The sequence below is a fragment of the Bactrocera neohumeralis genome, chromosome 6, assembly GCF_024586455.1.
Source record: "Bactrocera neohumeralis isolate Rockhampton chromosome 6, APGP_CSIRO_Bneo_wtdbg2-racon-allhic-juicebox.fasta_v2, whole genome shotgun sequence".
Taxonomy (NCBI): Eukaryota; Metazoa; Arthropoda; class Insecta; order Diptera; family Tephritidae; genus Bactrocera; species Bactrocera neohumeralis.
This window is the reverse complement of record NC_065923.1, coordinates 1-53,182: the sequence shown is the minus strand read 5'-3', so window position 1 is coordinate 53,182 and position 53,182 is coordinate 1. Positions and strand designations below refer to the sequence as shown.

The 53,182-nt window shown below is 34.6% G+C and overlaps 6 protein-coding genes across 8 annotated transcripts; 2 read left to right on the top strand and 4 right to left on the bottom strand.

Annotated features, from left to right (window-relative positions):
- Positions 1–18,747: 18,747 nt before the first annotated feature.
- On the bottom strand, positions 18,748–19,326 carry LOC126762732 (DNA translocase FtsK-like; the record flags this gene model as incomplete). Its single annotated transcript, XM_050479699.1, has 1 exon — positions 18,748–19,326. A coding segment is annotated over one exon (567 nt), but the record flags the coding sequence as incomplete, so codon positions are not given.
- A 4,022-nt stretch (positions 19,327–23,348) lies between these two features.
- LOC126761562 (DNA-directed RNA polymerase II subunit RPB1-like) lies at positions 23,349–24,482 on the bottom strand. The gene is made up of 2 exons (XM_050477862.1): positions 24,477–24,482; positions 23,349–23,921 (listed from the first exon to the last, which is right to left on the bottom strand). Exons 1-2 carry the CDS (start codon positions 24,480–24,482, stop codon positions 23,349–23,351), a joined length of 579 nt encoding a protein of 192 aa, XP_050333819.1.
- A 1,497-nt stretch (positions 24,483–25,979) lies between these two features.
- LOC126761561 (uncharacterized) lies at positions 25,980–27,520 on the bottom strand. The gene is made up of 2 exons (XM_050477861.1): positions 27,482–27,520; positions 25,980–27,290 (listed from the first exon to the last, which is right to left on the bottom strand). Exons 1-2 carry the CDS (start codon positions 27,518–27,520, stop codon positions 25,980–25,982), a joined length of 1,350 nt encoding a protein of 449 aa, XP_050333818.1.
- A 5,680-nt stretch (positions 27,521–33,200) lies between these two features.
- On the bottom strand, positions 33,201–35,550 carry LOC126761559 (uncharacterized). Its single transcript, XM_050477860.1, has 3 exons — positions 35,545–35,550; positions 34,109–34,162; positions 33,201–34,043 (listed from the first exon to the last, which is right to left on the bottom strand). Exons 1-3 carry the CDS (start codon positions 35,548–35,550, stop codon positions 33,201–33,203), a joined length of 903 nt encoding a protein of 300 aa, XP_050333817.1.
- Positions 35,551–37,129: 1,579 nt separating this feature from the next.
- On the top strand, positions 37,130–38,801 carry LOC126761558 (uncharacterized). The gene is made up of 3 exons (XM_050477859.1): positions 37,130–37,236; positions 37,287–37,335; positions 37,433–38,801. The coding sequence occupies exons 1-3, from the start codon at positions 37,130–37,132 to the stop codon at positions 38,783–38,785; spliced, it is 1,509 nt and encodes a 502-aa protein (XP_050333816.1). The 3' UTR covers positions 38,786–38,801.
- Positions 38,802–40,178: 1,377 nt separating this feature from the next.
- LOC126762263 (uncharacterized) lies at positions 40,179–47,677 on the top strand. Of its 3 annotated transcripts, none has more exons than XM_050478878.1 (10): positions 40,179–40,270; positions 43,089–43,195; positions 45,283–45,582; positions 45,647–45,715; positions 45,780–45,993; positions 46,057–46,274; positions 46,340–46,473; positions 46,543–46,697; positions 46,782–47,023; positions 47,106–47,677. In XM_050478878.1, the coding sequence occupies exons 2-10, from the start codon at positions 43,124–43,126 to the stop codon at positions 47,574–47,576; spliced, it is 1,875 nt and encodes a 624-aa protein (XP_050334835.1). In that variant the 5' UTR covers positions 40,179–40,270; positions 43,089–43,123; the 3' UTR covers positions 47,577–47,677. The 3 variants fall into 3 exon arrangements, with proteins under 3 accessions (XP_050334835.1, XP_050334836.1, XP_050334837.1); XM_050478879.1 differs by having other exon boundaries at positions 40,196–40,284; XM_050478880.1 differs by lacking the exon at positions 40,179–40,270 and adding an exon at positions 40,492–40,675.
- Positions 47,678–53,182: the final 5,505 nt, after the last annotated feature.

Here is a 53,182-nt window from a genome sequence, read left to right as displayed (position 1 = left end):
TGTTATTATCATAGTTGCATACATTTAGGCATTTCTTTATGCATACTTGCTGTACATGCATACATACAAATTTAAATAATAATTAAAAGAAGTAAACATACATACATACATGATGCTGGCATACATTTAGGCTGTTAATATACTTTCGCACGTTTCGTGTATACGTTTGAGTTCATTTACTATATATTTTTTAAATATATTTTATACTTTAATAACGAAACTCTAAGCATTTAACGAAAAACTCGAATTTAGTAGAAACTATTATTGTCTGTTTGGTTAACAATAAACGTGTTTTATTTGACCAAGAGGTTAATCTATGAGCTTACGTTGTACGGAAGACTTATCCAACGTATTTACAATCGTACGCAATTGTTAAATTTTTGCAGAAAAAAGTAGTTGGCAATAGGAAATTAGGAAGTTTCCCATGCAAGCATTTGATTCCGATCGTTCAGTTTGTATGGCAGCTATATACTATAGTAAGTCGATCTGAACAGTTTCTTCGTATATTACATTATTATCTTCTAAAATAACCTGTGCCAACTTATGTGAAGATACATTGTCAAATGTGAAAGTTTTCCATACAAGAACTTGATTCCGATCGTTCAATTTATATGGGACTAGTTCGTATATATACAGACAGACGGACATAGCTAAATCGACTCAGCTCAATATACTGATCATTTATATATGTATATACTTTATAGGTTATCCGACGCTTTCTTCTGGGTGTTACAAACTTCGTGGCACACTTATATACCCTGTTCAGGGTATAAAAATTACAGATCTGTGTGCATGGGTATTGAGTTAAAATTAAGACATATGTAAACATAACATACATATATACCATAATGCTCCCTTTAGAAATTTAAGAATTCAATCCAATGTTTCCTCCAAGTCAGATATCAATACACAGTATAAAACAAAGTCGCCTTTTCTATACCTATGTCCCTTTGTATGCTTAAATCTTTAAAACTACTCAGCGGTTTTTTATAATAAACTAGTTGACCCCGCAGCCGTTGTCCTGCGTGAAATTATGTGTTTTGAAATGAAATAAAGTTGAAATTATATTCTGTCGAAAATGATCTATTTTCGATTTTTCCACATTTTTTTTAATGTAGCGCAGCTTAATAAACAATTTTTTGATTTCTGTTCTGGCGCTTAAATATACAGAGAAGATGGGTTTCCAACTCGTCAACACGCCACATATATCTGGCCGTGTGAAAAACATAGCATTTCCCGATTTCCTTGTGTCCTGTTGATTGTCAACGCAAAGGCAATTTTCCCTGGAAGTTGAATACGTATGAACTGAAATGGCAGTCCCTTGTATTCGATAACTGCGTCATAATCAGTCGGGTTCCATTACACAGTTTCGGCGCATGAAGATTGTGAAACATAATAATGACAGATCCAACTTTGAGACGCAAATGATGCTGGGGCATACCAAGCCTCTCCAAAGAATTTGGAAATTCCACTGGATAATTTACGGTTTCGTCTTCCTTGTCAAGACGATCCATCGATTTATATGAGCGCAAACCTCTCGGAATTTGACTTTGAGTCTTCCAGTTTAAGTCACTAACATCGGTATTTTTGGCAGCTAAAATTGCGCGTACACTCAAGCAATTGCAGTTACGATACTTTGACCAATGCTCGGATAAACATTCGTGATGAATTCATCTTCCGTTGAAGTGAATTGACAAAAGGGAGGTGAAATTGATATCAAACCACTGGAAGTATCAACCGAAATTTTCCCATTTCCAATTCTAAGCGAATATCCGTACAATATAAAATGTCGTCGGCAATGTCATCTTTTCGTATCCCATAATTAACGCGAATTTGAAGGCTGATATCTCGAAATGATCTGCGCGAAAAGTATGCGAACTTCAGTGGCATGCGAAGTAACTATCGCGTTGTCCTTCGTCTGTTTCCAGTGATTATCATATTCCAGCAAATGCAACTGCTGGCATGCTTCTAAAAAGTTGCACACACTGTACCATTCACAATACGAAATGACTTAAATGAAGTTGAACCGCGAGACGCACAGCAGTCGGAAAACTTTCATGAATTGCAAAAGTAAATATCCTACAAAGCGCTTTATTGCAGTTCACATATCGACCCATTTGATACTGCTGATCTCATATCGTTCAAGGCCAATAACCGCTATGTTGCTTTCTTTGGTGACGTACTTGCAAACGTATTTGATCGATTTCACCAATCTGCAATATTCAACATTGACATGAGTTTTGAATGTGAATTAAACAAAAGGGGCGAATATGGTACGACCCATGTGTTGTCAACTTCGATGTGTTGTTAAAGTCGATATTCACGCCTCTAAATGTTAGATGTTCTGCCATTGCCGTCTGGTGAGCGACACCGATACAGTGAATATCCATCATTTCCCATTTCCGTTTCCGAAAGAAAAGCACATGAGTAGTGTTTCGTGCATTTATTGTCAGACATACAAACCAAAGTGGGATTGTAAGGTTCGCAAGGTCTATGAACCATATTGGTTTCCACCACTTGGTATAATTCTGGATCTATCTCTGAATCAGGAAATTCCGCTGAAATGATTTCATCAATTTGATCTGGTGTAATCACCATCCGCATCCAAAGAAGAATGTGTGTGTGTGGTAAATATCTTTTTTGCTACTCAACAGAATACATTCAGCATCTAACAGCACCATATATACCATAGGTTGCTTCAAGATAAAGACCGTCAAACATCGCAGCTATTGTTTAAAAGTCATGCTGTGATGTCGTTACGATCGCTAGCTGATTGACCGCGATCCATAATTCCGCAAGTATGTCATCGCATTTTGGGAGTACTTCTTGCCTTTCCTTGGGCTGCCATACTTTGATGGCAAAAAGAACGCCGACCAATATTAGCGCGACCTCTTCGTGGCCTCGTAACAAATTTCAATCTGTAATTGATCACATCGTCTCAAACATACATAAAGTTTTCACTGAATAATTTTTTAAAATAATTTTTCCTTTGGATAGCCGGAATAAAAAGCAAGCGATCAAAATTGAACAATTCAAATAATTTACAAATCAAAATATTGAAAAACAAAACAAACAAAAATTGAACAAAATGTGTATGGAAAATGTTACTTTTTGGAATGTTCCAATTATCCGACTTCTCCTCATTAAAAGTATAAGGTATTTTGTTTCTAAACCTTTCCCGATCCAAACAAACAACCTCGCCGTAAAAACCATCTTTGAACTTCAACGAACATTTAAGAAAAAGAATTGGCCAAATTGGTCCAGGCGTTATTGAGTTATGCGCGTACATACGTTTTGACGATTCATTTTTATTTATATAGATAGAGTGATTAAACAGGAAGGTTTATATGTATAATTACATCCAGTAAATAGTGGAGAAGTACTTCTATTTTGAGGTTTCTAATTTGATGTCGTAACAAATTACATTTTTTCTACTTACATTGAAACCGTAGGCTGAACCCTACGAGATTTATAAAATTAATGTACTAAGAAATGGTATACAAATATGTCTATTCCTTATGGATATCCCACAATAACATTTTTAATTATTAATATTAAATAATGGATATTTTTCGAAGCAATACAGCAATAATACTTATTCAATTAAATACCTTAAATACATTGTTGATTTAATATACATAGATGGCCCTTTACTGCATATGATTTAAGTGAATTTTTTCGAAGATATTATAGATTTAAAAATTGCAAGACGTAGCGTTTGCAACGGTACAGTGCGGCCGGGGCGGCGGGAGCGTGCCTATAAATAACGCGATATGAACTTGCGAGGCACCTACTTTACACATAGCTTTCGCGTCTTTAGGCGTCATTGTCCTTGGTGCTCATTTCAGTTCTTTCCAATTTAGTAAACCTCTTTTCAACGGTTGATTTCCCTGGTGCAGAGCCTAAATTCAACGGTATTTTCTACCGAAAAGCAATTCTTTATTAACACACAAAATTCTTTATGATCAATTTTTTTGTAAACTAAAATCAATTGCTTCACAAAAATTCTATATCTCATAAACCAATATTTATAATCTAACTAATAGAAATCAAAAAGATGGTAGTAGTAGTATTACCTATGTGTGTTCCACAGTAAAGCGTAGACGGGTCTTCTAGTTTTGAAATAAATTGAATATCAACTTGCCCGCTTGTCAACACAATTCATTTTTAAGAGAAAATATGAAATAAACTATGTGCGTTTTATTTCCCAACAATTCAACTATTAGCTTAGGACGGTCGAATAAAAAACTCTTTCTAACGAAATAATCAATTTTTCTTTTTAATATGTAAAAGAAAGTTGTTGTAGTTACACCATTTATAACTCAAGAACGGCAGAAACGATTTGGCTGAAAATTGGTGGGGAAGTAGCTTAGAACCAGGGTAAGGACATGGCATACCTTTTATCTCTTTATGTCAAAATTTAATACAACTCATAAATACAAAAATTATATTTCAAATAATAAGCATTTTTTCAAAATTTGAATATTTCATTTCTTCAAAATAAAAAAAAAAAATAAAAAAACCTCACATCTACATATATAAAATAAAGACGGGTTTGCTCGAACACTTATAACTCGAGATCTGCTGAACTAATTTTCATGGTTATTGAATCGTTGGATTTGTCTCCGCCCCGAATAGCAGAATACATATTAAAAACAATGAAAACTCGATATGTGTAATGTATACTTAATCTTCTTATATATACTTTTTTCATACAAATTTTTTTTCAATTTTTGTTTTTGACACAAATAAACATAGCAGCTTTGAATTAAGTGTAGATATTTCAATGCGGAAAAACTAATTGATATCTTCAAAAAAAAAATAAATAAAATAAAATATATTTTGAGTCATATTCAGAGTCTCTTTCTGAATGTGCTAGTGAACAGACGTGTCACGTGTTTAGTGGAGATCTAAATATCAAAGTGTAGCAAAATCGATTTGTCAATAAACATCCAACAATTGTAAAGTCGCGAAATGAATGCAGAAGGTGAGAGTATGTACTCTCTTCAAATGGCAAAAAGTCCCCTAGCTTGTATGTCCACAGAAAACAAGTAATTATACACCCAAACCGATACGATGTTTTGAGTGACGACGACAATGATGAACGAGAGGCTGGCGAGAACAATAATATAGAAGCGAGTGAAGCAACAATGCCGAATATTCCAAAGCCACCACCGTTGATTATGCCTGGAGTAGTTAACATAAGTGAAATGATAACCTCTATTTCAACTTTGATTTCTAAAAAAGATTTTAGTTATAAATCGTCAAAAGATGGACAAGTTAGACTATTTATAAATAACATAGATTCATATAGAAAAATTGTACAACAACTAGAAGCAGTGAAGATAAGTTATCATACATATCAGCCCAAACAGAAACGGTCATATAGAATAGTACTAAAGGGATTACACTGGTCAACTCCTACTGAAGATATAAAAAATAAAATTACTCTATTAGGACATAAAGTCAGAAATGTATTTAATGTTAAGAGTAGAGTAACAAAACAACCTTTGTCAATGTTTTTTGTTGACTTGGAGCCAAGTACCAACAACAAAGAAATCTATGAGTTAAAACATTTGAATAATGCAAATATTAAAGAAGAGCCCCCTAGGCAAACAAGTGACATGGTTCAATGCCATCGATACCAAGAATTTGAACATACCAAAACGTATTGTAGAAAACCCTATAAATGCGTAAAATGTGGACTAATGCATCCAACCTCAGAATGCACAAAACCAAAAGACACTTTACCAACGTGTGCTCATTGCCAACAACACCACACCGCGAATTACAAAGGTTGCATAATTTATCAGCAACTCACTGGAAAGAAGTCTATATTTTCCAACCGTACGAAAGGGAGTGTAAACATGAGTTCGCAAAACACTAATAATAACACAAATACTGCAATCAACAACAAGCAGTCATACGCTAGCATTTTAACAGGTAAAGACAATAACAATGAGGTAAATGAACAAAAATCAATAGAAAATATTGAGCGTTTACTCTCTAAACAAATTGAATTAACAAACACACTTCTTAATATGATGTCACTACTTATCGATAAACTATGCAAGCAGACTTAAGAATAGCAATATGGAATGCCAATGGTTTATCCCGTCATACACAGGAAACTGAAATATTTTTAAAAGACAACTTCATTGATATAATGTTGATTTCAGAAAACCCATTTCACAGACAAACCTTTTTAATATAAAAAACTATCACCTAATCGCCACTAATCACCCGCCGGCTGTGCTGTTTTGGTAAAATCAAATATCAAATATGATATACTTGAACCAACACAAACATTGTCAATACAAGCTGCAGGGATCAAACTAAATTGCAATAATATTTATGCTTTGTATTTACCGCCAAGACATAGCATCACAACTCCGGAATACGAAAATTTTTTTAGTTCCCTGGGCAATAGATTCCTTGTGGGAGGTGATTATAACGCTAAACATCCCTGGTGGGGCTCACGTATCCCTAACCCAAAAGGTAGAGAATTTTATAAGTGCATTACAAAGGATAATTTTAAAACTTTATCTACTGATGAGCCTACTTACTGGCCAAGTGATCCACGTAAAATCCCTGATCTGCTAGATTTTGCTGTATATAAAGGCATTCAAACTCCACTGCTTGACATTGTCAGTTCTGAAGAACTAAGCTCAGACCACTCGCCAGTTATTATCAGTTATAGCACTCTTATTAATACAAAGCAACGGAAGTATATTGGATTAAATAATAAAAACCAAATCAATATTTTTCAAGACCAGATAACAGACAATGTGGAACTTAAAACTTCAATCAAAAGCTCGATACAACTGGACAATGCAGTTGAAACATTTACGTCGTTAATTCATCAAGCAGTTGCTGCATCTATAATCGAAAATATCGCAAACTTTACTCCTAGACGTCGCGCCTGTGTGCATGTGTCTGCTGATATCAGAGCATTAATTCAAGAGAAAATTACGAAAAAAATGGCAAAATACTAGAAGCCCAGCAGACAAAACTATACTAAATAAGGCTACAGGTGAACTTAAAGATAAACTTAAAGAATTTAGAAATAAATCAATCTCAGAATATATTGAAAATCTAAATGACAATAGTAACGATGACTACAAAATATGGAAAGCTACGAAGTACCTGAAACGCCCAAAAAAGAGAAATGTGCCAATAAAGGACTGCAATGATGCATGGTGTAGGTTTGATAAGAGCAAGGCAGATGCGTATGCGAAACATTTAGAAACAACGTTTACACCTATTACAATTAATAATGGTAACGATTCCGATGTTTTTCAATTTCTTGATGCCCCATGTCAATTGTCAATGCCAATCAAACATATAACACCTGCAGAAATTTGTAGTGAAATCGAAAAGCTTGACAAAAATAAATCTCCAGGATATGACAAAATCGATGCTAAAATAGCTAAGTGCTTACCAAAAACAAGGTATTATGTTTTTGACACTAATATATAATTCAATTCTAAGGTTAAGCCATTTCCCTACGCAGTGGAAATGTGCAGAAATCGTAATGGTTCCCAAGCCCAACAAACCAGAAAACGAGATAACCTCGTATAGACCTATCAGTCTACTGGCGCTGTTCTCAAAAATATTTGAGAGAATATTTTTACGTAGAATTTCGCCAATACTCAAAGAAAATAACATAATACCTGAACACCAATTTGGTTTTCGCCGACATCATGGCACACCTGAACAATGCCATCGAGTTATAAATTTCGTTGTTGAAAGAAAAGAACATTGTTCTGCTTTGTTTTTGGATATACAACAAGCATTTGATAAAGTTTGGCACCATGGTCTGTTATATAAAATGAAAAAAATCTTCCCATCACCAATTTATTTAATTCTTAAGCCGAATCTCGCTAATAGATCATATTATGTCAAAGTAAATGATGAAACCTTTACCATAACATAAGTACATCAAAGCTGGTGTACCTCAAGGAAGCGTTCTCGGACCAGTCCTTTATACAATTTTTACTGCAGACATGCCACAAACTGAAAACGTATTTATTGCTACATATGCTGACGACACTGCTATGCTGGCAACAAATCCATCTCCAATTGAAGCTTCCAACTTAGTCCAGAAACAACTGAAAGAGATACAGTCCTGGCTAGATCGTTGGAAAATAAAGGTCAATACAAATAAATCTGTACACGTGCTATTCACAAGGCGAAAAGACTGTCCTCCTTGCCGCATATATGGTAGTATGATTCCGAAACATGACAGCGTCAAATACTTAGGCTTGGATTTGGACAAGCGCCTAACTTGGAAATTTCATATTCAAGCCAAAAATAAACAATTAAAAATGAAAACTAAAAAACTGTATTGGTTGCTTGAACCTAAATCAACTCTATATCTCGAGACTAAACTCCTATTACATAAAGCTTTATTAAAGCCAATATGGACTTATGGCATTAAGCTTTGGGGCACAGCCTCGATTTCAAATATAGAAATATTGCAAAGAAATCAGTCTAAAACTTTAAGACTAATTACAAATGCTCCTTGGTACATCACAAATAAAGTCATACACCCGGATCTAATATGCCTCGCTGGAGATCAATAATACAAGTCAAATTTCCATAGTTAACTAATTTGCTTATTGTTCTACGAATAGATTGCAAATACATGTATTCAAAAAAAAAAAAAATTTTGTTTGTTTTGTTTTTTAATATTTTGATTTGTAAATTATTTGAATCGTTCAATTTCGGTTGCTTGCTATTTTATTCCGGCTATTTAAAAGAAAAATTTTTTAAATTATTCAGTGAAAACTTTATGTGTGTTGCAGATTGAAATTTGTTACGAAGAGGTCGTTGTAATATCGGCTGGCGTTGTTTTTGCCATCAACGTATGGCAGCCCCAGCAAGGCAAGGCAAGAAGTACTCCCAAAATGCGATGACATACGCGCGGAATTATGGATTGCGGTCATTCAGCAAGCGATCGTCACGATATCACAGCACGACTTTTCAAACAACAGTTACGATGTTTCATGGACTTTATCTTGGAGTAATGTAGGTATATAGGAACCAGCATTAACACCACTAATAATGTCAGCCTGGAAATCCAACGCAGGATTGCTCTTGCCAACAGGTGCTACTTTGGACTGAGTAGGCAATTGAAAAGTAAAGTCCTCTCTCGACGAACAAAAACCAAACTCTATAAGTCGCTCATAATTCCCGTCCTGCTATATGGTGCAGAGGCTTGGGCGATGACAGCAACCGATGAGTCGACGTTACGAGTTTTCGAGAGAAAAATTCTGCGAAAGATTTATGGTCCTTTGCGCATTGGCCACGGCGAATATCGCATCCGATGGAACGATGAGCTGTACGAGATATATGACGACATTGACATAGTTCAGCGAATTAAAAGACAGCGGCTACGCTGGCTAGGTCATGTTGTCCGGATGGATGAAAACACTACAGCTCTGAAAGTATTCGACGCAGTACCCGCCGGGGGAAGCAGAGGAAGAGGAAGACCTCCACTCCGTTAGAAGGACCAAGTGGAGAAGGACCTGGCTTCGCTTGGAATATCCAATTGGCGCCACGCAGCGAAAAGAAGAAACGACTGGCGCGCTGTTGTTAACTCGGCTATAATCGCGTAAGCGGTGTCTACGCCAATTAAGAAGAAGAAGAATGTAGGTATATGTGGTGCTGTTTGATGCTAGATGTACTATGTTGAGTGACAACAGAGAGGTTTGTCGCACGTACACATTCTTCTTTGGATGGTGGATCAAATTGAAGAAATCGTTTCTGCGGAAATTCCTGACGCAGAGAAAGATTCAGTATCATAAGAAGTGATGAAAACAAACATGGTACATGGACCTTGCGGACATATAATGCACGAAACACTATCCACGTGCTTTTCTTTCCGAAACACAAACTAGAAATGATGGATATCCAATGTATCAGCATCGCTCACCAGATGACAATGGCAGAACATTTACCACTCAATTTAGAGGCGTGAATATCGAAGTTAACAAGACATCGAAGTCGACAACATATGGATCGTACCATATTCGTCACTGTTGTATCAACCCAGAGAATACAGTACAGCCAGTGGAAATACCGCCAGCAACAAAATTAACACTTACGAGTTTTTTTTTCAACTTTCGTCAGTGAACCGTTTGCGAGAACTTACTCTATTCGGAAATACTTTGATATTATACATACAATTACAATTGCTGGAACATGATAATCACTGGAATGAAGTTCGCACACTTTTTGCGATGATCAGCCGTCAAATTAGCGTCAATTATGGAATACGAACAAAAATGACTTTGCCGAAGACATTTTACATCGTATTCGCTAAGAATTGGAAATGGGTAAATTCCGGTTGATACTTCCGGTGGTTTGATATCAATTCCATCTTCCCTTTACCAATTCACCAAAGATGAACTTATCACGAATATTCGGACATTGAACAAATTATCGTAACTACAATTCCTTAAGTGCACGCGCAATGTTAGCTGCCAAAAATATCGATGTTGTTGACTTAAACTGGAAGATTCAAGTCAAATTCCGGGAGACTTGCGGTCATACAAATCGATCGATCGTGGAATTTCTAAATTCTTTGAATAGGCTTGGTATGCCACCGCATCATTTGCGTCTCAAAGTTGGATCTGTCGTTATTATGTTCCACAATCTTCAGGCGCCGAAACTGCGTAATGGAACCTGACTGATAGTGACGCAGCTATCGAATACAAAGGGGCAGAATGCTTGATTCTACCAATTCCTCTGTGTTCTAACGATTTGCCATTTCAGTTTAAACGTATTCAGTTTCCAGTGAAAATTGCATTTGAGACACAAGGATAGTCGCATAGTGTATGGTATACATTTGGAAATGCTATATTTTCCACTCGGACAAATATACGTGGCCTGCTCACGAGCTGGAAAGCCATCTTTTCTATACACCGGAACAGAAACCAAAAAATGTTGTTTATCAAGCTGCGATACATTGAAAAAAAGTGAAATGATAAATTCAACTTTTTCATTTCTAAACACATAATTTCACGCAGGACAACGACTGCAGGGTCAGCTAGTACATATATAAAAGAAAGTTGTTGTTAGTTACACCATTTATAACTCAAGAACGGCTAAACCGATTTGGCTAAAAATTGGTGAAGAGGTAGCTTAGAACCAGGGTAAGGACATAGGATACCTTTTATCTCTTTATGTCAAAGTTTAATACAACTCATAAATACAAAAAATATATTTTGGATCATAAGCATTTATTGAAAATTCATGTTTGTAGGAAATATATGCGTATAATTTTTAACATAGTTTTCTCAAAAATAATATAATCGCTAAATATTTGGAATAGAAGAAAAGAACTGCAACCAAATACCCAGTGAAATAGATTATAACTGGCTCAGTATTCAGTCGTTGAGTATGTATTGTACCACGTGCATCCCAAAAGACTGATGTCATAACCTTTCCAGCCGCCTTTTTCGTTTTTCCACGCCTGAGAACCGGTTCATCATTTGCAGTCCACTAGAATGATTGTCGATTGGACTCCAGTGGGAAATGATGGAGCTATGTTTCTATCACCGACGAAAAATGTCGGCTTCATTCCGATTAGAGAGCACTTAAACACTTCTCAGAATCAGTTATTCGTTGTTTTTGTAGGATTATGAACTTGCGAGGCACCTACTTTGCTCATTTCGCCTGTTTCCAGCTTAGCAAATATCTTTTCAACGTTGGATTTCCCTGAGCCCAAATTCAACAGTATTTTCCCCAAAAAAGCAATGCTTTATTAACACACGAAATGCTTTATGATCCATTTTTTTTGTAAATTAACACAAGTTGCTTCAGAAAAATGCAACTAATAGAAATCATATACATAGATGGTAGTAGTAGTATTATCTATGTATCAGCCACAGTGAAGCGTGTACGGGTCGTCTAGTCCTAAATAGTTTTAAGTAATATTGGTAATAGTCGAAAAAGTCTTTTCGTATTTTGTCAACAGATGTCATTGCAGTCGTATATCTCCTGTGCTACCAATCACATTGGAATAAAAAAATTTAATTCGGGGAAGTTCAAAAAAAGTTACAGCTGTTCAAAAATGAGTGAAAATAATGAAGAAATTCGCTATACTTTGAAACTTTTGTATAAAAAAGGGAAGAATACCACGCAAGCCACCAATGAAATTTGTGAAGTTTAAGGAGACGATGCTATATCAGTTCGTGTAGCACAACAATGGTTCGCTCGCTTCCGTTTTGGAAATTTCGTAATTTCAATTTACACTGATGGAATAATGTCTCTAGCGAAAAAATGGCAAAAAGTGGTCTACCAAAATGTTAAATATTGGTTTATTTATTTATTATTATAAATTTTTTTGGCTACCCACAGTGGCGTAGCTACAACTTCGGGCGCCCGGGGCAAGAATGTTCTACCGCCCCCCTTTATCTACCTACCTACAAGTTTCCTGAGGTAGTTCGAACAAAAGTGAATTTTTACAAAATATCTTCGATATTAAGTATATAAAATTTAGGAACTAGAAGCCACGCAAATTCTGAAGTTCCAAAATTCTCAAAATACGGTTTTTGAGGAAATTGATAGTAAATTTACAAGACATCTTATTAAAAGCCATAGAAAAAACCCATTTTCGCCCTATATCTTGTACACCTTTGACACAATTTGCAGGAATTTTAGTCTATTTTGCCTACTATTTTTAAGAAAGATATAAGCCAAAAGATATAAGACAAATTCAAAGACTGAAGAGTATTCGAGTATAAACTAATATTTTTCATTGTTATTCAGATTATTACATTGTGAGTGTACAACTCTTTATCTTTAAAATTTGTTGAAGTATTTTTCTGAATATTAAAAAACAGCGAAGATCGTTTTTCCGCCCCCAAGACGTTGCGCCCGGGGCGACGGCCCTCTTCTCCCCCCTAGCTACGCCACTGGCTACCCAATATATAATGTATAACTCATACACTGACCAACATATTCGACATAAGGTTATAAGAAAAACGAAAAGTATATAGTACATATATGGGTGTAGGGCAGTAGTATCGACCCGATTTAGCCCATTTTCGATACAGACATAACATTGTCAGGAAAAGATCATATCTAACACATTGCCCGATATTTGCCGTAAAAAGTCAACCATATAGTTTTTGTTGGATTGGGAATATTTTTGGTCATAAGATGGTATACTCTAAAGCAGTGGTTCCCAAACTTATTTTGTCTACTGCCCATTTTGAGAATAAATATTTTTTTAGCGCCCCCATTTTTTCACCTATTTAAAAACCACTATAACTTCAAATTAAATTAATTAATTATTGTGACCTATATATGTATATTAACGGAGAATTCTAAATTGAGCGCAGTAGGTAACATACAACGGCGCTTAGGTCTCAAGTTAACTCTTACGGGCTCCACCTGCCAATAAGAATGATTTTTGAAACGCAACTTTATAGTATTAAAACAGAGAATCTTTTATTAAAAATAAAACTAAAACAATCGATCCTTATATAAAAACTAATGTGAAGGATGAATCTGATGCTGTTTAATACGTTTGTTAATATCAGGTTCCAATTTACTCAAGAACAGTCGCAAGTCGCCACGTTCGGTAACAAGCAAACGACTTCTCTTTTTAGTAAGCAGTGTTGTCACAGCACTAAATCCACGTTCACACAAATATGACGATGGGAATGCTATCAAGAATCGTTGAACGATTGACCACAATCCAGGGTACAATTGCGGTATCGGTTTTTGTAGCCAAAATTCTTGGTAACCATTTTTGAACTTGATTTTTATTTCCTCGTTTGTTGTCAATTCTATAAGTTCTTCTTCCAGCTGAGGTGACATTGCTGTGTTGACATTTGAAAACGGATCCAACACCCAGTCTGGTATTTCCAAGTTCAAAATGTCCTGGTATCGTTCGGTAAAGTCAATGTGGAGGTTTTCCAAATGTTGGCAGTAGGTAAACAATTCGTCGTTACTGCATGATACTGATAAATTCGGAAAATTGTGAAACTCACGTCTGCCCAGATTCTTTTTGAAGTGAAACTTCTTTACGCGCGCTTGGCTTGGGGAGTAAGCTGACGAACGCGTTACGAAAAGTGTGATCAGGCGAGGCGAACGGTAATTGGTGGGGGATATAGGCAAGCGTCAGCAGTGCGCGCGCACATTTTTCTTTCTTTCTCTTACAGCTGGGAAATGAAATATGTGTATACTTCAGTCAGTAGTTCGTTTGCGAGTTTACTAGCGTTACGCGAACGGTGATAGTTTGGTTATTTTATTGTAATTTACTGTAATTTTATTGCGTTTTGAACAATTTTATGAATTAATATTGTTCAATACATTCAATATTTTACGTTCAAAGTGAATAACATTGTAAATTTATTTTAAAGTTTATGTTATGTGAATTTTCGGGTAAATAATAACAAATTATGGAGAAAAGTGACACAGACTCCGAGTATCAAAGCGGTGCTTTAGGACCACCAACTAAGAAGAAATTACGTACGGAAATTGTGCATAAAAAGTGTGTGACAACAGATTCAAGACAAGATTTTAAACCTAGTGCGACCCAATCAATTGATATTGAATCACGAAGGTTATACTTTTAAGTTCTCTGCTTCAGCAAAGTTTTAAAATAGAATAACATAAAATTTAACTAAACCGTAAATTATAAAATACTTATTAATTGTAGAGGTTTACCATTACAAATAATTGGTGACATCGTGATTGAACATGACAATAATCAAATGGAAGTTAATGATGGAAATCTCACTATAGATCATGTACAAAAACCGAGACAAATAATTGAAGTTAGGTACATTAATTTCGATTTTACTTTTATGATCATTCATGACTCTAATAATAATTTACTACATTTACACAACTGAAATTATGGAATTATAGGTTAAACAATGCGCCAAAAACTTCTGCAGAACGTGGTCGAGAATTCAGAGCACGAAAAGCACTGCTTAAACAACAATGTAAGCAACAACAGGAACCAGATGCAGTAGTTGAAATTGCTACAGATGATATTCAAAGTGCTGGCCCGCAATTGATTCAAACAATATCCTGTTTTTATTAGAAACCTGGCCAAAAGACGATGAAAACATTGACATCCCGAATTTTGATTGTATTGCGAAATTCAAGCGTAAAAATGTTAGATCAGCAGGAGTGTCAATTTATCAGAAATCGAATGATACCTCGAATATAGTTACTTCGAACATGGACATTCTATTACGACATATTCCTGAAGTTGATATTGGTCAGTCATCAATTGGTGATATATGTGCTGCTCACTGTGTTTTGGACGATGGAACAAACATCATAATGGTAGTTGTTTACATTTCGCCCAATAACACAGTTAATAATATCATAAAGTTTATATACAGAAGACTTATGATTTATGGTCGAGTAGGTTCTGAAGAACTAGGAGAAAACTATCATACGTTGCCACTAATCCTAGCAGGAGATTTCAATATCAATTTCGCATCCGAAGATGGACAACTCTCAACTCAACTCTCAACGAGATAAATTAGAATTACAAATGAATAATGACCGTAATGAGCCAACTACAAGACATGGAACAACAATCGATGCAGTTTTTTCTAGATTTCTGTCTAATTTTAATTCTAAAATATATGTATTGTATTTCTCGTATCATAAGCCTATTGTCTCGGTTTTACAATCAACCACAGTAATTACTGATGTACCCAATAATGAAAACAACGAATAAAACAATGAAAGAAAATAAAAGATCTATGCAAAAATATTAATTTACTAATGAAAACATAAAATAAATTTAAATATTTGTAGGAAATTAATATATGTATATGTGCATACATGTATATATTGCACACACACATTCATATATATACATATAGATAGAGCGAAAGAAGTTTCACTTCAGTCGTGCGGTCATAAGCATACTCACTTTTTTTTTGTAGAAGCAGTTTGGCTGCGAAAGCAGCAACGACGTTTTTTGTTTTAATTAAATTTAGTTTATCGCCTTGCAGTTGGAGATTCATGTCGTTGAACAATTTATACAGGTCTGTCATGTAAACTATCTCATTCTTTGATGTTATGAGCTTGTCTTGCAATTCTGTATCTTTAGTTTCCAAGAACTCTTTAACAGAGTCAAACAGGTTGTAAAATCGAGTCAGACAATTGCCTCTTGATAGCCAACGAACTTCAGTATGAAACAACAAACGGTTGAAATCCTCGTCATTAGTAACACAAAGCTGATGAAATAATATACCATTCAAAGGCCTGTTGCGGACTTTATTGACTGCTTTGATGACATATTGCAGTGATTGAAATAGTTTTTCACTTAAGTTTCTATCAACTAAATGTTGTATATGAATAACGCAATGTACACCAAGGACATCTGGAATTTTATTTTTTAAGTACGCTATGAAGCCTTTATGGCACCCTGTGATAGCCGGAGCGCCATCCGTAGCAACTGAAATAATATTTTTCAAAGGAATCTCTTTCTCATCTCAAAACTTTTCGAATATATTGAATATGGTTTCGCCTTTTGTATCGGTCTCTAAATTTCTAGCAAATAATAGTTCTTCACATATTTTCTCATCTTTAATAAAACTCACGTAAGACAACAACAATGCTTCATTAGTTGGTAAAGTGGACTCATCGAGCTGAATTGAAAGTTGACTTGACCTCTGGTGATCGCACAATGATTCTTCAATGTTTTCAGCCATTTCATCAATTCGTCTTTTCACAGAATTATTACTCAAAGGAATTTTTCGGATAATATCTGCGGCCGGTTTATGAAGCACAGTAGTTACTACTTCATTTATTGCTGGCAATATTAACTCTTCTCCGATGTTATGTGGTTTGCCTTTTTGAGCAATTAACAAAGAGATATTGTACGAAGCTCGAAGTCCGTCGTCATCTTGCTTAGCAGCCGCCGAAAATAGTTTTGCTACACTTGGCTGAGTATTATGCTTCTTCTCTAGGTATTGAAAATATGCTACATTCTTGTCTTTCTTATCTGGATGCATTTTATTCAAATGATCTTGCAGTCTTGAAGACTTCATCCGAAATGGAAATGGGTTTGTGGGATTTTCAATGACTCCGAATTTAATATATTCCGCACAGTATTGCCGTCTCTTCTTTTTTACTTCCGACAATGTTTTGCTTTGAGATATACGTTCAACTTCACGAGAAGTGTAAAGGAGGCGTAAGTACTGCTCATCTATTGCGCGCAAAACCACAAATGAAAATAAAATAAATATTACATTGTTTATATAGAAATGCTTAAGCAGAACGCACCGACAGGAACAAGACAAACATGCATAAACTCCTTTATCTCATTCGACGCTCAATCGTACACAACAAGTCCGAACAAGTATTCAATGAACCAGACGATTAATACAGGAATGCACAATTTGTTTTATTTAACAAAAACTTGTTAAAACATGATAGATATCTACGAGTACTAATAACTATTAAAATGCGAAAGTGTGTCTGTTGCCTTTTTATTTGTTTGTTTGTGTCTACTTTCATTATCAAACGGAGCTACCGATGGACATGATTTTCATTTTTTCTATGTTCCATAAAATAGAACAGAGATATGAACTACGCGGAGAGAAATATAGAACCGGGTTTGAGCAATCTTTTAATTCATATTAGTTGATGTTCACAATTTGTTGTTGAGAGTCGAGAGCTCATGCAGTCGTTGTCTAAGAGGTCTCCTAGCTAAATAAAATTACAAATCACCCCCCAGGCCTCTACACAATGCCCCCATTTTCTTTCTGGGTCTCTTACCGCCCCCCTTGACACCTGCAGTGCCCACAAGGGGGCGTTATCGCCCACTTTGGGAAAGACTGCTCTAAAGGCATTATTCGTGCAGAGTTGTATTATTTGCTTCTTAATTTCTACACTGGAAAGAAAAGAATCAGACCGAAATTAAAATTGTGTTATATTATCTATTTTATTTGGTTAAAATCGATCGGTCAGGTCTCGCGATATGTGATTTCACCTTAAAGTGGGTCCAATTTTTACCCTGTCTGCTACTAAGCCTCCTTATACCATCTCGGGTGTAAAATTTGATTAGTTTTTAACAGTATCGTTATTTAGGGAGTGGACGTGGTTATCCTCCGATTTTGTGTATTTTTATACTGCCGGTAGTGGGGGATTTGTCCTGAGCAAATTTGGCTTTTGTAGCTAAACTGGTTTAGGGGATATTTAAATTAAACTAATTATAGCGAAGGGTCGCGACCAATTTTCAAAAATTAATGGGGCTTTGTGGTCGTATTAGTAGTCCACTTAGCCCCATCTAAGTACAATACCAATCGTCTTACGATGGCGAGAAATATGTATACCGTACGGACGGACAGACAGTCACTCGGATTTGAACTCGTTTATTCATTTTGATTATTAATATGTACTTGTATATATATACATATATGTATATATATATATATATAACCCTATATCTAACTTAATTAGTTTTAGATGATTTGTTAGGTGGAAAAAACAACTATTATACTCTGTAACAACACATGGCAAGAGTATAAAGAAGGAAATTTTAGAAAAGCATGTCCTAAATTCGGTGTTAATGTGGATATGACTTAATGGGGCAAGTTCTCTAAATTTAGAATATATCACATTCATGTTATTCAAAACATACGAGAACTTAACTCCAATATTTCATGCCCCAAACTTTCCCAATATAAATAAAATTATAATGTTTCGATTGGATTATTTATTACTAGTTGTCTTCATTTACGTCAATGTTTTTCATATATTTCTGATTTAGTATCGGCGACGACGGTATACGCGACGACGAGCAGTTTTGTAACGATAACCATCATTAGAAGAAAAGCTATGGGCGGGAGCAGATTCTGCATAAGAAGGTTCAGCGTATGACTCAGACTGATAGGATGCAGCTGGCGCATACGTTTCCGATTGATAAGAGGGGGAAGCAGAATAAGAAGAAACTGCAGGAAATGCATCTGGAGATAAGTATTCAACGGAAGGTGATGAAGCTGCTGGAGGCAAATATTCGCTTGAAGGAGCACCACGACGTTGACGATGACGGTATACTACACGTCTTTGAGTTTTGTATCGGTAACCGTCCGATGAGGAGAAACTATGCGAAGCAACTGGTTCCGAGGCTGCATATTCTGGTTCTGCTAAGACACTGGGAGCAGCAACATCAAAGCTTTGTTCTGGAGCGGTGTAAGAAGGAGCCGATACTGGAGCACTATAAGTCTGTACTGGAGCGGAAGCAGCAGCAGCATAAGTTGGTGGAAGGTATTCATTGCTTATGTGGCTAACATCAGCGGTCACAGATGCCACCAAAACACAAAGCAAAAAATAAATTTTCTGGAAGAAAAAAAATTAAAACCATTAATATGTGGTACTTTCGCGAAAAGATTGAAAAACAGGAAATATTCAATTCAATATGACTTTGTCCTTATCTTCTTTATCTTACCATTTTAAATAGTTTATCTCTTAATCGGTACAGAAACCAAATGAAAGTGATAATTTGTTCAAAAATTAGCTTGTTTTATAGTCTGCTTAGAATGATGCGCAAAGCTGTCGCAGCAGCATTTCTTCAAATAAGTAAATGAAGGTGACACAAGCGTACAGCTGCAGATTATGCAAGCAATAAATAAGTATTTTAAGTTTATAAACCAGTTCTATTGTGATTAAAATTAAATTTGCCTCTTGACAAAATTGCAAAAAACTTTCAATACCACTTTTATACTAAATTATAAAAAGCACTCAACAAGCATCCTGCTGTTGAACGTACTCTACTATTTGGCGTTATAATGCTATTACAATGCCAAAATTGAAGATAAGTCTTACATTGAGAGATTTGAAATCGCCATGACAGAAAGAAAATACATATTTTTCAAAATAACACATTTAACACCAGTCCATTTGACTGTATGTACCATGTCTAAGTGATCACCCTTGACCCAATACACTTGTACCAACATTTTTTCCAATCCTCCAAACAGTTGTTAAAGTAAATTTCCAGAATAGCCTTAAATGCGTAATGATTCACGTTTAATAGCTTCAATTGACTCAAAACGGATTTCCCGAAGCGGTTTTTTGAGTTTGTTGAATAGCCAGAAGTCACACGGAGTTAAATCAGGCGAATACGGTGGTTGCGACACGATATGGGTTGAAAATTTGGCGAAAAGCTCACGAAGAAACAATGCAGTATGCAACGGTGTATTATCGGGATGCAAAAATTAAGATTTGTCGGCCCATAATTCCGGCCTCTTCTACGAACAGCTTCGCGCAAACGACGCAAAACACTCAAGTAGTATTCATTGTTGACAGTTTGGTCGATCGGAAGGAGTTCGGAGTGCACCGCACCTGGATAATCGAAGAAAACTGTCAACATACCCTCGATATTTGACGTGCTTTTACGTGGTTTTTTCCTGGTAAGCATTGTTTCACATACGTCAACGCAGTGCTGGTTTTCGATAAAATTTAATTTCCAACTAAGCCGTTAAGATCTCTCACTGTTAATCGTCGATTCTCAAACACCAATTCCTTTATATTATTGATATGTACTACACCGACCGGTCAAAGCCGAAGGACCACACGTCATTCGCTGTGGTCCAAGCCGATGGGAAAACAGTAATAGCAGGACATCTAAAAATTAATGAATCAGTCTATACGGCAGAGGCGGCTGCAGTATACAACGCAATACTAGCAGCCTCAGAATCGAACGACAAGACGATCTGCACAGACAGTATGTCAACTATTGCTAGTATCATGAATATTACTAACAAGGCACCCCTAATTTCTGAAATACGCACCAAACTTATACAAAAAGGCAAAGAAATCAAAATTATGTGGATTCCTGGTCACGCTGGAATTATTGGGGACGAATTTGGGGATCTGAAAGCAAAATCCGTAGCAAGGGAGCCATTATTTACCTTCAATTATATGGTGAGGAAGGATATTTTCCTACTCGTCAATAACTTCCTTAAAAAACAGAAAACAAATTTTTGGAACAGTGTGCAAAACTATTACTCGAACTTCAACGCAACTGGTATGCAGCCACATATTCCGTCCACCTGCCGAACAAACGACGTTATTGCTTTTACTCGACTTCGGATTGGGCATACCATGGCCACGCACTCGCACCTGCTAAACGGTTCAAATAGACCACGCGAATTCTGCACATATCCATCGCTTACAGTTAAACATCTTCTCGATGAATGCACTAAGTTTAGTGCAACTAGAAACACACCATTTGATGACCAACCCATTTCAAATACGCTCAAGGTTTTTTCTGAGGAATTTTTGTCCAAAACTGGCGTTAGAAAATTAATTTAGTTCTCTAATTGTAAGTTATCTTACTTCCAATAATTTCCTTTACTAACATCAATTATTTTAATAATTGTACTGACAGTAATATTGATCTTATATTTATCTTTTACTGGCTAATATATTAATATTCTAAGACAATATAGTTTTATCAGAGCAGGAAGCCGTAAGCCCTGGCAGCTAGTGCTTCTTACTCTGTAAGTAAATTGTATTATTATTTTTCTTTTAATATGTAAATAAATAAATAAAATAAATATTATTGATGTGTTGATATATGGGGCATACAATTGAAATTCAGAGAGAATACTTTGCTGACAATAGTAACTCTGTGTATCTAAATATGGGTTTAATTGGGTCAATACTTCCATAAGCCCTCATACACCAGTATTTGAGTTATTTCAATGAAAATTACAAAACGTGTTTTATTCATAATAGTGTATGGCTAAAATAAATAAATGTGAGCGAAAACTTGACCCCGTATAACAAGGATTTTCGAACATCAGGCTGACTTTACTCCAGATGGTTGGTGATTATATATGAGTTACATTAATAAAGCTAGGGAACATTTTGTTAGTACGTGGCATTATAATAGTTAATAGATAAAAAACGTATCGATTCCATTCCAACCCTCTTATAATAAATATATATACATATAATATATATGTATAATGATTTTCATTTTTCTATCAATCTTATGCCGAATATGTCGGTCAGTGTATGATATATAAAATTGCTTAGATTCCGATCCTCTGGTTGACATTTTACATCTTATTGTATTTCCCTGGCTTTGATTCTTGCCAGTTGCAAGAGTATTAAATGTTCGATTGCACCCGAACCTTAGCACTTCCTTACTCATGTTTTATACCATCAGAAAATATTGACTTCAACGAATATTAAATCTGCCGACTTTTAAAAAACTTTTTAAATTGTGACTTGAGATTTTTGATTTTTTCTATCAATCTTATGCCGAATATGTCGGTCAGTGTATGATATATAAAATTGCTTAGATTCCGAAATTCTGGTTGATGTTTTACATCATAAGGTATTTCCCTGGCTTTGATTCTTGACTTGAGATTTTTGATTGAAAATTAGGGGGTTTTCTATATTAGGTCAATAGAAAGAGAACTAATAAATATTTTAAACAAAAAAATATGGGATGTTTGAGAAATAAGAAGGCAAGTTCCCAACAAATTTCGTGAAAGAATTTTTTTATAAAAAACACTAAAATTTGGTTAAGTTGGTTTCACATAAATTTTGAGCTTGTGTGAAAAAATTTATTTCTATAGGACTCATAGTTTCGCCAGAAATTGAGATAAGCCATTCTAGAATTCTTGGCTACTCAAAGTAGTTAAAACCGAATATTTAAAACAGTCGCAGACTTTACAAATATCTGGACTGTGAAGTATTGTAAGGTGTATACTTGTTGACGTATTCAAAACCAAATTAATCTATTTCAGTAATGTTTAATGTACATATCTCCTAAACTAAGATAACCAAATTCGCTCAAGAAAAATCCTATAGCGTTAAAATTAATTAAATCGGATCATAACCCCGCTCTATTTTTTAGGTGAAATGCCATATCTCGAGATCTGCTCTTCCGATTTCAACCAAATTCAGTTCCTGACATTATTTTCAAATTCCTATATCACAGTGTGAAAATGGACTAAATCGGACTACTACCACGACTAATTCGCCTATAACAAAATTTTAAATTCCTTTTGATTCCTGCACTTTCTAGTATACGAATAAAGAAATAATTTATAAAAAAGGATAAAACTTTTCACGAACAGTGCCTGTGAAGTATACCACCTTAGAACCAAAAATTGTTGAAATCGCACCAGAAATCAAGTCCCTAGGTATCCAATATGTGGACCCCAGTACCTATAGTTGACTTTTGACAGATAATGTAGGTCAATGTGTGAAACAAATCATTTCATGTCAGTTTCTTTCCCGAATTCCTTAACGTAAATAAAATAATAAAATTTTTCGTTGTAATAATTATTATTCGTTATTTTCATATTCGCCAATGATTTTCATATGTTTCTGATTTAGTATCGGCGACGACGGTATACGCGACGACGAGCAGTTTTGTAGCGATAACCATCATTAGAAGAAAAGCTATGGGCGGGAGCAGATTCTGCATAAGAAGGTTCAGCGAATGACTCAGACTGATAGGATGCAGCTGGCGCATACGTTTCCGATTGATAAGATGGGGCAACAGAATAAGAAGAAACTGCCGGAGATGCATCTGGAGACAAGTATTCAACGGAAGGAGATGAAGCTGCTGGAGGCAAATATTCGCTTGAAGGAGCACCACGACGTTGACGATGACGGTATACTACACGTCTTTGAGTTTTGTATCGGTAACCGTCCGATGAGGAGAAACTATGCGAAGCAACTGGTTCCGAGGCTGCATATTCTGGTTCTGCTAAGACACTGGGAGCAGCAACATCAAAGCTTTGTTCTGGAGCGGTGTAAGAAGGAGCCGATACTGGAGCACTATAAGTCTGTACTGGAGCGGAAGCAGCAGACGTATAAGTTGGTGGAAGGTATTCATTGCTTATATGGCTAACATCAGCGGTCACAGATGCCACCAAAACACAAACCAAAATGTAAATTTTCTGGAAGAAATAGAATAATTATAATATCGCACTTCTACAAATACCTAAAGCAATAACGGGTTAGGCAGGATAATATTCGAACTAAATAGGACTTTGTCCTTATCTTCTTTATCTTACCATTCTGAATAGTTTACGAGTATCTCCCAATCAGTGAAGAAACTTATTTAAAATGATATCTTTTCGGAAATTCAGCTTCTTTTATGTCTGCTTAATCAGCAGGATTAACATCATAGGTGCTCACTGATGAATACTTGCAAAAACGAGTGTCGGTAGTAGACCAGTTCTGTTAGAACTAAAAATGCATGTAAATATGTATAATCAACAAGTAAGGAAGAGCTAAGTTCGGGTGCAAACGAACATTTTAAACTCTTGCAACTTGCAAGAAGCAAAGCCCGGGAAACACTTTAAGGTGTAAAACCAATCATATAGAGTAAAGTCAGCCGGATGTTCAAAAATCCTGATATTAGTTATATATGGGCTAAGTCAAGTTTTAGCTCAAATTCGTTTATTTTAGGCACAAAGATACACTGTTATGAGGAAAACACGCTCTCTTACTTTCATTAGGATAACATATTGTTCATTCACTCGGAAGTTCGAAAAATTTTATATTAAGTATATGGGGGCTAAGGGAAATATTGGCCCGCTTCAATCCATCTATGACATACATACATACCATTATAAGAGAAGGATTATCCCTTAATTTCAGTTATATATCTCACACATTGATAGACATTTTCGATCAGAAGTCAAGTAAAGGTACCGGTGTCTATATATTCGGTACCTAGGGGCTTGAACAGTTTTAATTGGATTTAAACAACTTTCGGTCATTTGGTGGCACACACTAAAAACATTATTCGTGCAAAGTTTTATCCCGCTATATTAATGGCTTATTGATTTGTGTACTGAACACTGAACGAATGAAGTGGAATTTCAAATTGTGCTATATGGGAAGTAGGCGTATTGGTGTCCGATTGTAAAAAGAATTCCATGTACTAAATTTTGTCGAAATCGGTCACCAAAATGTGGTCGGTGCCTTGCCCATTGTTCAATTTTTACCCCGTTCCCTATAAAGCCTTGTCATACCATCTCGTAGGTAAAATTTAATATCTCTAATAAATCTATTGATTTATCGCGCTTTAAGTAGTTTTTAACAGTACCGTTAAATGGGGAGTGAGAGGGATTATCTTCCGATTTCATCCATTTTCACAATGTCGGTAGAAGTTCTTATAATATTGGAGCCGGACGAATTTGGTTATTGTAGCTTTATTGGCGTAGGAGATATGTACATTAAACCTATTAGAGGGCGGGGCCAAACCTACTTTTTAAAAAAATGTTGCCCACGTGTGCCTCTGGCTACTAAGATGCCCTGTGCCAAATTAGAGTATTATATCTTAATTTAGTGCAAAGTTATGGCGTTTTATATGTTTTTTGTACTAAGGAACCTACATACCACGTTTCATCAAGATATCTCAATTTTTTCTCAAGTTACAGCTTGCACGGACAGACGGACAGACAGACAGTCAACCGGATTTCAACTATTCTCGTCATTCTGATCATTTATATATACATAACCATATATCTATCTCGATTAGTTTTAAGTACTATGTATAACCGTTAGGTGAACAAAACTATAATACTCTGTAGCAACTGGTTGCAAGAGTATAAAAATCAGTCTCTCTCTCTATATACATATACATATATGTACAAGCCGCGAAATTCAAAAGTCAAAAAGGCGGAAGGGAGATATTTTCTAGTATACAAGTATAAATTCATAAATTCAATTAATGGAAGTAAAGAAAGTTAACAAGGCCACACAGAGGATTAAATTACATATGTACACCGTTGCAAGATTTTGCTAATTGGGTTTCTTAGTACACTAAATTTCAAATATGAAAATAAAATACTTTATATTCTTATAATGATGTTATTGCTTTGTAATTCTGTATACAATTGGACACACAAATAATACAAATTCCAATACATATCTAATACACCAGATAGGTCTCATTAACCTATTCTCTTACTTAAAGAATAATTCTGTCTTCTTAAATAAAATCATTAGTGACGACGGTAAATAACCCGACGATGGGTTTTGTAACGATATCCGTCATCAGACAAAACATGAGCTGGGGTAACTTCAACAGGGGCTGGAGCTGGTGCCGCCTGTTGAACAGGTGGTAAATAATCATTTGATGGTGCAGCAACTGGTACTTCCTGGACTGGTGGCAAGTATTCATTAGGTGGCAAATGGCTCACATCGCGACGGTTGCGGCGGTATACAACACGACGGTGTGTTTTATAACGATAACCATCATCGGCCAAAATATGAGATGGAACAGCTTCCACTGGTACTGGCGCTGGAGCCGCCTGTTGAACTGGCGGCAAGTATTCATTTGATGGTGCAGCAACTGGTGCTTCCTGAACTGGTGGCAAGTATTCGTTGGAGGGCAAATGGCTCACATCGCGACGGTTGCGGCGGTATACAACACGACGGTGTGTCTTATAACGGTAACCATCATCGGCCAAAACATGAGATGGAACAACTTCTACTGGAACTGGGACTGGAGCTGGAGCTGGAGCTGCCTGTTGTACAGGTGGCAAGTATTCATTTGATGGTGCAGCAACTGGTGCTTCCTGAACTGGTGGCAAGTATTCGTTGGAGGGCAAATGGCTCACATCGCGACGGTTGCGGCGGTATACAACACGACGGTGTGTCTTATAACGGTAACCATCATCGGCCAAAACATGAGATGGAACAACTTCCACTGGAACTGGGACTGGAGCTGGAGCTGGAGCTGGAGCTGGTGCCGCCTGTTGAACAGGTGGTAAATAATCATTTGATGGTGCAGCAACTGGTACTTCCTGGACTGGTGGCAAGTATTCATTAGGTGGCAAATGGCTCACATCGCGACGGTTGCGGCGGTATACAACACGACGGTGTGTCTTATAACGGTAACCATCATCGGCCAAAACATGAGATGGAACGGCTTCCACTGGTACTGGCGCTGGAGCCGCCTGTTGTACAGGTGGTAAGTATTCACTTGATGGTGCAGCAACTGGTGCTTCTTGAACTGGTGGCAAGTATTCGTTGGAGGGCAAATGGCTCACATCGCGACGGTTGCGGCGGTATACAACACGACGGTGTGTCTTATAACGGTAACCGTCATCGGCAAAAATATGAGCTGGGCTAGCTTCAAGTGGAAGTGTTACGTAAGCAGAAGCAGGTAAAGCAACATCTTGGATCAAATTGGAGACAGGAGCTTCAACTGGTGCAACGTCTTGAATGGGTGGCAAATACTCATTTGAAGGCGAATGACTAATATCAGCAGTCACAGCTGCGATTAATGCGAAAACAACGATTAAAAATCTCTAGACAGTAGAAAAAGTTTCGAACCAAATAATTTTTGTATTTTAAGCAGCTTTACAAAGAACCCAAAATCAAAAGAACAACAATCTTACCATCTTCTTAGAAAGTTAGCAACTGAGCAGTAGTGAAGCCACAACTCTAATGAAGAACAAATAAGATTTTAAGTTATTTATATATTAAGCGATTGTGTTACATGATGTTGGTCCCTGTAATGTAAATTGGCACTGGCCATAAGCAATTCTATCGTTTCTCTTTACATTCTTTTTCGCCAAATTATTTATCTCTTAGCATTTTTTTCTATTTTCGTTATCTTTACAAACACACTCAGCATTTTACGCACAAGTGACATGTACCAACAAAACCTTTTATAATACAAACAATCATACATACTTATATATCAAGTCCTAATATTGTCATTCTCGTTTATTTATGTAAATAATGTGACTACAAAAAGAACATATAAAAGTTAAGCAAATATTAGCACTACGCAAAATTGTTGTCAAGTTACTGGTATTCCTATTTAAAACAAATTCACAATGACTTTAAGCCAAATGTTCGAGTGTATATATGATGGTCATTTGAGAAAGGTTTTCTAGGTCTTTTATATCTAAAATAAAGGTTATTAAAATTTTATAAAAAGGTAAAATAGTGCATAAATTGTGTTTAAACTCATCAAATAATGTTGTATTCAACTTCATCAGGATAAGGTGTCACAATTTAACCACCTTTTTTTTTAACTAACAACAAGGAAATATTTTTATAAAACTCGCAAGCAAAAATTTTTGGACGCAAAAGGGAACACGTAGGGCTCGCTTTTTTCAGCCCATTTCGTGGTATATGCTATCCAAATTATATATCAATATAATTATTAGAAATAACACAATAAATATTATTATTAGAAAATTATTCCAAGTTGTTGGATTTATCCACAAATTTTATTCTGAAGGCCATCGATATTGGTCTTCTGATATTTTAATTTTTTGAACAATTCACTTTTATATGTGCCCTTTATAAGTATTATTTGATCAAAAGAGGTTTAAAGAGCGTCCTATTAGCTTTTTAAGTTTTGTATCTATTTAACCTTGGGTAAAATGTTTAAAAGTTAACAGGGGACCAAGTTGCCTACGTTAGTTTAACATATCTAATGTGGTTCCTTCTTAAAGTTAGATAGGAATTAGCACTATTGTTTTTATTATATATAGAGATACGATTACACATACATATATCTACCTGGTTTTGTTAGTTCGAGGCGGCACAATTTTCTTTAGTTTTAATTTTTTAATAAAGTCTCTCACTTTCAAAAACGATCGCGCGGTTACATAAATATTTTAAGCAGTTTGGTTGAAAACATGGAGAAATATTTCTTATTTTCTTTGTAAACTTGTTAGACCTCAAAGCGGGCATATACTCACATGTGCATACAAACGTATGTGCTAAAAACGCTTATGCAAATTAGTGAATGTCTTTTAAGAGCAGCGCTGGTCATAAATATTAACAAATCCACACGAATTCTCAATAAATAAAGCACTATAGTTACTATCGAAATAGCTAATTAAGGTAATCGTTTGCCACTTGGTTGGCCATCGGCTATAAAAGCCACTAACCGATAGACATATACAATAATATAATAGAATACTCTCATATTATTTTTCATATTTATCCACATATAGTTTTAACACTCAAATTCTTCTGAATTGCGGAGTTCATTAGTTTTTATCGTTTGCATAATCCCAGAAACGCGTCTCTATGTCTGCATAATATTTAATTTTTTTAACCTCTTTCCTTCTATAATTGATATTGTCTTTTGTTTTGTTAAAATTTATGTAAATGAAATTCTAATTTGCTTTACTTTTGCAACTGTTAGACTATCACCTCTTCTTTATATACATACATATGTATACTTATACACATAAACACAGAAGTACATTTTTATACTCCTGCAACATGTTGCTACAGAGCATACTAATTTTGTTCACCTAACGGGTGAATGTATCACCTAAAAATAATCGAGATAGATGTATGTAGAGTTATATCCGGCTGAATGTCTGTATGTCCGTCCGCACACAATTATTAATCACATTTGATTCTTTCACTTTCCAGTACACAAATCAAGAACTAATTAATATATCAAGATGAAATTTTCCACTTATAATTTCTTTAAAGTATGCCACATTGTGACCAAAACTTGCTCAAATCCAACCAAAAACTGCTCAATCCCCTAGCTGTGTATCAAAAATCTTAAATCGGGTCAATACTTCCTGAGCCCGCATATAACGAGTATAAATATTTTCGAACTTCCGGGTGACTTTTCCTTCATATATCGGCCAATCTGTGAGTTATATAAATGAAAAGGGAAGAGCCTGATTTACTTAACAGTGTATTTTTGTGCCTGAAATAGATAAAATTAGGCGAAAACTTGACCTAGCTCCCATATGTATAGCTATTATTAGGGTTTCCGAACATCCGGCTTAATTTACTTCATATGATTAGTGATCGTATGTGAGGTACCTTAATGAAACCAAGGGAATATTGTTTTAGTATGTGGCATGATAATAGGTAATAGATAAAATCGGGTCGATACTACCCCAACTCCCATATACTACGTATCTTGATTTTTTTAACAAACTTTACGCCGAATATGTCGGTCAGTGTATAGTATTTGTATATTAGGGTGTTTTTTTTTAACTTAAAAATTACTTAAAAAGCTGTGTATCTCGAGAAGTATTAATGATAGCGATTTTGTAGCAATTAAAATTTCCTACAAATTTGTCATTACAATTTTTTCTATAGCTCTTGTCATTTACGAGATAAATACAAAAAAATGCGAATTTCATGAAAAAATCAGGTTTAGAGCTTTATAAAATTGCTTATATTCCGATCTTCTGGTTGATGTTTGATATCTTAAGGCAATAAAATGTTCGGTTGCACCCGAACTTAGCCCTTCCTTTCTCTTTGTGTATCTTTTTACGAAGCACCGATCGCCCGTTCATACAATCGATGAGTGCCAACTTTAGATTTTATATGTATCAAAGAGGACAAACAGGTTCTCGGACTAAACTAAACTAAGGGGAATCTTCGAAGTTAGAAATGACTTATCAAGATTGAAATAATATTTTAAAAAAGCATGGTTGAAGACGACTTGTGCACGCGCAATATAAAGATTTATGAGGATAGAACGCGCGCTTGCTTTTAAATAAGTTAGTCGGAATAAGAATCCCACTGAATGATTCATGACCATGCTTTAACATAAAGTATGAAAAGTTCGACGCGTTTGATTGCAATATCTCTGTTGAATGTTCTTTGAATGGTAGATTACAATTTAAGTAAAAGATGGTTTCTTGATTTAAATTAAGCACGAACTCCGAGGCTAGGCTTCCGTCGGACTCAAAAACTTTTGACAAAATTTCCTTGGATATACAAGGTGGGTTCCAAAGTAAACAGGAACACTTTTTGAATCTAGCGCCCCCTTGTGACGTCATCTATATGTCGACTGGTGCGTTAGAATCTGCTATCTTTATCGATTGTCCAGTGAATGTCCAATGAATTTAATGACATTTCATCGAATGGAAGTGAAGTTTTTGCGTTTTTGCGTTTTAAGTGTCAGTATGTTTGTGTTATCGGTGTGACAATGAGCTTCGAACAAAGAGCGAACAATAAATTTTGCTTTAAAATTGGTAAAACTTTTAGCGAAACGTTTCAATTGATGAAACAAGTTTATGGCGATGATTGCCTATCCCGTAGCAAAGTGCACGAGTGGTTTCAACGTTTTCAAAGTGGTCGTGAGGACATAAATGACTATCAACATGTGGGCCAATAAAAATCCGTGATCACCGGAAATTCCATCGAAACTGTGCGTGAATTCATCAAAACTCAGCCGAAATCATCATTCAAATTCATGGAAATGGAATGGAACATCTCCAAAAAATCGATTTATAGCATTTTGACCGAACATTTGGGCTTACGAAAGGTGTGTGCACGGTTTGTTCCGCACAAATTGACTGACGACCAAAAATTGCTCAGAATTCAACATTCGAAGAACAATTATTTAACCAAAACTCCCCGTATTCACCTGATATGGCACGGTGCGATTTCTTCCTTTTCGGAAAATTGCATTTGCCCATGAAAGGAAAACGTTATGCAGACGTAGAGGCCATTCAAAAAGCTTGCACCGGCATACTGGCGGACATACCGGCCAACGAGCTAAAACGACATGCTTTTGGACCGTTCAAAAAGCTGTATTGAAGCAGAAGGAGACTATTTTGAATAAAATAAATTGATTTTGCCGAAAAAACCATTTGTTCTGTTTTTTTAAGTCCTGTCTACTTTAAAGGTTGAATGTTTTAAAATGGGTGAGCTCGGATAGACAAGATAAGACAGACAAGTCGATCAATGTAAAAAAATGTAGTAAAATCATCTAAGGAAAAGCTAAGTTGGAGTATAACCGAATATTTCATATTCTCGCAACTTACAAGGATTAAAACCAGGGAAGTACCGTCAGCTGCATAATGCTTATTAGTTACATTGGATCAATGGCAAGTTTTCATCCGATTTCATTAATTTTAAGCTCAAAGGTGATAAGAAAAACACGCTACCTCAATTTTATTATAATAACTCACATATTGGACGATATATATGGTACAAAGTTGCCCAGAAGTTCGAAAATCTTTATAATAAGTATATGGGCGCTTAGGAAAGTATTGACCCTTTCAACTCATTTGTAACACACAAACATGCTTCTACCAGGAAAGGATTCTCCCTGTTTTATGGTGATTTCCGCTGATTTTCGGTGAAATTGCACTACAGCCACACCTACTTCTCATGTAATACAATTTTAAATTCCATTTGAAACTTTCACTTTCCAGCACACAAATCAAGAATGAATTAAAATAGAAGGCATAAACTTTGCACCAATAGTGCATTTGAGATGTGCCACTTGTTGACTTTATACCGTATACGTCAGCCAATATGTGAGTTATCTTGATAAAATTGAGAGATCGTGTTTTTCTTATAACGGTGCTTATTTGTTCTTAGATGCATAAAATCGGGTAAAAACTCGCCCATCTACGTACTCATCCTTACATTTTTACCAAGGAGCGGACATACCAAGTGACATCAAGATATTTCATTTTTACTAAGGTTACAACTTGCACGGACGGACGCACAGACAGTCACCCGAATTTCAACTTGTCTCGTCATTGCCATTTATTTATATATTCATATGCTTATATATCTCGCGTAGTTTTAAGTGATACGTACAACCGTTCAGTGAACAGAACTATTATATTCTGTAGCAACATGAAACAGAGTGTAATAAAAGACCTGAATATTTTGTTAAGCACAGGAAATTTGTAGCTTTCGGCAATTGGAGAGAAATATGTCTGTATAAGAGTTTCTATAGTATTAAAAGCTTATGCTGTTGAAAGTTGCATATAATGATTGCGTTGGTATATTTTGGTCTATATGTACATATGTGTGTATGACTTATATTAAACTCGCTTAAATTCAAACAATCGGAAACAGAAGTGAATTCAAAACAATTGTATCTTTTTTCAGCCTAAAAGTATGTTTATTAGCATATGTACTTTAACTGTAACTGTACTTTGTATGGTTAAAATAATATACAGTACTTGTCCAATAAATTACGAACGAAATCAAAAATTTAATATTTTTAATATAATTTAATAATATTGAATATGATTCAATACAAAAATATGATAATTTAAGTTTAATGTATATAGCATATAAAAAATATATTTTTTTTTAACGCGAAATATTTATGTTTTTATTAATGATTAAAGTTAGAACTCCGGATAATTTTTTTGTTCGTTCGTAATTTATTGGACAGGTACTGTATGTATGTAAGAGCATGCCGAATATTCTTTTACTAATGCTAGTTAGTCAAAACAAAAAGATTAATCAAAGAAATTATCCCTGGGCCGATCATAATGGTAACCATCGTCTCGCAAATCCGAACAGAGGTTTACTTTGGTCATATCAGGAGTGCATATAACTTCAACCGAGTATGTAGCTTTATCAGTCTCCGGTATTGGTTGGTCTATTACAGGCTCCAATATTTCGTCGACGTCACTGACTTCAGTGCTTATGTCATTTAAAAGAGGAAAACTGTTAGCCACATTTAATTTAGACCCCGGAGAGTTTACATTAACTTGTGTGTGAAAAATAGATTCTGGTGCATTTGAATAACTTTTGAATCGTTTATCTGACTTATTATTTATATATGATTTATATTCAACGACGATAGTAGGTGAAATAAATGCTGATTCGACATTCTCGTCTTTCAATTTAATCATTGTTTCGTGTTTGTAATTACGAAGTTGAGAATCAATAATATCCAAAGGCTTTAAAGTAATATAATACACTTCCCGATTTCTTGGAGAGTTTAATTGAACCGCATTACGACTTCCACTATATGTATTGTTGCTATAAATGTTGTGATCATACATATAATTAATGTAATTAAACATATTGGCATAATTTCGTAAGTATTCCACTGATTCGTTGTCATCTTTTTCAATGCTGTTCTTACGTTCATTATAATATCCACTAGATAGATTCTGCTTGTTGAAATCTGATGGAATGCTAAGATAATTCAAACTGTCATCCTTTATCTGACTTTTTTCCTTTTTAATTTCAATTGGAATCAAATAAATATGCTCACTGACGGATTCTTCTAGAGGCCCCACATCACCATAAACGAATATACAACATAATATCATTTGAAGAATAAAAATTACCTAAATAGAAAAACATTTGATATAATATAATACATGTTTAAAAGAGTGTTTTGTTCAATACGTACCATGTTGCCCAATACACTTTGTATGAATGAATTTAAAGGTCTAGTAGTCTTCGTCTGAGTTTATACATTTTATATAAAGCAATATAAAAATAATCAAATTAAACAAAGAAACGAACTGCCAAATTGAAAATACTAAATCATCCAATTCGATTAATAATGTACATTGTTTTCGCTAAAACAATGCTGCAAATAACCGTACCAATAAATAAAATATATCCGGAGTTAAATTTGTTTCAAAAACCGCTAAGATGCTAGCAATAACTCTTATTAACCCGCGTCGTAATTAGTTGCATTCAAAGTATTTACCAAAATTCAAAAGCATTCTAGTTGAAAATTGATTAGAAATTTATGTATTTGTAGTAGCATTATAAAATCATATCCAGGTAAAAATTTATAAATTTTAAATAATTTGCATTGAAATTATTGCATGTTTATTTATCTACAATTCGCCAGAAAAATAAGTGATATTTCATATATTGATATATTGATATTGATAAATATTAAAAACGTAACTGGTTTTGCAACTGCTTTTATACTATTGTATTATTTGAAAACCATAAAATAATATTTGTACTCGTACTAGTATACACGCAGTCGTAGTTTTTGATTGTTACAAATGAAATTTAAATATTAATAATATTATTTATAGTGAATCGAGCAAAATAAATGCCCTCTATTTCATACTCACCTAATTTTCAAGAATTAAAGATAAAAAAATTCTGCTTAAAGAGAAAAAGATGATATTGATAAATTGATTATATGAGGGAAAAGACAACCAATGGATCGGAAATTAGGATATAAGTTCTAAACGAAGGAACCAAGAACATAATTTTGGTCGGTAATTCATGCGAAATTCGGGGAAAATATATTGTCAATTAAACAAATTTTACAGGGCAGCTATATGCTATTGAAACTCTGTTTTAGAAATTATAGCGTTACTGCGGATAATAATGCATGCAAAATTTCGTGATTTTTGATTGTTCAGTTTGTATGTAAGCAAAATGCTATCGTGAACCCATATCGGCGCTTCCGACAAATGAACAGCTTGGACTTTCATATACGTATATAGATATTATATACAGATTGGTTTGTGTCGTTTTTTGATGAAAACCAGAATTACACTCTGTTTTAAATAGTTTCGAAATTATTATGCTTTGAATCGGCAAATTTAGATAATGTAATAAATTTTGCAGAATATAGAGAATAAAGCTGTGGGACCACGATTTATGTTCTGTTTTCATAAAGGGTGACCCATTTCGAGGTTCCCTACTTAAAAAAAAACACAGAAACTTTAAATTTAATGGGGAATGTTTGTTATCATTCGAAAAAACAAACTCTGCATTTCCTTTTGAAAATAATCTCAGCTTAAATTTCAGAGAATACTTAGTCGGTTTTCATGGCGCGATAACGGTCGCGACTGATAGTTACGTTCTCACCGGCATCTTTTTTGAAGAAATATGCACCGAAGATTCCACCGGCTCACAAACTACACCAAAAGGTCGTTTTTCCTGAATGAAATGGCATCTCTTGAGTCTCTTCAGATTGCTCTTCGTCACAATCGACTCCTTACGGTCTTCGTGTACACTCTTAGCTACGGCTGGTATATTTTCCTCAATGCATGTTGAACGTGGTCTATTCGGTTGGATAGTATCTAATAAAGAATGCTGGATCTCAAGATTGATGACAGTGTTGCGAATAGTACGCTCAGTAGGCCGTTTAGGTTGACCATAAGTTGAGAGAAGCACGCGAAATGCATCTTTAAGTTAAACGACTGGTAACCGTTGTTCAGGTGTAAGTCTTTCCATGATGAAGCGCCAAACCATACAAAAATAACATGACAACTTCACACGATTCAGGCGTAATGTGTCAAAATAAGGCTATTGAAAAAAGTACCTCTACTTAGATCACGCGTTATATATGGAAAACAAAACCAGTAATACTGATAATACTAAGCGTAAAACACACATTTCCAATCTTCCTGATTGCAGTTTGAAAAGCTTAAAACTTTTAATAATTGTTTACATAAGTTTAATAAAATAAATCTTTAATATATATTATTGCTTATAGGCATACTTTGCATATTTTTTCGCTACAAGTGAACCTATCTATAATTTCTTATATTGACTTGTCCACTTAGTCACTTCAAAAGAACTATATCTAGCATTAAATTAGAAAGAGGTTCGGTAAATTAGAACAGTTGTCAAACATGTTTATTAATAAATCTAATAGTTTTATTCAGTTTAGTTTACAACACATAGATTCGTTATAGTATGCGCTTCTCATATTTTTTTATAAACTCGCTAGACAGCATTAGGTAACATGTTTGCATTCACATAAGGGTTAAACCAATTTTAGTGTATGATTCCATCTCTAATGCAAGCAGGAATTTCACGTCTCACTACTGAATCTTAAATTATGCTCAATAATAGAAATTCAGAAAACCTGTTCACATCTTGTCATCAAAAGCAAATCAAAGCATGGTGAATTATCATACATATCATCTTAATTCTTAAAAGTGAAGATTGAATGGATAACTTCTATAGAAGGAATACATTTTAAAGACTATAACATATATTTTTCCTTTACTCACTTTCTGATAACTATTTTATTTTTAGAGTTTTGTACAGGTTCATTTTCAAATTTGAGTATTATCTAAATATGTTCTTACTCTTCTGACCGTCATTGAGAAATCCTCAACATACATACTTATGTATATAATATTTATAAAGATACTAAAATATATATGTATATATCTACATATTAAATAATATGTTTTTATTTCAGCAGTATGGTAATGAAAGAACGTCACACAACTATAACAAAGCATCATCTGCGATCGCATTCAATTCTAATTAAAACCAGAACGAAGATGGAACAAAAAAAGGAAAACAAAAGCACAAACGTTGTTGGTTAATTTAATCATGCCAAAATATATCATTTAAGAATTTTATTTTGGGTGTCGGCTGCGAAGCCGGTTAGTTTGCTTCTTTTCAAAACCTCTCTCTTATTAACTGGCTTAACATGTTGCTCATCGATAAAATTGCCATAACAAAAATTAATATTAGTGAATTTGGTGACGGTGAAGAATTCCCGCCAGCCATCAAACCATCCCAATCCTTACCATCGTAGTGAGTTTGCTCTGATATAAATAATTTCCACATCTGAATGTTAAACACAGTCAGTCGTCTACATTCATCGTGTGGATTAGAATTAGACAAGAAAGAATGGTAAGCATTGGGTCACATATATGTACGAGAATAAAGAAGTCAAACATTTTAACTTGTGTAAATTAAACTAAAATAAATGTATGTGTTATCTTTGCAGCGATTACTATTAGCCTTTACTTTGGTGGCGGCTGTCACAGCTGATGTGTCCCACCTTTTCTCGCATAGCGATAACCTTCAGGATGATGGATATCACTACAATAAACCAAGCGGTGGAGCAATTGTAGATATCCCGGCTTCCCATAGACACTCTGCTTCAACTCCATCTCAATCATATTCAGGAGCCTCAGGCTATCAAGGTGCTGCATCTTATCACTCTAGCTCATCTTTTAGCGCTGGAGGAGCTCCTGCAGCCTCATATGGATCGGTTGGGTCTAGTGGCTCTTCTTATCAAGCAGCTTCAGCGCCTGCTGCTGTTTACTCAAGTGGCTCATCTTACCAATCGGCCTCAGCTCCTGCTGCATCTGGATCATATTCGGGTAGTTCAACTTACTACGCAGGAGCAGCATCAGCTCCAGCATCTTCTTACTCAAGCGGCCCCTCCTATCAAACATCTTCAGGCACAACACATGGTTCTAAGTACCAAGCTGCCTCAGCTCCAGCACCTTCTTATTCACATAGTTCGAATTATCAATCCGCTTCAGCACCTGCTTCATCTTATTCTACTGCTTCTACCCACCATGCAGCTCCCTCTGCATCGTCTTATCAAGCAGTTTCAGCACCCGCAACTTCTTATTCACAAGGCGGGTCTCACCAAGCTACTTCTTCTTATCATGCCGCTTCTGCTCCTGTCGCCTCGTATGGGTCATCTTATCAATCTGCTTCTGCTCCCACCGATTCCTATTCACATAGCTCGAGTCATCAAGCCGCGTCAGCTCCAGTTGCATCCTATTCCGGCAGTTCATCTAATCGAGTTTCTTCAAATATTGGTGGTGCTGGTTCTTTCGCCAGCTCGTCTTCTTCTGCTTCAGTTTCGTCCCGTTTCGGTGCTGGGGCAAAAGATGAAAGTGGATACCATTATGAGACTCCCAAAACCCCATTTGAAAGTCGACCGGAACCTGTAAAAGAATATTTACCACCACCAGCACCAAAAAGGCCTCCACCTCCACCGCCGCCAGCACCCAAACGTCCACCACCACCTCCGCCAGCACCTAAACGTCCACCACCACCTCCACCACCACCACCACCATCTCCACCAAAAGAATATCTGCCACCCGCACCAACAAATAAACCAGCTCCCCCCGCGCGCCCCCCACCACCACCTCCACCAGCTCCAAAACGTCCACCTCCCTCACCACCAAAAGAGTATCTCCCTCCACCACCAACAAATAAACCAGCACCACCAGCGCGTCCTCCACCACCACCATCACCACCAAAAGAATATCTTCCACCACCCTCTGGACCGAAAGGATACACTTATCCTAATGATCCACAGCCACCTTTCACTTCCTAAGCAAAATCGACGCGAATAGCTAAAGAGACTCTATCTAGTATTAGTCAACTTTAACATATATTTTTTGTTAATGAAAAGTTTTCCTTCTATATCTTTTCCCTGTACAGCCCTAAGAAGCCGATTACATTTTAAATCAATAAAGTTTCCACATTGAAAATTATTGTCCAATGTTTCAATTAGCATCTAGTATCAAATTACACTCATTTACATATTAGGTAGGTATATACAAACTTGTAGAGTAAAACCGTCAAAAAAAACAACACATAAAATAAAATTCGGGTGTAACCGAACATTTTATACTCCCGCAATTTTCAAACGTCAAAGCGGGGAATATTTTCAGGTGTTCAGTTCACCTTCGTTATTTGAAAGGATCAACGGCGAGAAAAAAATTAAAAAAGCTGTAACTTTAGTAAAAAATGATATATCTTGATGAAACTTAGTATGCAGGTTTCTTAGTACAAAAATAGTTCGAGTTCGTAGATGGACGTAATCGGACCACTGCCACGCCCACAAATCACCATTAGCCGAACACCTATAAAGTGCCATAACTAAGCACTAAATTAAGATACAAAACTCATATTTGCACAGGGAATTGCAATAGACAGCGGCACTTGTGAGAAAAAAATTATTAAAAAGTGGGCGTAGCCCCGCCCTCTAATAAGTTTAAAGTACATATCTCCTAAGCTACAAAAGCTACATCAACCAAATTCGCTCAGTACGAATATTACAAGCACTGCTACCTATAACATGAAAATGGACAAAATGAAATGAATTTTGTGTTTGCCACTTTATGACCAAAAATTGTTCAAATCAAAACTGTTCAAGTCCTTAGGTACTGAATATTTGGACTTCAGTACATTTAGTTGACTTTTGGTCAAAAATGTCGGTATATAAAACTGAAATTAAGGGAGAAATTTTCTCTTATAATGGTTTTATGTTTGTATGTCAAAAATGGGTTGAATCGGACCAATATTTCCCTTCGTCTTGTCAACCTGATCTATCTACATATACATATCTATCTCGGTAAGTTTTTAGTGTTACAACACCGTTAGTTGAACAAAACTATTATTTTCTCTGTTGCAACATGTTTTGAGATTAAGGTATTGTCTTCATAACTCCCCTTTCCTCCTTGCATTTATTCTATGCATATCTGTTTAAAGCTGGAATCCAGAAGTTGAAAACTACTAACAAGCATTACTGGTGTTACATTCCCAGCATGAGTATTGATTTATTCTCTTCGAGCTTCTTTTTAATTTGTTAGTATCTTCCCATCGTATTTTTTTATTACATTCGTTGCCTTTTAGATAATACTCTTATTGTAGCTTCCAATTTGCCCCTTCCAATACTTCCATTACCTTTGTAGCTCCCGGTACATGATCTTATAAAAATCTGCGTGTTTTTCGCTTCGCTTCACACCTTTGCAGTACTTAAACGGAAACAAAACATTTTTGTATTCGCTCTTTAATACAAAGCGGCAGGCAAAAGGTACACAGTTTTTTGTGAGTAGTAAATGTGCATATATAAGGCAGTATATTATGTAACATAAATTTTATATGCAATAAAAACGGAGGATTTTGTTATAATTTTGTGTTCAATTGTTGTTTATTCCAATTGAGTGATTTTCTGCTTAAACGTCATAATATAAAAGTTATTATGTTAGAGTGTTCAAGAGTGAAATAGTGTGAATATTAACGTCTATAGGCAAAGGAATGAAAAAGCAGCAAAGCGTAACTTCACACTGAGAGTGCATTAAAACTAAAAATAAATAAATTTTAAAATATCCAAAAAAAAATCTCAAACATATTCGATTTATGTATAAAAAATAATTTGAGTAGTGTATTAGTGTTAAACTAAACGGAATCTTGTCAAATTGATAAATAAAATTCCAGGGTATGCTGTGTTACTCGGTGATTTATATATGTATACTAGTATGTTAATTTGAATTGATTAAGAAATAAGTTTCAAAGATTGTATATCAAAGTGAAACTTGGCCTCAAAACAGTAATTTTATTTTGGTTAAAGTATTTCTTTTGTACCGAGTGATCGGAAAGAATTCTCGAATCAAAATTAAAATGAAGGTTTATAATATTAAGGTGTTGAATATATATGTATATATTACCTGTCACGTCTTGGTCCGCGATAAACAAACTACTAAATCCGTTTTAGCACGCTGTGTTCAGTTTGATCAAACTTAAAATATAGAATAGTTTATATCTCAATTATGTTAAAACTCAAAACAAATTATATATAAAAATATATATTTCTAATGTAAGCATGTGTTAACAACTCAAGAAATAAATATCGTTGTTATTATTATCATGACAAATGGATTCATTCTCTTTTCCATTGACAAATATTTGTACCAATCATTTTCAAAATTGACCACAAGAAAAATCCATTGAATTTTTAAATCGGGAGTAACGTTTTCGCCTTTATTTGTAAATAATAAATATTTTATTGTAAATTCATTTGCTATTATAAATAATTTTTATCCGCATTCTTATAGAATCATTTAAGATTACTCAAAATAACTTATTAAACCCCAAATTTATTTGCATGCTTTGCAAATCTTTACAAATTTTCAAAAGTTCCTTCTTAGAACTATAAAACGTAATACTGGTAAATTTAAAACATTTTTAAACTGTAAATAGTTCATCAGCAAAATTATTGAAACACGCAACAGTGATATTAACGGTTTATGTTCTGCGGTTGTGAGGCACTACAAACCATGATCATTAGACCATGAAGAAATGTTACTTAACTCAAGGTCAGGAAACTTGAAAGCTAGTTAGTTTTAATAGCAAGTTTCTTTGCCATTCACGCTAAGTATATAAGATACATACATACGTAATAGGTGTGGTATACCGTTAATAAGTCTGTATATTTTTCTTGAGTTCAAATAAAACTTTTGAAAATGAATAATGAAATTACTTAGCCAGGGTGTCAAGGTATAATTTGATTCTCAATCGTCCACCTCTATTAAACTTAATAAATGTACCTACCTTTAAAGATTGGATGTGAAAAATTTTGAGCTTTCTGTAAAAATCTACTGTGAAATGTGGCATTAAAAGTTATGTTTTATAACCATATATATATATATGTAGCCAATACTGCCAAATTGTAGATCTCAAAGAAACGTGAAAATATGTTTTCAAATTATTTTCTTCAGAATCGGTTAATTTAAGACCATACTAATACAGATCGAATTTGAACTGTTTTTAAAATATATCCTGTAAAAAGTAAAATAATTATCAGTAATTGAGTATGAAATTAAATGAAATAATATAATAATAGAAGTATATTCATCCTATTAGTAATAATTTGTAATCATTCTACTACACAAATGTTAATCATTTTAATTTCCAAAAAATTTTTGCGTTCACTTCCACAAGGCCATTCTATATTCTAAATGCTTCATTATTCATAATAAGTTAAGTCAATAGTCAGTCTAGTTCGTAGCTAATTTATATTTCACTTTTTATTTTACTTTTGATCAAATCATCGCAATTAGACGAAAAAGTAAGGTATAATATCGTCCACATTTCCATCACTCTTTTGATGATCAGTTTCGTATGTACAAGAATTATTTCGATTACTTCTAGCTAAAGTTTTGTAAAAAAGCTTATAAATAGTTTACCGGTTTGGAAGACGTTAAATAAAACGTTTGTAGTTTTTACTACAATTTAAAACCAGCTAAAGAAGTGATTAAACCTATTTTATCCCGTTATATTAATTTCTTCTTGATTTGTATACTGGAAAGGGAAAGAATCAAACGGATTTGATCAACTTTTACAGTGATAAGATAATGTTGCAAGAGTATAAAAATTAAGCCTCACAGTAATTATTGTTAACATTTCCATAGCAATACTCTGGTTAAGGTGCTGGAGGCAGTCTTGCTTTGAGGTTATTTTATCCAAACGTTCAATATGCAGCGTTTTTATAATGACAGCCCTGCTTCCCTAGTGAGCCCCAAGTAAAAATGTATAATCATTTTGTTCATTGTGTGAAATAAGAAATATGTATATCAAAATAAATAAAATACGTACATATGTATGTATGTATATCAAAATAAAATTAATTAAAAAAATCGATGGTTCGATTTATTTTAAAGTACATACACACATAGATTCATATGTAAGCTAAAGTTTTTTGCCAAACTTTAAATCATCGAAATATTAATTAAATATAGTTTATAAAATAATATAATATATCGTATATCATACTCGTATATAAGTAAGTGCACACAGAAATGGTTCTTTGATTTGAAAATTTCTTAAATTAACACATTAAAATTTCATTGCAGTTCCATCAACGAAGATACGAGATACTTGAAACAGAATGTTATGTTTTTCAATATGTCAAAGATTAAAATGCATTTATGTGGTCTCTCTTCTACTACCCATAATGAACGTAAGATGATTTTTAATAATAATATAGAGTATTAAAAGAACATTTTGCATTTACGTTTCCTTTTAAATTCACATTTCTATGTTACATCAATTGTGAATATTTGTACATATACATATGTACATATATACATATGCGTGTTTATTTTGATGTTCTATGGTACGTGATAATTAGTAATGTATGTTTACATTATACTCTGATTTTCTTAGTGTAACGGAGGTTATGAATTCTTCCGCAGTAGTCAATCTAGCAAGTTATACTTCCTTATCCAACTTTCTATTTGTCTTGAAATTGAATTCATACATACATTCCTGCGTCGTTTTCTGTAGGTTAAAAAGTGTTAGATACGTACATACATACATATGTATGTAAGTATGTGCATCAGTACAACTACGAGAGTGGCTACGGTAGTTTAGCAACTCATTTTCTCCAACTGTATCGGAGGTTAGCCAATCTTCAATTAACGGAAGTAGTATTGCGCATACCATATCGATTGCACTTCTTCACTTATCAAGAATAGCATCTTCTGTTTACTTGTTGAATCGTGGACGGAAAGCATGGAGTACTTATGTATCTGCGTACATGTACGCGCAGATAAATGTATTTGTTATACACAGTCAAACCCAGTTAAGTATGTATCACAGTTTGACAAAGAAGCTAGAAGTTCGCGTGACCACTCCCTAACGAAGCAACATTGTCTTGTAATTTTAAACCAATTTTAGTAAAGACATTTGTGAAGTGAATTGAAAAGGATGGTCTTTAAAAATCAAACAAATAAATACATATAGTACAAAAAAAGCTAAGAACACGCTTTTAAAGCACTAATAATATAAATTAAATAGTGAAAAATAATTCTTATTCATATAAACTAACAGTAATATTGACTGAAAAATACTTTTATTAATGTGAAAAAAGTGTGAGATATTACTGTCAGTTTATATATAGTTTGTATTAAGAATTATTTTTAATTTTTTCGTTTGAAGTGCTTTAATATTTTCTTTGTTTTTTAAGTCATATTTGTTATTTACCCACACGTTGTGTTTTCACTTTCTTTAAAGCTGAGTTAGAGTAAATTTGTTAATCAAATGATGTCATTTGATGCTTTCAGCTGCATAGTTTTTTTGTTGCTTCTTGCCCTGCCTATCCGATTCCTTTGTCAGTGCTATTCAGTTTAAGTGCCACCGAAAAAAATTACAAAAATACATACAAACATACTAATAAAACCGCTGTAAAAAATATTCGTTGCAGAGTTAATTTTAACCAAGCTAAACTGTACACACTTAATTTATCATGAAAAATCTGCATATACCACAAGTATAATATGGTGTGAAATCAACTACTTCAAATTAATTCAAATCAATGTACAAAGTAACTAAACTCTCTTTCTTAATAGACTGGTACTTTTCCTAACCAGTTTTCATGTTTCATTCATGTATGTATATGATTTGATATGCATTATTGACATTTAAAATATTAGCAATTAAATTTGAGAGAAGATCTGTATATGTATGTGTGTGATATAGGAGCATATCGATAAGAATGCTAGTTTAACCCTTACTATGATATTATGCAGATTTAACTAATAACTTTAATACATATTCCACTGTGCAGATTTCATTCATTTAGTCTATGTATAATACAAATATAAGCAAGTACCACCAACTGTAGTAGCATCTTTAAGTTTCTTAAAACTAGTTTCATTCGATGAGTAGCGACTGCTACTGCTACCGCTAACAATGGAGTGGAATAATTTATAGCTTTTACTACTATGTATAATGCGTATTGTCGTTCTGTACTATGTAATAATGCATCTGCTTATGTATTCAATGCAAAACATTACACTGTGGTGTGTGCATGTAAATAACATACCAGAATTTATGTGGAATGAATAATGAAAAATCTTACATATGTATGTATGTACATAATTTATACGTAACACGCACATGGTGATAAGATAGAGGTCTCTTAATTTTGTTGACATCATGTAACCATAATATCAAATAAAATAATAACTTGCAGTTGTTAAGAGTGCAATATAAACTAACATTCATTATATGAGTAAATGTAATGTGTTTATTGTTTTTACTTAGTCATCACTCTTGACAGCAGTAACAATTGAGTCATCTACGGAGAATACAGCTGACGACACAAGTATATCCGCCTCCGTTATAAATCGAAGCAATAAAATAATAAGAAATCCAACCATTCCGAAACCTACAATAAGAGTTGATAATCATAGCTACAAGGACGGCGAAAAAAATGGAGACCGTTCGAAGCAGTTACTTGTGGCATTGTCATCCAAATCTTACATTAGTAAGCCAAATGCAACAGCTCCCACACCGGTTAAACTTACAAAGCGTGCTGGCTCCGCTGCGGAGATAAAACATAAAGTATTTAAAATTATGTACAAAAGAGTTTCACAATTTCTTATTTAATTATTTGTTGTAAATTTAGAAAATAACCAAAGAGAATTTAAATCGAACGGGAGATATTGCAACACGAGGAAAACTCCGTCAAGAAGTAGTCAGTGAATTTGTGACTGTACTGTTACATATGTATATTTTTACAATCATTCTTTTTAATGTAGGACCACATTCCAGACTCATCAGGACATATTCCTTATCGGATAAACCGCCCACATCTAGGACTGTCAGGATTCGAATCCGCTGGAATGAGCTCGAGTTCAAATGATGGCGGAGACGACTACCATAATTTGTCCTATGAGTCAGATAAGTGGCCAAGTGATTACTGGGAACGTGACTACAACAAAAATTTCCTTTATAACAATACTCGAGTACACCGTAAGTTTTCCCTAATAATTTTTATGTTCATGTGCATGGTCTATCTTAAGTTATTTGAGACAGACATTGAAGCGGAGTGTCAGGATGATTACATGAAAATTCGGATTGGATTTAATGCTACCTTTAATGGATTAATATATTCAGCTGGTTATGCATATGATCCCGACTGCATGTATATAAATGGTTCTGGTCGGGATTATTACGAGTTTTTCATTCAGTTGAATCGCTGTGGAACTTTAGGAAAAAATGCGCTTCATGAAGAAAAAAGGAAAAATCCAACTGTAATGATATTAAAAAATAAACATACATATGTATATTTATATTCTCAAATTTGGTTTTGTCACAGAACTTTATGTGGAATACTGTGACAGTACAATACAATCCACTCATAGAAGAAGAATATGATGAACACTTTAAAGTCACCTGCGAATATGGCTACGACTTTTGGAAAACAGTGACCTTTCCATTTTTAGACGTCGAGTAAGTTTTAAAACAAAATAATAAGTTTTCGTATAGGGTAAAGAGATATTTTAATTTTTTCTTAAATAGAGTAGCGACCGGCAACCCCGTTGTATTTACTTTAAGTCCACCAGAGTGTTATATGGAAATACAAAATGGATACGGGATTGGAGGACCACGTGTCACTGGACCTGTGCGAGTTGGCGACCCCCTAACATTGATAATTTACATGCGCAGCAAATACGGTTTGAGTGATTAATATTTACATACTTTATTAGAGCACGTATTCAAACACACAATAACAGAATAATTATAACAAATATTTATAGATGGTTTCGATATTGTTGTAAACGATTGTTATGCACATAACGGTGCTAACAAAAAGATTCAGCTTATTGATGAATACGGTTGTCCTGTGGATGATAAGCTAATTTCCAGATTTCGAGGCTCTTGGTCTGATTCGGGAATTTTCGAAACCCAAGTATATGCATATATGAAAACTTTTCGCTTTACAGGCTCGCCAGCACTATATATAGAATGTGATGTACGAATGTGTCACGGCCGATGTCCGGTAAGAACTGAACTGAAAACTGCTTTTTTTAAATAGATTTTTCTATGATATCTGACGAAAATGTATATTTAAAATTTTCTAGAGTCAGCCATGTCACTGGCGCAATTCGAAAACTGTAGCCAAACGAGATATATCAAATTCAACAACACTCGATTTACAATCTGTATTAGACTCAACTGCGTCTGAAGTAGAGAAAACAAATTCATCACAAAATTCCGGAAATAGCTTAGAAGTTGATATAATGACTATATCAAACTCAGATAAACAGCCTGCTTCGTTATCGGAGAATTTGAATCTGTTTCAATCGTTGCGTGTACTCCAGGAAGGTGAGTCCGATGGGAATGGGTTTTACCCACATTCTCGTCGGTTGGAGCCTCAAGGAAATCAAACATGTATGAAAACGACTACATTATCAGCATTATCAATAATTCTCTCTATAGCAATGTGTTTACTCTCGGGCACTCTAGTAGTAACTTGCTCTCGGCTAAAGAGACGCAGCAAAGATGCATCTTTGTATGAAACGTACATTACTCACAAAGGGCAAATTGATTAATGACTGCTTAATTCACTTAACTAATGCTAAGTAAATATGTAAATATGATTTTTTCCCTTAACTTGACCATGTCTAATTAAAGGTAATATAATATAGACTAATGAGTACTAATTTCATTGAAACGCCAGTGGGGGAAAGCAAAAGTATAACTTTCAAATGGAATCATTCAAACACTACAGGTTTAAAGAATTCTATCAGAAATATTTTTGAGTAGGATTGTCACTGTTGGAAATAAGAAACAAAACTATAAATAAATACAAAGACTGTTGTTATATGAATTAACCATACGCAAAACACACGCCTACAATTTTTATAACCTTATAAGTGAATTTAGTCAAGAGAAAATATATGCGGTAATATCCGTTAACATCCGCATTTTAAATTATAATAACAAAAAGTATAAATGTAGTTTAAAAACTAAAAAATACGCTTTTAAAGCACATCAAACTAACAAGAAAAAACGTTAACTTCGGCTGCACCGAAGCTAATATACCCTTCACAGGTGCATTTCTTTTAGTAACTATGTGTTCAGTTTGTATGGAAGCTATCCGATCGGAACAATTTTATTAGATTATATTATTACCTCAAGCGGTAATCCATGTCAAATTTCGTGAAGTTACCACGTCAAATGCAAAAGTTTTCCATACAAGTCCTTGATTCCGATCGCTCGGTTTGTATGGCTGCTATAGCTCTAGTGAGCCGATCTGAACAGTTTCCTCGGAGATTACACTGTTGCCGTAGAAAATGATCTATACCAAATTTCGTGAAGAAACATTGTCAAATGTGAAAGTTGTCCATACAAGAACTTGGTTCCGAACGTTCAGTTTGTATGGCAGCTATATGCTATAGTTAACCGATCTGAACAATTTCTGCGGAGATTACATTGTTGCCTTAGAAAATAATACGTACCAAATTTCGTGAATATATCTTGTCAAATGTGAAAGTTATCCACACAAGAACTTGATTCCGATCGTTCAGTTTGTATGGCAGCTATATGCTATAGTTAACCGATCTGAACAATTTCTGCGGAGATTACATTGTTGCCTTAGAAAATAATATATACCAAATTTCGTGAATATATGTATCTTGTCAAATGTGAAAGTTTTCCATACAAGCATTTGATTCCGATCATTCAGTTTATATGGCAGCTATATGTTATAGTGGTCCGATATCGGCCGTTTCGACAAATGCGCAGCTTCTTGAAGAGAAAATGACGTTTGCAAATTTTCAAAACGATATCTTAAAAACTGAGGGACTAGTTCGTATATATACAGACAGACAGACAGACGGACATGGTTAAATCGACTCGGCTCGACATACTGATCATTTATATATAACTTTATGGGTCTCCGACGATTCCTTCTGGGTGTTAGAAACTTCGTGACAAACTTAATATACCCTGTTCAGGGTATAAATATAATCTATGACATGTTGTTTGTTAAAGTACATCGATAATTAAGCACTATTTAATCTTTACTCTAAACCTCTTGACTATTTAATATATTGTTTGCGATCAAGTTCTATTGACGACTTTATGATTTCTTACTTCGTAATCGAATCATTTCTTTTAAGGCTTCACTGTAACCTGTCTACTTTGAGCACGACTAAGTGATACACAAGCAAACAGTCGAGATCTCAGAGCACATTGCCATGCTTGCAGGTAGAGAGATGGAGATATTAAGTAGGCAGAATATTTTTTCTGTGTGTTTTAAATTTTTACGAATTCTTATTTTGTATTGAAAGAATCTAAATATTTTTTATAAGATTTACCAAATCATGAAATAAACGAATGTGATGTGTTTTCAATTATTTGACATTTTTTGTCGAAACTTTTAATTAAACGTTGCATATTTTTTGGCACATCTTTTTGGTATATGCAGAGAAACAACAGCTATGTTGCCGCTTTTCTCACTTCTTTCTGTGAAGAAGCATCAGAAAGTTGTTCAGTTTATGATTTTTAGCTTTTGCCATCGTCGCGAAAAGACGCTTGTAGGCAAAGGCTTGTTCGGGGAGAATTGAAGGTGGTCGCTTTCATGAATGAAGCGAGTTTGCTTGTTGAAAGTGCGCTTGCGTTCATGAATGAAATTGTTCTTGCTGTAAGATTTACTACATTTGGCTGCCATATTGACTTGTGACGCCGCTGATGCTATTTCAGACATTTGTTGCTTTGTAGAACAATATTTGTAATTTTTGCGGATTACATATCCACATGTGAACGCATATAAGTATGTATGTTGTATATGCATTATTTGTGTGGGAATGTCATACGTACATATTTACATGTGTACGCATATAAGTATGTCTGATGCCATTTCAAACGATTGTTTTTGTAAAGCAATGTTTGTAGTTTTTGGGGGTGACATACATATTTGCATGTGTACGCATATGTAAACAAGTATGTAGGTTTGTGTATGCGTTATTTGTGTACCAATGTTATACGCACATATTTATGTATGTACAGATGAGCAGGTCGCACATGTTATTATTGATAAGTGATAATATGATTTGAATTCGCGAAAGCGAACATAAACACATATGGTCACGATACATGTGAATATATGTATGTATGTATGTATGTAAGTTTTGAATGATAAAATATACGATTAATGTTCATTTATCGCTATTGTAATATATTTCAATTTTTAAATAATATTATGATAGTTTGTTATATAAATATGTAAGTATGAATACATCTAAGACAAAAAATAATAAAAAAAGGCTTTATTTTTACATTAACTACGAATATTGCTCTGAAAAAGTAATTTAATTTAAATGTATTCAATTGTACATGTATTCATAAATATATGTACACAAACAGAATTCATACGAATACACATGTTTGCATATAAACGTATAAAAATATAAGCAAAAGAGCGAACATACATACATACATACATATGTACGTCTGTTAGAGCAATATATAGTTTTGAGCATAATTTTTATTCCACGCGCTGCTCTGTTCAAGCAAAATGTTAAAATTTCTGCTGCAGAGCTGGCTGTGGTGAAACACCTCCCAGAAAACTTAAAAAAACTTTTCATTCTCTGTTCAGACATTCAAATCATGATTTTATCACTTATCAATATAATGGACAAATTGAAGGAGCATTTATGATGGGTCTCGGCTATTGGACGTCTGGGGAACTGAAGACGAACCGAACATGGAATTATAAACCACCCGGAGCTAAAGTCATACCGATAGATTTTCGCATTGAGATGTTTAGCAAATTGAATGAATTGATTAATTTAGAAACTTACTTAGAGAATTATACAGCATACAAATATGTACATATGTACGTACATTTATAATCTTCTCATATACATTATAAAAATGAAATGCCTTTTTTTATACATACTTACATATGTCCGCGCATTACGCCCGAACCACAGCACTGAAAGACGTGAAAATTTGCACGGGTATTTCTTTAGTCTTGGAGAAGGTCCTAACGCCGGCCTTTTTTGCAAAATCACCCTCAATTTCGCAATTTATATCTATATTTATAACTCTAGAACGGCTGAACCAATTTGGCTGAAAATTGGTGATGAGGTAGCTTGGAACCTCGGGCGGGCATAGGCTACTTTCTATCGATTTATGTTAAAAGTCACAACAATTCATAAATAAAAAAAATATATTTCAAAACATAAGGATGTTTTCAACATTCAAGTAAGAACCATTTGAAGATTTTTTTCTTCAAAAATTCAAAATAAAATCACAGTTATTGATTTTATTCACATTTTTATACTCTTGCAACTTGCAGGAATCAAAGCCAGGGAGGTCCCTTAAGATGAGAAACGTTAACCAGAGGATCGGAATCCAAGGAATTTTATATACACATATACATATAATACAACTTATACACTGACCGACATATTCGGCTTAAGGTTTATTAGAAAAGCGAAAATTTGTATACTTGTATAGTAAGCAGTATATGGGAGTTGTGGTAGTATCGACCCAACTTTATTTATTAACTTCATGCCACATATCACAAATATGTTCTCTGGATTTCATTAAAGTACCGTACTTAAGTAAGTACAATCACCAATCATATTGTGTTAAGTCAGTCGGATGTTCGAAAATCCTTACAATAGTTATATGGGCCCAATTGTATCTATTTTAGGCACAAATGATATTTTCGCTGAAAATATACATAGATACTGGGGTCCACATATTCGGTACCTGGGGGTTTTGGCTGGATTTGGGCAATTTTTGATCACAACGTGGCATATTTTAAAAAAATTATTAGTGCAAATCCCGTATATCCTGTTGTATCAATTTCTTCCTGATTTGTGCACTGGAAAGTGAAAGAATTAAATGGAATTTAAAACTACGTATCAGAGTTGGACAATATTGTAAATTCATTAATAACAACAAGAAATAAATAATTTTAGTGCGATTATAAGGTGAAATTTTGTGTAAATAAGTGCTGTGAACGTATGGACAGAGTTCAATACTCAATGTGATCAAATTTAGATTGCAGCAGAGCAGATTGTAGACATGTGAAAAGCAGCATTTTTAAAATTTCGTATAAAATATAAAATAAAATATATGAGAACAGGTGAGTGACTTTCAGCGTCACCGTAGGCAACAGGCAAATGCACTGAGTGGCGGGCCGTTATTTGTGTCATGCAGGCATCAACAACTTTCATTAAGAAAGAGAAGTGCGTATCAGAGTTGGACAAAATTGTAAATTCATTAATAACATAAAGAAATAACAAATTTCAAAGGCAATAAAATATATGAGAAGGGGAGAATGACTCTCAGCGTCACCGTAGGCAATGCAGGCAAATGCACTGAGTGGCGCGCCGTTATTTGTGTCATGCCGACATCAACAACTTTCATTAAGAAAGAAGTGCGTATCAGAGTTGGACATAATTGTAACATAAAGAAATAACCAAGTTTAGTGCGATTAAAATTGAATATTTGTGTAAATAAGTGATGTGAATGTATGGACAGAGTTTAATATTCAATGTGAACCAAATTTAGATTGCAGTAACGGTTTGTAAATATGTGAAAGCAACAATTTCAAAATTTCGTATAAAATAGTGAAAAGAAAGTGAAAAATGTGTAAAAGTAGTTGGAAAAGCATTAACAACAAACAACCTTACCTTGAACGTTCAATCATCATTTTGTTTAAGTGTTTGTTAAGAAAAGTGTTGTGATATAAAAATAGTGCGAAGAATTCATGCCAGGAAAGATTGCCGGATAATTCATTCTATGTTGACTATTAGGAGCAACAAATTTAAAGGTGAGTCTTTTACACATTCAGTTATGGATACACCTTCTAAATTGTAATTCCGACACAATCTTATCTACAACCATTCCACAATTTGCAATTCCCATATACTAAAACAAATGCGCAGCTTTTATACGCTCTCTCATAGAAAACAGTTGAGAAGTCCAGGGAGAGAACATAAAACCAGAGAACGTATATTTATAGAGAAGGTTCACGATGACGAAAATTTAGGGATATTTCAATTTTGGGATATTACCTGTTTTGGATGGGTGCATTTCACCACAGAAAATTATTAGCGCATTTCACCATTTAACATCAGGGGCACGACAATAACAGAACTGAGTAGTTATTAGAGCCAATGGGAAAAAATATGTT

What these genes read in the sequence shown, in the direction of transcription:
- LOC126761561 (XM_050477861.1), bottom strand. Translation starts at nt 27,520, where the DNA reads ATGGCCAGTGCCAATTTACATTACAGGGACCAACATCAT. An exon ending in ATTACAGGGACCAACATCAT is followed by an intron (nt 27,291 to 27,481) that starts GTAACACAATCG and finishes TCTACTGTCTAG; the next exon opens with AGATTTTTAATCGTTGTTTT.
- LOC126761559 (XM_050477860.1), bottom strand. An exon ending in AAAGTGTATTGGGCAACATG is followed by an intron (nt 34,044 to 34,108) that starts GTACGTATTGAA and finishes TTTTCTATTTAG; the next exon opens with GTAATTTTTATTCTTCAAAT.
- LOC126761558 (XM_050477859.1), top strand. Translation starts at nt 37,130, where the DNA reads ATGTTGCTCATCGATAAAATTGCCATAACAAAAATTAATATTAGTGAA. An exon ending in TCCCAATCCTTACCATCGTA is followed by an intron (nt 37,237 to 37,286) that starts GTGAGTTTGCTC and finishes TGTTAAACACAG; the next exon opens with TCAGTCGTCTACATTCATCG. An exon ending in GAATTAGACAAGAAAGAATG is followed by an intron (nt 37,336 to 37,432) that starts GTAAGCATTGGG and finishes TTATCTTTGCAG; the next exon opens with CGATTACTATTAGCCTTTAC.
- LOC126762263 (XM_050478878.1), top strand. Translation starts at nt 43,124, where the DNA reads ATGTTATGTTTTTCAATATGTCAAAGATTAAAATGCATTTATGTGGTC. An exon ending in TTACATGCGCAGCAAATACG is followed by an intron (nt 46,698 to 46,781) that starts GTTTGAGTGATT and finishes AAATATTTATAG; the next exon opens with ATGGTTTCGATATTGTTGTA. An exon ending in TGTGTCACGGCCGATGTCCG is followed by an intron (nt 47,024 to 47,105) that starts GTAAGAACTGAA and finishes AAAATTTTCTAG; the next exon opens with AGTCAGCCATGTCACTGGCG.